Below are 72,089 nucleotides of genomic sequence, written 5' to 3'. Positions count from 1 at the left end.
CTAAATCAAGTCAAGTGACTACATTTAACTCTATTTTTATGAATTTCCTTTCCAGAAAAGGTTATGTTCCTGTACAAGGACATGAAGAAGATGAAGAAGTTCAGAATCCAGAAGAGTTGATTACACAAAGGAAGAAAAGACCAGCCACTAATATTGATCAAGATGATACAGCAAATCAGAAAGTAACTCCTGATGCAGACACAAATCCTGAGGTAAAAGCAGATCATGATGCTATGAAACTGATAACTGATTTTGACTCTGATGAAAAAGTGATCGAAGCATTAAATGAGTCAGCTCTTACTACAGTATTCACTCCTCATATTTCAGAGGTTGATGAAAAAGAAAAGGTTAATAAAAGAAAAGTTGTTCAAGCATGCAAAGATTATGTGCAGAGAGTTTTAAAATCAAAGAGAGAACTATGGCATAAAGCAAAAGGAAAGATTCTTGATTTGTCTATAAGTTATGCTCCTCTCAGCAAGAAGGATAGAAGATGGAAAGACGTTTATACATTCGATTATCTTAAAAAGTTCAAACATGTTGAATTTGTGTCAGCAGGGTTAAGAGATTCTATTTCAGAACAAGAAGATGTTGATAAGTCCATCAAGAAACCTTCTTGGGTGGAATACAATGAAAAACTGAAACTTGGCAAATCTCGAACCAGATGAGGCATTGGTCATTCTAATATGGAGATTTTAAGATCTGATCTACTGGATACAAATACTCTGACAGAGAATCTTGGTGAAAGAATTTCTCCTTCACATCTTGAGAAAGTTGAAGCTGTGAAGATCATTTATAGAAAGATAAATGATAATGATGTCAGAGAAGAGAATATGTACTTATTCAGGGATGGTAAAGTAAAGAGCTTTATATTGCAGCAACTCTTAATGAAGATTGTGACAGAATTGAAATACATTCACTATCTTTTTAGAGTTGAGAACAATGTCACCAAACATTGGTCTTCTATGATACTTGAAGCCATCAGAAGAAGAGTCATGACAAAAGATGATAAATATAATGGTGATTATGTTCCTGAGTACAGAACTTATACTGGTCAAGAAATGAAGATGAAAAAGGGAGCTGCAGTGCTAAAAGTTTTTTTCAACAGTTCTCAGTTATCCTTCAGTCCCGATCATAAAGATGTTAGTTTAAGTTTCATGTTGATTGGTGATCTTGAGATAAACAAAAGCTCAATTTCTAAGTTGAGATCAGCCATCTATCATCTTGGAGAAGACACTGAAGAGAAGAGAGAGTTGAAGAAAAACTTGTTAAAGTCCTACGAGACAAGGAGGAAGAAAGATTGAAAAACTTTCTGGAAACAACTGTCAGTTATCTGAAGATACTGAAGTAAGCTTTATTCCTTGTACATTTTGTAGATTGGTTTTGGCATAATTGAGAATGGAATTTATGCTTCATTACATTAAGCATAAATTGGGGGAGATTGTTACATATTAGATTATCAATGATCAGAAGAAGCTCAGGATCTGGCTGTTTGGGTGTCATCAATATTTGATGTGTCGTCAGGATTTGACACATCATCAGTATTTGGATGTCATCAGTATTTAAAGACAGTCAGCTTAGAAGATTTGTTCTGTTCCTTGTATTGTGGAGTAGATATCTTTTACGTCTGAGTTATAGGACTTTATCTATTCAGTTAAAGATATGTATCAGTTTCAGTTAGCTTTTGATAATGCATATCTTAGATTGATTAGTTGTAGCTGTGTAGTATATAAACACAGTTTAGATCATCACATTGTGTATCGATCTCGAGTATCATTCGACCTAGCAGCTCTCAAGAACATCAGTATTTCTTGAGAGGGTTTTGTAACAGTTTTTATCAGAAATATAAAAAGCTGTTATATTTTATTACTTGTTCGAAACATTTATACAATCATATCCAACCCCCCTTAAACAATTGTATCTTTACTGGGCAACAACATCTTCACTTTGACTTATCGATAACTCTTAGTTCACTAGTGGCTTCTTGACTTGTCGATTTCTCAGAGTTCTCTAGTCAAATTAACTTGTTGAAATCTCAGAGTCCTCTAGTAAATTTTGACTTGTCGATATCTCTGAGTTCTCTAGTAAATTTTGACTTATCGATATCTCTGAGTTCTCTAGTGGAACTTGACTTATCGATAACTCAGAGTTCTCTAATAAATGTAGACTTGTCGATAACTCTGAGTTCTCTAGTGAAGAAATGTCTTGTCGATATCTCCAATCTTCATGTCTTCAATTTAGCTTGTCAATATTTTTCTGAGTTCTCTAGTAGCTTTCCTGACTTCTCGATAAGCCATTCTGGAGTTCTCGAACAACTTCTCTATAACATTAAATCTGTGACTAGTAGAGATCTTGACTTAGAGTATTTTTCTCCAAACAGATTTATTCAATTCCAAACTTCTTCAAAATTCTTCTGAGGGATGATCTTCTTGATCTTCTTCCAGATAGAATTCTTAGGCTTGATATTGTTTCAGGAAAAAGACTTCAGTCTGCTCCTTTGCATTTTTACAGACTTTAAGTGTTACAAGTACAAAATACAAATTAAGATAACAACACAACTTACTTAGGGTTGACAAAATGTCTTAGTCTTGTTAAAGTACATGCTTGTCTTTTACAACAAGTGTAATATCAAAATAAATACCGACTTTATAGTGCTGTTGATTCTTATCATAATAAGAGTGTAATAAACAAATATGTCTGGTCCTTCTTCTTGATTTTATTGTAATCAGTTGCAAATTGTCACAGTTCATTGTATTGAGAACACATGATATTTGATTTGTCCATAATATCAGTTTTAAAACCTCCTTTAGAGAACCTTTTTGGAGTTTTTTTATATCTTAGTTTTGTCTTCAAATGTTAGATTTATGTTGAATCTCATATTTGGAAACTCTATTGCCATGAAAGTATATGATTTATTTTCTATTCCTTCAAGTTCTTTGTTAGGGCAAAAACACGCGCTAATATTCACGCAAGTATATGCATTCGCAAGTAATATAGAATATTTTCTAGTTCGTTCCCTCAGAGACTCAGACTAAATTATTGTCTAATTAAACTCACTCACCATTGTATGATTACTTCTCAATGTTAAGATAATAACACTTAAAATTGTTGATTAAATATTAACTATAATTAACTACTTAATTAACCACTTAACTAACACTTCAATTTATCAATAATAAAACACTCATGAGATCACAACTTCATTATTACTTCCTTCTATAGCCATTGTTATTACCTTTAGCATGTGACAGTGATGATATTAATCGAATAACACAAAACTGATAAAAGCCAACTTTCATTGTACTAATACCATTCCACCAAACATCCACAATTAAGATAGAAGTTGAATAGTCATCAATTATGTTGAGTTCCTATATGTCTACAGAAATTGACAACACAACGATTTAAGCACAAGTTATTCCTTTTTGATTACATAGGGCAAATAAAACTGTTAGAGTTACCCACTAATCATGCACAACGTACATGAACCTATGCTAGCATGGCAAGTTCTAAATCTCAAGATCCACCATCGCTTCACAAGAGATTAACACCCTATCTTATATGTTCGCGACGCACATAAGACGAATACGCACAACCAATACTAGATATCAAGCAATCATCACACACTAAAGTATTAAACAATTAACTAAAGAATTCCATAATAAATCCGTTGCAACCCCATGATCACGATTAGCCCATAATAGAACTTATCGCCATCATGGGTTCATATGAAATCATGATAAACAAACACAAGAAAATAATAACTAAACTAATTATATTAAAATAGAGTACGTCACAAGAGTAAATAAGTCAAAGCAAAAAAACTAGCATCCAACGTTACAACGAAGCAAGAATCACAAGAAAATATGCTTCCTCTTCGTTGCGGTGTGCTAAATCGGTCTTCTTCCTTATCTCCTTCGCTTCTTGCGTAAAACACAATCTTCTTCTTCTTCTTCTTAATCCCCCCTGTGAAAACGTCTCAAATCTACTTATATAATAGTCCCATAAAACTCAGATTACATAGAAGTTGGAAACCAAACAGAAGTAGAAGTCTAAAATAATTCAGCAAAATTCCCGACCCTGCGCGGCCGCTCAGCATAGCTGCGCGGGCGCGCAGGCCTCCACTGGAAAAAATCCAAGTTTGCTCCGTTTCTTCGCCGTAATCTGCCCGTTCCTTTCCTCTCGCAATGGTGAACACATGCTAAGGATTATTCTTGATGATTCCTCCCTCGAAATGCAACTAATACCCTGAAATGCATAAACACTAGAAAAACGCATCAAATACACAAAATACTTGATTTCAAGACACCAATTTAAGCCATTTTAAGACGTTCTAAGTGGTATAAAATGCCACTTATCACACCCCCAAACTTAAATCGATGCTTGCCCTCAAGCATCACAGACTCAAAAATAAATAAAAATATGCATGAATACAATCTATATGAAAATGCAGCGATCCCCCTTACTACAATTAATCAACCAAATTGCCACATCTCAACGAATGCAGTTAGACAACTAAAGATCAATAAACTCATGCAAACGGACATACAGCCAGAAACGTGGTGTGTGCAAATGCTTAACAGATATGTTTCGGAACTAGACCAATTACTATGACTAGACTATCCTCAAGGCAATCCTACGATTATACAAAGAATAAAAATTCCAGGCACAAAGTGATATACAACACTACAAGAACTCTGGAGCTTACTACGGAATCGTGCTTTTTATTTACAACTCAAATGCTTATTTGACCGTGCAATGAGTGAGGTCCACAAAAGACTTATACAATGATATCCATGTAACGAGCGTTAGGTTAGCGGATCCCAGACTCTAAAAGCCTTAGGTCGCTAGGCACAAAGTCCCCTAAGAACTTAATAACTCGAATACCAAAGAGCCCACTCTTGATCAATTATGCCAAATTTTTTTTTTTTTAATTTCTGAGCAAGTGCGTTTTGCTCCATCTTGCTCAACCCTAGACTACTCGCAACATACGCGAGCCGGCTACTAGCCATTTGACGCCTAGCCACAACTAGCAACAACTTCCATATTTTTTTTCTCCAAAATTTTTCTTTTTCATGTCTTTATCACTAAGAACCTATAATCGAATTCTAAGCATAATAAGTAGATTGACCTTGAAAATAACCAAATCATAACACAATCTAGCCCTTTCGCATTCTCTAAGACTTAGTGGACTTACAATTGTTACTAGCATGCATATCAACCTACACAACTTAATATCACTTTAATGCTATCACTACACTCACATCAATATCACAATTCAGTCGATAAATCATTGCAAAAGGGATCATGGTAAATGCATGAGCTACATGACATTCATAAAAAAACTATATGGCATAAATTATGCAACTATATGAACTAAACTATCATGAATATGCAACTAAATGACACACACACATTATTCCTTAACTACCACCCCCAAACTAAAAATCTTCACTGTCTTCAGTGAAAGTAGTAGAAAGGAACACAGGGTATACCTACTCGGAGTCATCATCATCACCCTCAGTGGGTGGAGTATCAGGCGGCGGGTATGCAGAGTCCTCACCAAAAACTGGCCACTGGATATCAGCTCCAAGGCCTCGAAAAGCAGTCCCTAACGCAAGGGTGAGTTCCTGAGCAAACCTGCTCTGTGTCTTATACATGGCATCCATCCGCCGTGAAAGCCTCCTATACTGGCATCAACCATCCCAGCACCCTCCTGAGCTCTCGAAGAACCAGCCTCGTCACGCCCTGGCCTAGCCATAGTAGCACCTCGTGCTGGACGCCCTCCTGGAAGACGATAACCCAGCCCATGCTCCTCAGGCTCACCACCGGTCCACTCCTGCATCCCATTCAGAGTGCCAGAATCAATCGGAGCGGCTGGCAACTGCAACTGCTCATGAGCCGGCCAGTTCACTCCCACTGCTCGACATAGCTTCGTAACCGTAGATGCATAAGGGATGTTCATATGCTTTGCTCCCCTCAAAAACTTCAGAATTCCTTGGTAGATAAACTCACCAAGGTCCACATAGTACTCCTCATTCAGAATTCCCCACAACAGCTGTGCTCTCTCAACTGTGACCTCGTGCGCATGCGAAGAAGGCAAAATATTAGCACAAATAAATGCATTCCATGCACGGGCATACCTGTTCATGGCGATCGCCGGAAAGTGACAATACTCATTATTGCCTGTACTGCGGGTCCAAATTGTGCCCGGTCGACAGAGAGTCGCACAAATCAAATCCAAGTCAAAATCCTCAGCAGTCTTTTCATTCCAGTTCTCCTCCTCGGGCTTCCTCTCTCGCTGTCCAATCACACGGCGAATCGCCGCAGGATGATAATCAACCGTCAGCCCACGGACCACAGAAAACCCATTCTTTTCAGCCTTCGTGTTCGCGTAGAACTCGTGAACAACGCTCATCGGTACTGCTTCGGGTGACTCACAAAAAGCTATCCACCCCTTCTCTGCAATCATGGGCAACAAATCACCATCCCTCCCCGATGGTAAAAACCCCCTCTCCTTCAGAATCGGCTTACCCAACAGCCTAGTGTACTCCTCCTCCGCGGCTCTGTCAGTTAACCGAGGCCTTGCAGCAGTACCCCTCGATGAATCAGCAGTAGGAACTGTGTTGCTGCTGTCAATAGTGCGTGCTCTCTTGGGTGCCATTGATTCGTGAATAAAAGCGTGTAAGAACTGATATTTGATGTTTGTGAGAGGGTTTAAGTGTAGGAAGTTTTGTGGGAGATATGTAGGATAGGTGTATGTATATATAGGGTGTGGATTAGATTAGGGTTTGGGAATTAAGGGATAAAATGATGGGGTAGTGGGAACAAATCGTGGGTTTATGGGCTAAAACTGTTTTTGTGTTTGTTTTTGTTTGGTTTTTTTTTTTTCTGAACTGTAAAAAAAAAATTCTGGTCCTCGACCCCTGCGCGGCCGCTCAGCATAGCTGCGCGGGCGCTCAGCTTAGCTGCGCGGCCGCGCAGGGGGTCACTGGAATTTTTTTTTTCAGCCCCTGTTTTCTGATTTTTTTGTGTTTTTGGATAGGTTATTAACTTCTAAGGGTTCCTGTAACAATAATTCATGGGTTGCCTCCCACGCAGCGCTTCTTTTTCGTCATTAGCTTGACGTTTCGTACCCTGCTCAAGTAGTCAACAAAATGGCACTAACCACTTCTCAGTTTGCCATGTCCCCATAGTAGTGCTTCAACCGCTGACCGTTAACCTTGAATGCTTGGTCCGGATCATTCTCAAAAATTTCCACCGCTCCATGTGGAAACACAGTTTTGACAATAAAAGGTCCAGACCACCTTGATTTCAACTTCCCAGGAAAAAGTCGGAGCCGAGAGTTGAATAAGAGAACTTGTTGCCCTGGCACAAATAACTTTGGATGTAGCTTCCTATCGTGCCACCTCTTCACCTTTTCCTTATACATTTTGTTATTTTCGTACGCTTGAAGTCGAAATTCATCTAGTTCATTAAGCTGAAGCATTCTTTTCTTACCAGCTGCATCTAAATCCAGGTTCAACTTCTTCAATGCCCAGTAGGCCTTATGCTCAAGCTCCGCAGGTAGATGACATCCCTTACCGTACACCAACTGGAACGGTGACATCCCAAGTGGAGTTTTGTATGCTGTTCTGTAAGCCCAAACAGCTTCATCGAGCTTTAAAGACCAATCCTTCCTTGACGGACAAACAACCTTCTCTAGAATGCGCTTTATCTCTCTGTTAGACACTTCCGCTTGACCATTTGTTTACGGATGATAGGCAGTAGCTACTCGATGATTCACATTATAACGCTGCATCATAGAAGTGAACTTACGGTTGCAAAAATGCGATCCTTCATCACTTATGATTACCCGAGGTGTTCCAAACCTTGTGAAAATTTGCTTATCAAGAAAATTTAGTACTGCCTTTGCATCATTTGTCGGTAAAGCTTTAACTTCGACCCATTTTGAGACATAATCGACTGCCATCAAGATGTACTGATTATTGCAAGACGAGATAAAAGGCCCCATGAAATCGATTCCCCATACATCAAAGACCTCGACTTCAAGCATCACATTTAATGGCATTTCATCCTTCCTTGACAAATTTCCCACTCTTGGGCAACGATCACACCTTAAAACAAACTGATGAGCATCCTTGAACAAAGTAGGCCAGAAAAAACCTGCTTGCAGAATACGAGCTGCCGTCTTCTCACCTCCATAGTGTCCCCCATAAACCGTGGAACGGCAGTCTCGTAATATCCCTTCCGTCTCACAGAACGGGATACATCTCCTGATGATCTGGTCAGCTCCCTGTCTAAACAAATATGGTTCATCCCACATATACCACTTCACCTCATGCAGAAACTTCTTCTTTTGAGCGGATGTCAAATTAAGAGGCATTATATTGCTGACGAGATAGTTTACAATATCTGCAAACCATGGTTCTTCCTCCTGAATTACAAACAACTGCTCATCCGGAAAAGATTCATTGATTAACGTCCTATCTTGTGAAGTAGAATCGGGATTCTCCAACCTAGAGAGATGGTCAGCTACTTGATTCTCGGTACCTTTTCTATCTTTGATCTCTAACTCAAATTCCTGAAGTAAAAGCACCCAACGAATGAGTCTCGGCTTCGAATCCTTCTTAGAAACCAGATAGCGAATAGCTGCATGATCAGTGAATACTGTTACTTTCGTACCAAGCAGATAAGATCGAAATTTCTCAAAGCCAAAGACTTTAGCCAAAAGCTCCTTCTCAGTAGTGGTGTAGTTTAATTGGGCACCATTTAAAGTCTTACTCGCATAGTAGACCACATGGAAGAGATTTTTCTTGCGCTGTCCCAGAACTGCACCTACCGCAAAATCACTCGCATCACACATCATCTCAAATGGTTCTGTCCAATCTGGTGCTATAATGACTGGTGCCATGATCAAACTCTCCTTGAGAGTCTCGAATGCTGCCAAACAGTCATCATCAAATTTGAAAGGCACGTCTTTCTCAAGCAAATTGCACAACGGCTTAGATATCTTTGAAAAGTCCTTGATGAATCGCCGATAAAAACCCGCATGACCAAGAAAACTACGGATTCCTTTCACAGAATTAGGTGGGGGAAGATTTTCAATGACTCCCACCTTGGCCTTGTCCACCTCCAGACCCTTGCTAGAGACCTTATGCCCAAGGATAATGCCTTCACGCACCATAAAATGACATTTCTCCCAATTAAGCACCAAATTAGTTTCCACACATCTTTTGAGTACGGCGCGCAGATTATTCAAACATTCATCATATGAGTGTCCAAAGACGGAGAAGTCATCCATGAACACTTCGACATTATTTCCAATCATGTCAGAGAATATAGTCATCATACATCTCTGAAAGGTGGCCGGTGCGCCACATAACCCAAACGAAACTCTGCAAAAAGCAAATGTGCCAAATGGACAAGTGAAGGTAGTCTTTTCCTGATCCTCTGGTGCAATACAAATCTGATTATACCCGGAATAACCATCCAGAAGACAAAAATACTCATGTCCCGCCAATCTGTCAAGCATCTGATCAATAAATGGAAGAGGGAAGTGATCCTTCCTTGTGGCTTTGTTCAATCTTCTATAATCCATGCATACTCTCCATCCTGTAACTGTTCGAGTAGGGATGAGCTCATTCTTTTCATTTGCGACCACAGTGATACCTCCCTTCTTAGGTACACATTGTACGGGGCTCACCCACGAGCTGTCAGAAATAGGATAAATGATGCCTGCATCTAGCCATTTCAGAATTTCTTTCTTCACCACCTCCTTCATGATGGGATTCAGTCTTCGCTGCTGTTCCACAGTTGGCTTACTACCTTCCTCTAGCAGAATTTTATGCATACAATATGAAGGACTTATCCCCTTGATGTCTGCTATGGTCCATCCTATAGCCGATTTGAATTCTCTCAAAATCCTTAAGAGCTTGTCTTCCTCACTACCTGAAAGGTCAGATGAAATAATAACAGGTAACGTAGATGAATCACCTAAAAAAGCATACCTCAAGTGTTCAGGTAATGACTTGAGCTCCAAGGTAGGTGCTTCCTCTATTGATGGTTTGAGATTCCCTTCAGCGTTCTTGAGGTCAGAAGTACCAAGAGATTCAAATGGTATGTCCAGCTTTCGCTTCCAGGGAGAAGCGTTCAGATATTGTAATTGCTCGTTGCTATCTTCCTCATCGCTGTCAAAATCCCCCACTAAGGCCTTTTCCAATGCATCAGACATTAGCATGTGATCGAGTTCCGAAGTAACTGCAGAATCAATCACATCCACTTTTAAGCACTCCTCATCTTCTGTAGGGAATTTCATTGCCTTGAATACGTTGAAGGTCACATCCTGATCTTGGACCCGCATAGTAAGTTCACCTTTTTGCACATCTATCAAGGTACGGCCAGTAGCCAAGAAAGGCCTCCCCAAGATTATGAGAATCTTCTTATCTTCCTCAAAATCCAGAATAACAAAATCTGCTGGAAAGAAGAGCTTATCCACTTTGACGAGCACATCCTCAACTATGCCCCTTGGGTAAGTAATGGAACGGTCAGCCAATTATAGTGACATGTACGTGGGTTTTGGATCAGGCAGATCCAGTTTTTTAAAGATCGACAACGGCATCAGATTAATGCTTGCTCCCAAATCACAAAGGCACTTGTCAAATGTCAGATTGCCAATTGTGCAAGGAATGGTGAAGCTTCCTGGATCTTTCAGTTTTGGTGGTAACTTTTGTTGCAGAACAGCGCTGCATTCTTCCGTGAGAGCAACGGTTTCAAGGTCATCCAGTTTCACCTTCCTTGAAAGAATAGTCTTCATAAACTTCGCATAACTAGGCATTTGTTCCAGAGCCTCAGCGAAAGGTATATTGATGTGAAGTTTCTTGAACACCTCCAGAAACTTCCCGAACTGTCTATCCAGCTTTTGTTGCTGCAATCTCTTAATAAAAGGTGGTGGAGGATAGAGCTATTTCTCCCCTGTATTAGCCTCAGGCAGAGTGTGTTCAACAGTAGTCTTCCTTGGTTCCGCCGCTTTCTCCTTTTGCTTAGATTCTTCACCTCTAATTTCAGCTTCTACTTCTTTTGCCTTTTCAGCATCAGCTACTTTTCCAGACCTTAAGGTAATAGCCTTGACTTGTTCTTTAGCTTCCTTCCTGCCTGGTACTTCCATGTCACTGGGAAGAGTGCCAGGTTGACGATTGAGCACTGCATTGGCTAATTGACCAATTTGATTTTCCAAGGTCTTGATAGAAACCGCCTGACTCTTGCACAACAGCTTAAGTTCCTCAAAATCAACACTAGTAGGTGCAGCTGCACTTCCCTGTTGAGGATATGATTGCCTTGTAGCATACTGCTGTGGTTGCTGGAATCCAGGTGGGTTAAAATGTTTACTCACTCCTTGCTGATATGGTGGCTGAATAGCATTCTGATTATTCCCCCAGCTGAAATTTGGATGATTTCTGTTGTTAGGATGATAGGTCGCTGGCACAGGCTGCTGTTATCGCTGATAATTATTCACATACTGAACAGATTCGTTTACAAGAAAACACTGATCCGTAGCATGAGAACCTGCACAAAGCTCACAAACCATAGCTATTTGATTAACTCCATACGTAGCCAGAGAATCAACCTTCATTGATAGCGCTTGGAGCTGGGCTGCAATAGCGGTGGCTGGATCAACTTCCAGAATACCTGCTACCTTGCCTGACGTCATCCTCTGAGTTGGGTTTTGATGCTCATTTGCAGCCATCGTCTCGATAAGATTATACGCCTCAGTATAGCTTTTAGCCCATAAGGCGCCTCCAGCTGCTGCATCGAGCATGGGCCGAGATTGGGCCCCCAAACCATTATAGAAACCAGTGATCACCATCCAATCCGGCATTCCATGATGTGGACATTTTCTCAACATTTCCTTGTAGCATTCCCAAGCCTCGCACATAGATTTTGTAGGTTGCTGCGCAAACTGAGTAAGGGCACTCCTCATAGCAGCAGTCTTTGCCATCGGATAAAACTTCACCAGAAACTTTTGCGCAAGATCTTGCCACGTAGTGATGGACCCAGCTGGTTCAGAATGTAACCAGTCTTTAGCCTTGTCCCTTAGTGAGAATGGGAAAAGTCTCAACTTGATAGTCTCATCAGTCACGCCATTATACTTAAAAGTGCTGCAGATCTCGACAAAATTCCTTATGTGCATGTTGGGGTCTTCAGTTGCCGCTCCTCCAAAAGAAACAGAATTCTGCACCATCTGAATAGTGCCCGGCTTGATTTTAAAGGTGTTAGCTTGAATAGCCGGATGAAGGATGCTTGACTGAATGTCATCAATTTTAGGCCGAGAAAAATCCATAAAAGCTGGATCAGCTTGAACAATACGATCTCCCATGTTTACTGGTTCTTTCTGCTCAGTTCCTGAATCCGAATCCTCAAAATCTAACTTCTCCGGAATATCAAGAACTTCGTCTGTCTCCTCAGCTGTATCTAAAGTCCTCTTGCGAGCACGAGAACGAGTTTGCATAAACGCTTGCTAAAGTACCTGAAACACAACTAGAAAAAAATAAGTAACTACTATGTCCTAATCACTGAGTCCTAATGACCAATGATGGTAAGTACATAAACTAAACAAATACGCCGAGTCCCCGGCAGCGGCGCCAAAAACTTGTTAGGGCGAAAATACGCGCTAATATTCACGCAAGTATACGCGTTCGCAAGTAATATAGAATATTTTCTAGTTCGTTCCCTCAGAGACTCAGACTAAATTATTGTCTAATTAAACTCACTCACCATTGTATGATTACTTCTCAATGTTAAGATAATAACACTTAAAATTGTTGATTAAATATTAACTATAATTAACTACTTAATTAACCACTTAACTAACACTTCAATTTATCAATAATAAAACACTCATGAGATCACAACTTCATTATTACTTCCTTCTATAGCCATTGTTATTACCTTTAGCATGTGACAGTGATGATATTAATCGAATAACACGAAACTGATAAAAGCCAACTTTCATTGTACTAATACCATTCCACCAAGCATCCACAATTAAGATAGAAGTTGAATAGTCATCAATTATGTTGAGTTCCTATATGTCTACAGAAATTGACAACACAACGATTTAAGCACAAGTTATTCCTTTTTGATTACATAGGGCAAATAAAACGGTTAGAGTTACCCACTAATCATGCACAACGTACATGAACCTATGCTAGCATGGCAAGTTCTAAATCTCAAGATCCACCGTCACTTCACAAGAGATTAACACCCTATCTTATATGTTTGCGACGTACATAAGACGAATACGCACAACCAATACTAGATATCAAGCAATCATCACACACCAAAGTATTAAACAATTAACTAAAGAATTCCATAATAAATCCGTTGCAACCCCATGATCACGATTAGCCCATAATAGAACTTATCGCCATCATGGGTTCATATGAAATCATGATAAACAAACACAAGAAAATAATAACTAAACTAATTATATTAAAACAGAGTACGTCACAAGAGTAAATAAGTCAAAGCAAGAAAACTAGCATCCAACGTTACAACAAAACAAGAATCACAAGAAAATATGCTTCCTCTTCGTTGCGGTGTGCTAAATCGGTCTTCTTCCTTATCTCCTTCGCTTCTTGCGTAAAACACAATCTTCTTCTTCTTCTTCTTAATCCCCCCTGTGAAAACGTCTCAAATCTACTTATATAATAGTCCCATAAAACTCAGATTACATAGAAGTTGGAAACCAAACAGAAGTAGCAGTCTAAAATAATTCAGCAAAATTCCCGACCCTGCGCGGCCGCTCAGCATAGCTGCGCGGGCGCGCAGGCCTCCACTGGAAAAAATCCAAGTTTGCTCCGTTTCTTCGCCGTAATCTGCCCGTTCCTTTCCTCTCGCAATGGTGAACACATGCCAAGGCTTATTCTTGATGATTCCTCCCCCGAAATGCAACTAATACCCTGAAATGCATAAACACTAGAAAAACGCATCAAATACACAAAAAAACTTGATTTCAAGACACCAATTTAAGCCATTTTAAGACGTTCTAAGTGGTATAAAATGCCACTTATCATTCTTCTAGAGTGTAAAGTTCATCATCACACTTATGAGATTTCATCTCTTATGAGATGGAAAAAACCATTGAACACTTAGATTTCATCGATTTTGATTTGTCCTCCAAATGATTAATCAATCTACTTTACATGTCTCCAGCTATCAATGCGTATGAGATGTTAATAATTACATCTTGACTAGTTTGAATAAAGTAGCTCTTTTCTGAATCAGCTCGAGTTCATAAGTTTTGAGAATACCATATAACACATCGTATGAGGTTTAGATCTCTCAAAATTAATAACAAAAATACGTAATAACCGAAAAATAATTGATGCACATACTCGTCAAATGAACTCTCTTTATCCCCCAATTACCTAAAAACTTTACACTGTCTGTTTTTTCTACCTCAGACTGCTTCTACATAGTCAAATCAAAACATAATTTCAATTATGTTAATGAAGGACAAATTTTGAAAAAAATTAGATTCACGTCGAGGAGTACCTAAAAACGAGTTCATTGTATTTGTTTTGAGAGAGAGAGATGTAGATTGAGAGATATATATTGGGACATAAGAAATAAGAGATAGGAGTGAGGACGTGAAAGAGCGTCGAGAGAGAGGCGAGAGAGAGCCAGAGATGAGAGACTTTATGTGTTATATGTTATATCTATGCATATATGCTTAAGTATATGTTGAACTCGCCAAAAAATCGAGAGTGAGGTTCGTTTTTTTTAACGGTCTAATGGCTGATCCATCCTGTTTAACAAATTTTGATGGCTAAAATCTACATTTTTGGACATTGATGGTCAATGTTAACTTCTGCGAAAACCTTGATTGTTAAAGTGTAATATATATCCTAAAGTGTATGATATTTCTTCTAGTAATATATATTCAGGGGTGAACACGGGTTGAGCCGGTCGGGTTTGAGGCAATAAAACAACCCAACCCAATAAGTTCCGTTTACAAAAAATTAAATATGTTTACTCGAAAATATATGTCCAACTCAATCCTATCCTTTACATGTTGGGTTGAGTTGGGTCGGATCGGATTGATCGGGTCAAAATACTTCTCCTGATGTCAACCATTTTTATGTAATATATGATGATTAGTACAACCAAGCAAATGTTTTAGTACATTAATAATAAGTTTATTTGAATGAAAGCACAAAAAAGTTGATAACAACTCACCCATTTAAGCAAGTATAATGGATACTGGCTGATTACTCTACGTAACATTGCACTGCACAATTCATTGCTCCAAAATTTGTGGGGATTAATTCATATTTACAGTAGTTTACTATCCCAAATAACTTGTAGCATGGATGTTAAACAATGAATAATTATGCTAATAAGAGTTTAAAGACACTACTACCGAACTAGAACTAGGAGAGTTAGAATGTACGTACTAATTCCATCACAACTATACAAAGACAACAGTACTAAATTATATGCACGAGTTGGGTTGAGTTATCGAAGAGTCAATATTTAATAAACCCCACCCAATCAAACCTATTTGGGTTAAAAAACGAATTCATTAATACTTTCGTTTCGAACAACTTGGATTGGTCGCCTCAAAAAAGCGAAATATTGGACCAGTTTGGATTGGGTCAGTTTTACAGAATGATTGAATTTTTATTCACCCTTAATTATATCTTTTACGATGTACAACAAATCTCATTTCTAGAAACTAATCACATATATTTCTGATGTAATTTTGCATTTATCTTACACTATCTTATGTTTTTTTACTCTTTAATTGTGATTAATTTGTTGCTTCTTGAATTTGGCGGAACTATTTTTTTAAACTGTGATGGATTTGATTATGATGAAAAAAGGCCCTTAATCTCACAATTTGGGAGTAAATGGTCCAAAATATCATAAGAATGCGAAATGGCCCTTCATATCACAAAGAAACGCAACTTTTAATTGTGTTGCTAAATGTTGAAGATCACGCAATAATTATATGCGTTGCTAGGCAAAGTTGAACCTGTTAGCTGGAAACGCAATACAACTATGCGTTTACTACATAACGCAACCTTTGCGTTTTTCAAAAAAAAAATATTTTTTATTTTTTTGAAAAATTATTTTATATTTAAAAATCAATATTAACGTAAATAAAAAAATGCGTTTTATAAAAACGTAAATAATAAATGTGTTTTCATGTGATAAAAATGGTCATTTTCACGGATTGTGAGATTTTGGACCATTTTTTTTAAATTGTGATAGAAAGGCCAAACCCATTGTTAATGTGGTTTTAAAATTTTGATTACGGTTTTATCTAAAATTCACCGCACGCGGAGCCGATATTAAATAATTTCACTTTGAAAATGATACTACCGGTACTTGAGATGAAAACTGACTTGTAAATTAGTTTTCAAGAAAGAGGTCCCAACTTTATCACCTTAATAAAAGACCAATAATACGTATAATATCTACAAACACTCCACCACCCACCCACAGAATATTTAAATCTGTGTCGATATATAATTTACCAGAGTACCAGAATATGCATAAATAGTTTCAGCAAATCTGGGAATTTACAGAAATTTATTATAAATATATACTATGTATATGTATTTTCTAGTCACCCAAAAGTCAATTATATTTGTCCGTCCAGTTTATTCCTGTGTCTGTCTTTAACTCCACCAATATTCATATATTTATAGTAACTTCATTGTTTCTGTAGCTCTAATCTATTTTTTCTTTTTTAAATTCTTGAATATATTTCTGGGTTTTTGTTGATTGTGCTAAACCTTCAGAATCTTGATTGGACTCCCAAGTCAACCGGACAGGTGATTTTCTTATACCCTTTTAATGTATTTTTCTTTTTGTGGGCTTGTTATTTTTTTAGTAATTATTGTTTTTTCTTGAATTTGCTTATGAAATTAGATCTTGATAGTTCTCAAGTGTTTGCTTGGATCTAGTTTTTGGGTGTTTGAAATTTCTGTACTTTTGAGTTTTTTTAGTGTCCTGTAGGAATTTATGGTTCGTCATATCTAATGATTCAGTTGTATTTTTCAACTGAATTTTCAAGAATTTTGGTTTGGGACTTTAGAATCTTGTAAGTGGTTCTTTTTTAATGTGCTTTTGTGAGTTTGTTTATAAAATAATCTTTCTTTCTGTATGATTAGACAAGTCAAAGAATTTGGTGGTTGATAACTTTTATCATGTTCAATTTTGGGTCATGGGTAAAGTATCAATTATGTTGTCTTTGATGGTAAAATCTTTGTTTCAGTGTATATATATGTATTATTTGATTTTGATTTATGTGATATATTATGTTATTTACAATATTCTGTAACTTCAGCTAGAGATGGGAGTCTACCTCAGTACTCCAAAAACTGACAAGTTTTCGGAAGACGGTGAAAATGACACTCTTAGATATGGTTTATCATCTATGCAAGGTTGGCGTGCTTCTATGGAGGATGCTGTGAGTACTTAAGACAGTGTTTTTTGAGTCATCATCATAATGCTATGTGTGTAACCTGTAATTTTTCCCTCTTTCTACGTTTATGGTTATTTCATTATTTGTGAGTGTGTTGAAGGTTTGTGTTGGAGTTGATGGATAAAGCTTATGGTGAATCAAGTATACGTATTAACATATAAAACCGTGTTTAATGCCTTAATCTATTAGCGTTTGCATGTGATAATGATTGACTTGTTTTAGAAGAAAATGTGTGCGACTGAATGTCACATTTTAATTAATTGCAAGCTGTGGTCATGAACTGTATCAAGACCATGAGCAACAATATTCTTTTGAATTTTTCTCAAAGTTGACAGATATTTGCCAACCATTTGTTAATAAATTAAATTGAGATTTTGAAGAGACCTGTTCTTTTGCGGCCTAGAATATCAAATCAACAAAAGGGTATTAGCCGGGAAGATATTGTGGTAGAATTGAGTTTTGGGTGAAGTCCTGGCATATATGGTTTTTCATCTTATTGTGTGAACTTGTATTGATATATGGAAGATGAACCAATGACAAAACGTAGTCTAAATACATTAATTCTTTATCCTAGAGGCATACTAAAATTTGTGTTATTGACGTTACCATGTCTTATAATAATATAATTAACTGAAATCTGGAAATAATGTTGAACCTCACGGTTTACTTGATTGAAATGTTCTAATGCGAAGATACAATTGCCTATAGATATCACATAGAATGGCAGACTTGAAAAGGTCTAGACTTCTGTGATACATTGAAGTTACTCCCAAGTTCTCTTTGGCAAACTGGTATCGACGGAGATCACCACTTTGGTTCTTGGTTTTAAAGGAAAGTCATCACAATCTTTTTGAAAATTCAGGCTTTGCAAAGATTTAAATTGAACAGACCGTGAGTAACTAAATGGTTGGTTTAGTTTTATTTAACTAAAATATCTATATATCGTTAGGAATTGCAGTATTTTACTTCAGAGGGATGGACGATAACGTTTGTCTCAGAAACCCAGAATTGCTGATCCAAGTTTAAGTAGTTATACGAAAAGATAAAATCACATGTAATAGTTTTGGTATGTGGTTTTTCCTAAATGAAAACAGTATAGTGCATGGTATCATGTATCAGGATTGGCTCGGAATTTTTTTTAACTGTTTCCATTTTCTTTTAGCATGCAGCACTGACTGATCTTGACGAACGTACTTCCTTTTTTGGGGTATATGATGGCCATGGAGGTGAGTATCCAAATGCCAGATATTGTATCTATTTTTCTATCTTTTAATTTGCAGGGTAAAGGGAATAACTGGAAGTCCGTAAGTAATTGTGTGAAGATCACCTTAATATCTTCCTTTTTTTATTTTAATTACGAGCCAACCGTATTTGATATTAGATGTGACATACAATTGTACATATATGAATGGAGAAGATGTATTATATGCCATGTGATTTATGAAGTTTAAACCTTTATTTCATATTTTGAACCGTTTGTATAATTTTTAATGGATATTTTCTAATTTTGTCGAATTTATTTAAAAGAAATGTTTGTAATTTCAAACTTGATTTACACCCATCACATTTTGCAAAAAAGATAACATAAAATAAAGAGATCTTTTGCTAAATATATTGCTTGCCACTATCTCTTCTTCCACACATGTGCATGTGCTGCTATGAAGTATTTATAGATTTTGTTGATTCCTTTTTGCTCTATAGGGGCTTGCAGAAAACATTTTTTTTCATTTATTCTTTACTCCAACTTTGAACTGTTTTCCATTATCACATTTAGTTTATTGACTGAAATTACTTGCTTTACACAAATTAAGTTGGTTTAACCTGACAAATTCCTAGTTGCAACGGTTACCATTAAAATTTTTTTCAGACATTTTACCGTAGGATGTGACTTAAAGAATTGTTGTAAATTTTGCGATTTCTTGTTGTTTTGCCAATTATTATTGGGCTGAGTTTTGGCTAATGACAAGATATAGATTTTATAGTCTGGAATGTGTCAAACCGCAGGCAAGGTGGTTGCTAAATTCTGTGCCAAGTATCTTCATCAACAAGTGCTTAAGCATGAAGCTTATGCTGCTGGAGATGTTGGGACGTCTGTTCAGAGAGCCTTCTTCAGGTTATGCCTTGCTGATAAATTATTGGTTATATAAGATATTTGTCTCCTTAAGAATATTCTGTTTTTCAGTTTGCTACTGACACTGGATATATTATATAATTGGAATGATCCACTTAATGTTTTTGCTGAGAAACTTCAATTCAGACTACTTGACAAGTATGATAGTTGCTTGCCTTGATAGAGATTGGTACAAATAAGCAAACTCCAAATGTGCATGGCGAATAATATCTATCCTCCTACGCTAGTCATAAATTTGCTTGAACCTCGGGATCAACTAATGATCCTATATGTTGCTTGTCAAAATTATGTATGCAAAATCTGTTTCACACTTCACAGTAATAAGTATAATCAAGTCTCCTCAGCAATTAGTAATATTATCCTTGTTAAGAAATTATACTACTTGACAGTGGCAGAGCTGGAAATGGAATTGAGGGTAGGCCAGAATTATTAATTATTAATTTTTAATATTTATTTTTAGTTGTGTTAAATATATTTAAATTAATAACAGGTTAGCAAATGATGTTATAAAATCTCCAATTAGTATATATTTAAACTTCAAATATTTTTAATTTTTTTTAATTTTTAATGACTAAAGTAGAAATTTCCCGTTATAAAATAGGTAGCAAAGTTTTTATGCTTGAATACACCTTATTTGATTACTTTAGAATAACATGTATTATTAGTTTAGTAATAAAAATGTCCTATATACTTCCAAAGTTTGTATTAAGTAATCTAGCTAGCAGAATATGATAATGAAAATATCTTTTACTTTAAATATAAGAATATAACGATAACAAAAAATTGAACAAAAATAGTAACACTTGAAACTTATAAAACAAAGCAGAAGTTCAGAACTAGGCAGATCAAAATTTGGACAGCAATATATAGCTTATATCTTATATGTATATAGTATTTACTCGGGGAGAGCGGCTACTTAGGCTTACCTTTACAAGTCTGATGATTGCTCACTCCTTTAGAGATTGATAAGAAGAAGCATAAATGAAAAATATATATCCTTGTTCAGACGTTAGCATAATGTTGCGTAAACTTCGACTCCCTCCGTTTAAGTGTCTTTTTTTTGACTTGGTTTGAATTCCAATTTAAGTGTCGTTTTTGTACTTTCAAGAAACTAAATCTCCCTTTTACCCAAATACCCTTATTTAATATTTAATTTATACTAGTGGTGGTAGATGAAGGTTAAAGTTGGAAAATAGAACTGCATTAATGATAGAAAAGCCTATTGACTACAATTCTTAATAAGTGTGCATGGTCAAAAAACGACACTTAGAAAAGAAATGGAGGGACTAGGGAGTAAATCAATAGATGATCTGGTATGTTTCCTGTCAAAAGATATGTTGTAAAATTTGATGCACTGTTATAAGTAGGACTAGGTCTGTACATTCTTTGGTAATCGATCTACTTCTTTAAAAGACTAGTGAGAGGTTTAAGCTGTGTTCATTTGGGACTGTAAAAAGTTTATCAAATTTTACTCTTATGATCTTAATTCATCATCCACTGAGATGGTGGCTTTAGCTGAATATCTTTATTCCATTGAATGGATTATGTTATGGGGCCAGAACTACAGCAGTATTTCTTTTTTGTTGGGTGCTGCAGATATTACTGCATATGTAGGATAACATTATTTGCACAAAGAATGTAACTTGACTATGACATTTTTTACAAAAAACAGTTCTCTTTTACACCTTACAAACCTACATCCTGATTTTAATGACCTAATATAATAGTGTTAACAAAGCAGCAATCACTCATACCGGAGGTATCATAATTTGATTGTATGGAAACTCATTGCTATGCTGTTTGAACTTATCTGTAGATTTTATTTATGTGCCTTTTTCTTTAATCGTCTACTTTTCACACAGTTTTCTCTTAAATGCCTACAAATAAGTTTATGTTGTTTGATTTAGAATGGATGAAATGATGCGTGGACAAAGAGGTTGGAGAGAGCTTTCTGTCCTGGGTGACAAAATGAACAAGTTTACTGGTATGCTAGAAGGCTTAATCTGGTCCCCAAAAGGCGGCAACGGAAATGACAAAGATGATGATTGGGCTTTTGAGGAGGTATCCTTTATAATATAATCACTGTTATATTCTATCCTTTGTACTTTGGGATTCAAACCGGAAATACCCACTAATCCTTTCTCTGAAATTAGAATGTTAATAGAGAACAATGGGATGATCTAATGTTATTTATATGTGTACACATGCCTATCTCTTTGTCGATGCCACTCACTCACACAACAAAGAGTATGCCAGATAATGCCCACGAATATCATGGCTTGTTATCTTGCTTCATTATTCTTTTCCAATGTTGTAAGTATGACATGAAGTATCAGATCAAAAAGATAGACTAGGTAATTGTCAAAGCTTTCGGAGAATTGAATATGAGTCCGGAATTAGAAACCTTGTATGTTTGAGTCTTTCCTCTAAAGGAAGATGAAAACTAAAGAAGAGTATACTATTCTGAAATGAAATGACCTTTGATCGAGTAATCTATCTTTACCTAGGTTCACTTATGTAGCATGTCAGTTCTGGAGGACGGATTATGTTGTCATTCATGAAAATTGGAGAATCAAAAACCTTTCTTATTTTATGTCCGAGTGTTTTTTTAAGGAAGATGAAAACTAAAGGAGAGTATAACGTTCTCAAAGGCTTTGATCTTAAATTAGTAATCAGTCGTAGACCGTGGAGGCGTGGACCATGGACCGTGGTTCCTAATGTATTGTGCTCTTGTTCCGGAGGATGAATTTTAAGTCCCAAACATGTTATTCATGAAAATTGAAGAATATTTTAGGTGTAAGCCTTTCTTCTTGAGGAAGATTAAAATCAAGGAGAGTAGAATATTATCGAAGGCATTAGTCTTAAATTAAGTAATCAATTATAACCTGTGATTTCACTTATGTATTGTGCTTGTGCCAATTTTTCTAATATGTTTATCCATTATGTTGCATTCAGGGCCCTCATTCTGATTTTTCTGGACCAACGTCAGGGTGTACAGCTTGTGTGGCGATTGTCAGAAACAATGAAGTATGTGTGGCAAATGCCGGAGACTCTCGATGTGTAATATCTAGGAAGGGTCAGGTAATAATAAGTGTCATAAGATGTTCCTGTGATTTCCTTGTAGATCATTTATATGAAATTATTGATACTGCTAGATTCATGAAGGAACCAATTTTTTGATGAGCTAGCACTTATTTGAGATTACAAGGATGCCAAATACATGTCCTGATAATTAATATTTATTTAGAATTAACACTGGGTGTGCAACTTATATAAGCCTCTCCTTTCTGCAGGCATACAATCTTTCCCGGGATCATAAACCTGAGCTTGAAGTTGAGAGGGAGAGAATTTTAAAAGCTGGTGGTTTTATTCATGCAGGCCGGGTTAACGGGAGTCTAAATCTTGCAAGAGCTATAGGTACTAACCTTTTACTTACGTGTTTTGATAATTAAAGGTACTATGCTTGCTTGGCAGTAAGTACCACTGTTATTTATTCTTTTTAAAGTTGTTTACATGACAGTAACAATTATGCAAGTTACTTCCAACTTCTTTACTATATAGTACAATTGTTAGTTACGATTTACAATTGCTGATTACTGTTTTATTTACTTTTCACAGGAGACATGGAATTTAAGCAGAACAAGTTCTTACCTGCAGAAAGGCAAATTGTAACTGCTAATCCAGATATAAACATTGTATGTCTTCTTCATGAAAATTTACGTTTAATAATGTTAACATAAAGGAGTGCCGATGAATTGATTTTCATCATGAATGACCCTGATTATACCACTTTTTGGTGGAGACTTCTCTAGAAATTGAGGTCTTCTACCAATCTGAGAACCAGAAATTTTTTAATATAATATTGACCCGGTACCAATTCAGCTGTCAAATTTTGTTATAATTAATCCAAAATATGGAAAAGATTTCATAACCGTAACCTTGTTATATATAAGATACTGTTATAAAGCGGAATATGGGTCTAGGTCATGCTCTTTCAGTTGTACAATAAGTGGACCTGTTTCTGACTTTATAAGATTTTTTACATCTACTCTTAAATGAATCAAAGAATTTACTCTTAGCTAAATTGAGGCTAGAGTCTTAAGACTTTAGTTGGTGCACCACAATGAAGTTTAGCGGGACCCCTTTTGGTGACCGATGCATAGTTTTATTTTAATGTTTTTAATCATTTTAATCTTTTCTTGTGGCGTTTCTTCCCTGTGTTTGTACTTATTGTCTTCAATCAGCAACCTCTTCCTCTATTGCCCAGAAAGGCAGAAACCCTTCCGCACATCTCAAATTTCAGGGAACTGAATTTCCTATGTTATTTTTTGCTTCCATCTAGGTTTTATACGTTGTAAAAGCTTGGTCATTACTTCCTGTATCGTTTCATGGTCCCTTGTGGACCTTAATTTTTCTCTTCTACTGATAGATATATTTGGTGAATAGCAAGCATAACGTCATTTTTTAGATAATTAACTCATGTTTCAAGCAATGTTGATATTTATGTTAACTTTCTGGTTAGATTGAGCTTTGTGATGACGATGATTTCATTGTGCTGGCATGTGATGGTATCTGGTATGCACCTCTCTCTTTCTTGTGCTTTGTTATTTTTTAATCTGTGGAATTATGAAGTATGAACAAGTTAAGTAGCGGTTGATAGTAAATAGTGCTGAATTCGTTATACAAAAATTGTAGACCAAGCAATATTTCTAAGAAAATTTGGTTGATCTACTAGCTTTTGATTTTAAAAGCTTGATTCTCATTATCATTTTAAGTATATGAATCGTACCATCTAATTGTACGGTGTCCACCCTCTCCACATTTTTAACTAAAGCTCCCTGAGTCTTACTCTCAGATTGTATTAGGGCGTTTTTGGGCTTCTAATAAAAAGTGTGACGCTGTGACAGTGACCAACCTATAGCATTGTCTTTCACAATTGTAGTATCCATTTTTTATTCATCTTTCGGCTGTAGAACTGTTGATGGTCTGAATGGAAATCTTATCAGGGACTGCATGACGAGCCAGCAACTTGTAGATTTTATACATGAGCAGCTGCAATCGGTAAATTTTGTTCTCTTCATTGGTTTAAGTTTGTATGTACACATTCAAGAAAATTTGTAGATAAAAGCTACCAATCACTCACTTCTCATTTCTGTGTTTCAAATACCTTGAAATGTTGAGTTTATGACATTCTGTGTGATTCCACTTTGTTATACATGTTCCTAAGATTTCATCATTGAGTGTTAGTGGTGCTCCATTTCAGTTTGGAGTAGTAATTCTAATTCTGTCCCATGCACTACTTACTATACATCTTGTCATTCAGACTACTCTGTTTACACGTGTCAATTATGAAGATGAGTTTTATGATAGGTATTCTGTTGAGGGCTGACTTTTAGGTGTTGCACTCAAGTTGCTAGAAAGCATGTCGTAAGATTAAACCATTTTGCGTAGAACTGCTTTGAGCAGATTAACAGAGGCACTTGTGTAGAGACTTGGTGTATATCTTCTTGCAGTCTACTTTGAGATGAAACGTCTTTTGAACTAAACTCTTTAGAGATTCAGCTCCGTGTTACTTCCATGATGTAATCATATTTGCTCAGAAATTTCAACTTGTATTTTAGTTCAGAATTACTTTATGGCGCAGGAAAACAAGCTTTCAATGATATGTGAAAGAGTTCTTAATCGGTGCTTAGCACCATCTACTGCTGGAGGTGAGGGATGCGACAACATGACTATGATCTTAGTTCAGTTTAAAAAACCAATCAAGTCGGCTGCGGATGAGGAAGCATCGGCTTGTAACCAATCTGATGTTGTATCACCCATCGAGTCGGCTGTACCTGCAGACGAGAAAGCCTCAACTTCTAACCAGTCTGACTCTGTATCACCCATAAAGTCAGCTGCACCTGCAGACAAAGAAGTCTCCGCGTCCATCCAATCTGACACTGTATCACCCTCGTCTCCTAAAGGCGAATCATCAAACTAGTGCTGCTGTTACACTTCACATTAGTCAGACCCCTTGTCAAATTATATAGTATTCAGCGTGTCTGATGATTTGGGGGTAATCCGATGATTATAATTTGTAGATGGTTTAGCTTGAGCAGATAAACTTTATGTTTTCGTTGTCCTTCTCGGGCGCTATATTTCATGTGGGAGATCTTTGGCTTTTGACATGTATAGTTAATTTTACTAATGATGTTCATTGATCTTGTGTGGCCTTGGCACCGTTTAAACTTACGCCCTTTTGTGTTTTACTGATTTCTACAACATCCTTAGCATTTTAGTTTAGAATGTAGAGGTACTTGTTTTTCATTTTTAGTTCACTTTGCCAAAATCGTCCGTTAGATTATAAACAAATTAATTAAATTTTGGTTGAAAATTAAACTATTAAAAATGGGTTACAGTATACGAAGTTATAATATGAGTCTCACAAAAGGAAGAGTTTCAGAAAGAAGGAATCTTTAAGTATTTAAAAATAAACAAATCATTAAAATTGGCAAATCTCAACCTAGACCGAGTCTACGGACACCCCGTTTTTTTTTGAAAACCACACGGAAACCACTTATTTTCTGTCACTAAAATCTTGCTGCAAACATTATAAAACGTATTATTAAATTATGTTTTATAACGATCATTATTTTATTTAAAATTTTGAACATCATATGTACAACATTACAAAATATTTTATTTTATGAAATATTACAAAATATTTTATATAACGAAATATGTTTAGTTTGCAAAACACTTGTTCAAAGCATATAACATACACATTATACTTATTAAACTTAAATGATCTTCAACAAATTTAATAAATCAGTGATATTCATAAAACAAACTTCACAAAATAAATATTTGATAATTTTTTGATTTCAGAACGTAGGTGGTCTCCGAGGTCTTGGTCTCGTAGAACTTGACTCACCTGGACATGTTAAAATAATAAAAATATTATTAAATTTAAGTCAAAAAGATTCAAAGATGGTAAAAAAATGATACATTTTAATTGTAATAAATATTTTATTTTGGAAAATGTTTGTTGCACAAAATTGGATAAATTTTTTGTAAAAAATAACACGTGTTAGGTTTTAATTGTAATGATTTCCTGTATTCACACCTCAATTAAAACATTTCAAATCAATTATCATATTATTTCGTGCAATTTTTTGTACACCATTTTGTGAACCTATCATTACCTTTTTTCCCAAAAAATAGATAACATGGTGAAAAAAATTCAAAACTAACAGTTAAATATGAATATTATAATTTTTTGAAATTAGTATTACCCAAAATTAAAGAGATATGTAATACAATACAGATGACATAATTGTACATATTTTATTTTAGAACTAGGTGAAAAAACAGCTTTTCGCGTGGTTATTAATAACATGTTGCAATATATTTTTGATATAAATATTTGCTTTTCGACTTTGTTAAAATATTTGTATTTGGATTCGGTAATGTAACATCATTATATAAAACATCTGTAGTAAAAAAAATTCTTCTTAATATTTTGTAAAATCTTCTTTTATATATTATAAAAATTTAAATGGACATGAACCATATTGGTGGACTACTGCTGGTCATATTTGTCACTTAACTAAAATAGTTTTTATTTTTACGATAGCGTTTCAGGTCTACCTTATATCATCTTAGGCTTTTAACTCAATGGTTTTCGTAAAATTTAAATTATTAAAATTCCATATCATGCTTTGTCATGTGATAATCAATTCATAGGCTATTATAACTTTAACCAAGAAAGTATTAGTAGGGTTTTAATAAACTTTAAATATTTAAATAATCAAGTTACTTTTTAGTTTTTAAACTAGTTTTATAACCCGTGCAATGCACGATTATACTCTAAATTGTGCTAACTGAAATTGTTTTTGCTGTAACTGTTGATGATTTATTTATGTTGTTACCTAAATAATAAATAATTTATTTGTTTATGCATATAAGCACGAGTGATTGAAAAATATTTATAACGGGACATTCGCGAGAAGTAATAAATTATGTTAGTATATATTCTCTGTCACTTAATAATTAAATGATATTTGTAATATATTAATACTTAGAAAGTATAATATATATAAGTGATTACTAGCTTACGGCCCGTGCGATGTACGGGTCTTAATTAATATTTATATATTTTTAATTCTATTTTATGTAATTTTATTAAAAAATTATATAAATAATTAAATACTAAATAATGATTATATAATTATACTTTTATTGTGTATAATTTCAAGTTAAGTTCAAATGTATAAATAGTATATTATTGATAAGATCTATGTACATATTTGTTGTTGTTAGTGAGATATAAATGATATAAATGTTTGCTGTCAACGAGATTCGAACCTGAGAATTTAATGTATTTTTATAAATAATAATATAAATGTTTGTTGTTAACGAGATTCGAACCTGAGAACTTGTGTAGCGTCTTTTTTTAGTATTTGGATCTAACGGCACAGATTATTTGATAAAGAAGATCTGAGGGTCAAGATGAAAATGAATAACCAAAATGAGCAGTTAACTAAAATACATATTATAGCTCATTCCGGTTATTATAGTATAATATAGATGCGTACCTCATATGTATCAATCATTCTAAATATAAGTCAAAACATGATATAGAAATAGTGATTAAAGCACAAATTAAACCTTTACTTTTGTTTTTCATAAAATCAAAATCTTGGATTGGAAAATCCATCTTTTAATAAGAATACGAGTAATCAACCCGTACTGACCTCCGTCCGGTCCATCCGGTCATAAGATACCTAAGACATTATATTGGCCTTTAATAGTTGACTTGTCTCGCTAGCCTCTTGTTTAGCCGGATTATCTCCGTTAGCCTCTTACGCAACATTCAATTTTTAGGAATTCAGTGAGAACCTTTATATTGAAAAAACATTCGTTTTTCTAAAATTTAATTCCATTTTTAACATTTACCAATATTTGAAATCATTCAGATTTTTCAAGTCGAAAATCATTCTTAATTTTATTTTAGGATATTCAAATGGGGTAAACAAGATCTTATATTATTTAAGACTCTTCCTGAATCATATCATACTTTTCGATAGGATTGACAAGGACAAATATAACCAATACCAATATCAATACTAACAACAAATATTTAAATTAAATGAATGGGGTGTGAGGATTCGAACCTCAGCCCATTACTCTGATACCATCGCCTCGTATTCCTTAACCGGATAATGTGAGATACATGCTATCATTAATGGTAAAGATTCTGTTAGGGCCTTTCTCTACCACCTTAAAATTCGAGACAAACTGGTTATTTAACATAATATCAGAGTCCGGTTTAGGGAGAGACGCGGGTTCGAGTCATTCCAACCCCATTTATTTAATTTAAATATTTGTTATTGACTTATTGGTATGAATATCAGTAGTGATTCTATTTACAACAATAACAATAATAATAATAAATTTTTCAAAAAAAAAATAATTAAATAAAAAAAATAATAATAATAATAATATCTCCTTATTCTTAGTAATTTACTAATTTCATTAAATTATTATATTAATTTAGCATATTTTCTGTCATGATATTTGGCGACTTTAATGATTCCTTCATTTATATAATATTCAGGATTCTGTCTTTCTGAAACTCAGTCTTTTATATGTACAACTCTACGTTCATTTTAAGCAAACTATAGGAGAGGCGTAAGTGAACTAAAAATGCAAAGGATGTTGTAGAAATCAGTGAAACACAATAGGCTTAAGATTAAACGGTGGCAAGGCCACACAAGATGAATGAATATCTTTAGTAAAATTAACTATACATATCAACAGCCAAAGACATCCCACATTATGAAACATAGCACCCGAGAAAGATCAGATTGGATGGACGCGGAGGCTTCTTTGTCTGCAGGTGCCGCCAACTCGATGGATGATAGAACATTAAATTGGTTAGAAACCGATGCTTCCTCATCTGCAGGTGCAGCCGACTTGATTGGTTTTTAAACTCAAGTAAGACCATAGTCACGTTGTCGCATCCCTCACCTCCAGCAGTAGATGGTGCTAAGCATCGCTTAAGAACTTTTCATGAAGAAGACATACAATGTTTATATCTGGCTTAGCAGTTACAATTTGCCTTTCTTCTGCAGGAAAGAACTTGTTCTGCCTAAATTCCACGTCTCCTGTGAAAATACATAAAACAGTAAATAGCAATTAATTGTAAATAGTAACTAACAATTGGTACAACATATGGAAGAAGATGGCAGTTAAGTTGCATTATTGGTTACTGTTCTGTTATGTAAACATCTCAAAAAAGAATTAATACCAGTTGACGGAAGAATATGGTAATAACAAAAAGTGAGATTTCTCGCCGGAATTAAGATCTACGACGGTGGTTTTTTGCCGGAAAATCAAGCGGTGTGTGGTGGTTTGTGGTTGTTTTAGGCTGAGATTGATCAGAGTAAGTGGTGGCTCTCTTATCAGCTCTCAACTTCTTACCCTCTCAATGTGCCTACGTACCCTTTATATAGGGATCAAGCCTGACGTAGTTCTTGTGGAACAAGAAATCTAATGGGCTTAGACTTCTCATTCCTAGGCCCAGTAGAAGCCCATCCAAAGTCTGTCTTCCGCTAGCTTTAGGAATGTCCAACTATGAGGCCCAACCGCGAAGGCCCAAGACTCGTCCGTAATCGCAGGACTTCACGGATGGCGCATCTCCCTGCGCAAGGAAAACACTCCGCTACAGCTATCTCCCTTGATGTACGGACACAGGTATAGCCACGGTTCACCCCAAGTGCCGGACGCATCCCTGTCCCCCGAATGAGGATAACCCACCAGATAACAGGACATGTGATCACAAGCTCTTGGGTGCAAAGTGCAGGATGCCTCCAAAGTTCTCCAACGAGGACACCCGTTGAATACAAGAACAGAGTTCCCAAAGCACACAACAATGTTAACCCCGCATCCCCAACGAGGACACCCGTTGAATACAGGAGGAGGCCTTCAATCATCAGGCATACCCCTGGAGGCCTTCAAGCTTTTCACGGACATCCCCCTCCTTGACCGTCTCAAAAAGGGAATTCTTCAAAGAATACCTACAACAAATACGTTAGTAAAAACAATCCCCATTGCTCCTCTCCATACAAGCTTTGTCCTGAAGTGACCATTGAGAATAATTTGGCCAAGCCCAAGACGCGTCCTAAGGCCCTGGGCGCGTCCTCAACTTATTGAAACCTGTATTGTCTCCTTAGAAACCATCGCACAAAGCATTCCATTACCCAGGGCGCACCCTAAGCAATACAGGCGCATCCCCCAGCATTGACTTACCACAAGACTACATTTACCATGTCCCTTCATCATGGTTGACGCATCCACATCTACTGGGCGCATCCTTAGCTAGTAATGCACTCCCATGCTTCACCATCACTTGTCTGTAAAACATCTTCTAACATGTAGACGCGTCCTCCTTGCCTGGACGCGCCCTTACCTTCCATAATGTAATACCGGTCTTGACTGTATTAAATCCGCATTTGACCCGAGTCACTCCAATGCCAAATTTTGGGTATAACAACTACCCCCAAATTCCATTTGCAGTTGAAAATAAAATTGGAATTTTTATCCATAAATCCAAGCAACGAAATTTGGCTCACAAACACAGGACGCGTCGTTGGCGGAGGACGCGTCATGCCTTCACTTTATACCCGTGGTGTACAGCTATCATCCACGTAAGCTGACCCCCTTCTATAAATACCCTAAAAGGGCATTCCCATCAATACTTTACCCTTTTCCCGATAACCGCCATCGCCGCCCTTGTAAGCTGGAGTATTAAAGTTCAAAAATCCGGCGATTTATCCGGCCATTTCTCGATTTTCTCAGCTTAATCAAACCCCCAACTTATGAGCTACGTAAATCATCATTTATTTCTTCATTTGGTCGAATAACCCCGTCAAAATAAGTAAAAAACTGTCCGTATGCTTCATGTTTATTTCAACTGTTCTTTATTTTCTTTTGTATGTATATGTGTATATATCTATAAATGCATCATACTTTGCTTCTTTGATTCCGTAATTACATGTTTTTAGGGCTTTAATTGGATTTCCCTAAACTGGCCATAGTCGTTTCATATTCTTCTATATACCCACGATTGTGGACGCGTCTACCGCTCAGGACGCGTCCTATATTTTATCACGATGTAAGTGGCTTCAACCGAAAGTTACATATACACACTTGCTCATCTAGGACGCGTCTCCCCAACATACTTCCTGCGATGGACATTTAGGACGCGTCCACGTACGTTTCCAGTACCTTCCTTCTTTCTTTTATTTCTTTTTTCTTTTCTTCTTCTTTTTTTTATATGTGGACACGTCCTCAAATTTTTCTTCCTTCTTTTGCAGCTGGAGGACGCGTCTTCTTCGTCACCTTTCCATCCATTCAAAGTACTCAACAAACGCCTTGGGATTTATTCCCCACACTTGATCTCTTTCAAACCCGACTTCCCTGAATCTCATAGGACGAGTTCCTTCCTTAAAGAAGAAAGACGCGTCTTTGAATCTCTCAACTCAAAGACTTCTATAATGTCTGACTCCAGTTCCGATTCCATGGATCACGTCCCCATAAGCTCAAGAATGAAAAAGAAAGGGCTCAAACATAAAAGAACTCCAATTCTACATGCTATGGCCGCCATCGAAGATTGGACGGATGATGAGATTATACCCACCACAAGCCAACAGCCCTAACGCATGACTGTTTCAGACGAGGATGCGTCCCCTTCTCAGGACGCGTCAGCTTCACAGGGCACGGCTCCTTCTCAGGACGCGTCTCCTCTCAGCGTAAGTGAGTTTGAAAAAAGAAGTCCGATCCTGAAAAGTATCTTGTGTCTCCTCAAAAATCCGACCCACCCCTCGAACACTGGGAACCCTCGGATGTCGAAGTGGATTGTGACTGGACCAAGCTTGATGCTTTAACTGAGGCAGAGAAAAACGCCAGGAGGAAGAAAGAAGGCAAGCTAGCCTGTGTAGCCCTCGACTCCACCTCAACAAACTTGGAGATCCAGTGGCACATGAAATATTATGACATGGAGGGCATCTGGGCGCGCCCTCTTCGGACCATGAGGCCACACATGTAACACCCCCAAATCCAAGGTCGTGAATTCGGGTCGTTACGAATACTTATTAATTAAATAATTCTCTTTTCACAATATTACTCGACCTTTTATTCAAACTCACACACACACAGGTTATATGCTTGGAAACAGTATCAAATAAATCATCTCCACTTATCTACCTGACGGGGCTGGCACACAAAAAGCCTATAGAACTCACGAGCGTTCTTACCCGCCTACGGACAACAGTCCTGGTCTGATCCATGCTGGTAGTCTGTTGTGATATGATATATAAAAACAAGGGTGAGCATTATAGCTCAGCAAGATATATATCCCCATAATTAAGTATGTAAGGATAAATAAAACCAATAATTATACTTTTTATCTCTAAAGCGTTCTGAAAGTTTATATGCTTGTCAAATTTATAATATTCTCAAAATCAGCTACAATAGTATATCCACTGGATACTTGTATTCATCTCTTTCTCAAAATCATTTTATACTCGTACTCATTTTATTTCAAAATCTCAAGATGTTAATCGAACCAAGATTCTCAAATGGGTGTGATATATATTCATCAACATCCCAATTTAAAACTCAGCCTTATTGGCAGATTTCTCAAATGGATTTGATATATATTCATCAATATCCTTGTTTAAAGCTCAGCCTTATCGGCTTTCTGTTGTATATATCACAACAGTTTTTTCAAAATGAAAGAAAGGGACTATACTGGAATAAACCACGTATCGGTGATCGGCCGAATATGAAATTTTCTCTACTAGTAGAAGGAATACAAACCTAGCCACCTTTGGGCTCATCAAGACACTACACGGTGGTTGCCCATTGCCGTGCAAGTCCGAAAGTCAATGGTCACATAGACCATATAACCGTATAATGCGCCGCTCCGCGCTTGCATAATGCGCCACTCCGCGCCTGGTCACTGCCCGATACCACTTCGTGCCGGACAGGCCACATTCCAGTCCCAAGACAATTATATCTTTTGCTCAAAATCCTTTTTCGAAGGAGTAGGTCATTAAAAGTTGACCTTTAAATAAGATGATTTATTCATCACTTTTAACTCAATTGATCTTTGAGAGTTGTCGGAGTTTTGAATTTAAAACCATTTTCAAATCTCGATCTGTAGTAGGGTGACACATATATTACTCACTTGTTCTTTATTGAACGAGGAAGCAAAACTCTTATGCTTCTAGACTAAGTTCCCTAAGGTTTTGATACGTTTCAAATGATTAATTTCTTTCAAGAGTTTTGAATAATTTAGAAAGTACCTTTGGGAACTATGTCTATTTTTAAATAAGTTTTTAGAAGTCTGAAGATATAAAATATCTAAGGTCTCATTATAATTTAAGAGGGATTCAATAAATTGATAAAATCTTATAAATAAAACATCTCTGTATAAGGTTCAATGAATTGATAAAAACCTTATATATAAAATATCTCTGAATATGGTTCAATAAATTTATAAAATCTTAAGTACAAAGTATTTCTAATCAAGGTTCAATGAATTAATAAAAAAACCTTAAATACAAAATATTTCTGAATAAGGTCCAACGAATGGAGACACCTTAATCAAATAATCAAAACAGGATTTGGTATCCTATAATTGCTCTTTGAATAGTTAAATCTTTATTAAATAACGTGAAATGATTTATAAACTATTCAGTATATTTTTAAATACTTTCTGGATATTTAATAATCCCTTAAGTATCGCTTTATAAAATAATCAATCAAGTAAGGGTGTCCCTTAAATGAATAAACCAATATTTCTCGAAGTTTAAGTCAAAATCTCAATCGTTCGCTTGATATATATATATATATATATATATATATATATATATATATATTACGCGAACATACTTTATTTATCGAAATAGAAATCTTTCGCGTCCGACTCTCTCCGGAATTAAATCGTTATTAGAATATCTCCGACTCCCATTATCATATATTATATTTTAAATACGTTTCAATTTCTCATACTCGTGTAAAATGAAATTTGTTTTCGTAAACAATCGCATAATTCGTATGCATTGATATCATAGACAAGCATATATATTTGAACTGTAATTCATGGCATCAATATCACAACAGTATATATATAGCATGGATAGTATGAGATAGGGTTTCGAAAACTTGCCTCAAGTAATCGAAGTGCTATGGTCTCTGGTGTTTGGTTGGCGATCTATAAACAAGAACCAACGGTTTAAGTTAGTACGCGATTAACTTCTCGCTTTTATTAAGCAACTTTCGCAACTACTCAAGTATAACGAATCTCCGATCGTCACATTCTCAACACTTATATTCTCACTTTATAACATGGTCGAGTTTTGAAATCGATCGTTCGCTTTAGAAAGTTCATTTTGAGTTTTAAGCTCGAACGTGAGAAAACGCGCGTCAAAACTAGGTTTTTATGCGTTGGCTAATCACAGAAATATTTTACACTAAAATGACCATAACTCCTAAACCGTAAATCTCCTCATGATGATCTACACATGTATAGAAAAAAACAAGATCTATCTAGTCATGGCCATTGGTTTTCAAATTTTAACCATTTTCATGGCCGAATGTCCTGCAGAAAACAGATCAAGTGTAAGAATGCCCAAACTCAATTTCTACTACTTGATCTTAACACAATCACTACCTATAACCATAATAAACACAAGTACTTCTCAAGATCCACCCACATACACCTTATATGCTCTATCTAGTACCACATACATGGATTACAACTCAACATCTCAAGCCTTTAGTAAGAACATAATCAATACAAACTCAAACAAACATAATCCTTTGGATCTTAACACTACAACAAACATAACTCTTAAATCCAACCATAAAACCTTAAAGGGTTGAAAGTTATAACTTCTTGGACACTATGAAGGTTAGTGCTAGGTTTATTGAGGCTTGGTTTTCTTAGAAAATACTTAGAAGGGCTAGATCCTTAAGAAACAAAACCAAGAAACAAGTTAGAATTTCGGAGTTACCTTTCAGCACCTCATTCAAACATTTTTATAAATTTGAAAAAAACTAATTTGAGGCTGAAATTTGGTACGAAGCTTACCCATGATATAGAGAAGATATGGTAAATATTTCATGATATTTGAATGAGTATATTTTGAGTTATGAATTTTTCTTTCTCCCTTGCTCAGAAAACCCGAACTGCTGGAATGAAAAATGGGAGAGCTTTAAGTGAGGGAAAAGGGGTTGTTTTCTTTTGTGGATAAAGTGTGGGAGTGTATAATAAATATATGAGATATATGCAGCAGATTTGACAATAATTTGGCAAAGGAATGGGTTGGTTTGATTGTGTGGTGAAGTGAGAAAAGGGAGAAGTATGGCTTGTGTACTTGTTTGTCTCCCATCACTATTCAACACTATTGCACAAACTATTTTAGTTAACTTCTAATCATATAGTTACACTCCTAACTACTAGTTAGGACTTGATTATGCATGGCCAACTTGCATGGGATTTAATTTCTCATTCGTTTATTTATCGTAAACGCAATCGTCGTTCCATTCCGATAGTTTCCACGTATAACGACTTGTTCGTAGCGATTTCTTTTATCGCTTATAGTCCTATAACCAATTCCATTCCTTCTCTTGATAATAGAAACACCTTTATATATTATTTATTTCACGTAGTATTCCCGGTTCTACGCCATTCTTTACGGATACGAAAACACGTAGTATAATCGTGAATCTTCGAATTCCGTCGGCTTTTACATTCACTTATTTTCCTCGATAAACAAGAATATGATCTCGGATTCTCAAAATTCCACTATTCATTTTATGATGATCCCCATACATATTACTTAATCAGCTCAAGTTACTATTCACAGAAGTTTTAAAATATTACAAAAATCAGGGTTCTTACAGTCTCCCCCCTTAAAAGGATTCCGTCCCGGAATCAACTCACAAATAGATGGGGGTACCTTTCTCGCAGGTGGCTCTCTAATTCCCAAGTCGACTCCTCGACCTTGGGATGTCTCAAGAAGACTCAGAATAGCTTGACACTCTTGTCCCTGAGTACTTGCTCTTTTCAACCAATGATTTCAACTGGTTGCTCAATGTATGACAGATCTAGTACTTACTCATGTTTCACTATATTCTTGGTATCCGCATTATACTTTCTCAACATTGGCACATGAAAAACACTATGAACCTGTTGAAGGTTTGGAGGTAAAGCCAATTCGTATACCACGGTTCTATTCGTCATAAAATCTCAAAGGACCCATATATCGGGAACTCAGCTTCCCTTTCTTTCCAAATCTCATCAGTCCTTCCCATGGTGACACTTTCAAAAAAATACCTGGTCACCCACTTCATACTCTCTGTCTTTTCGTGCTAAGTCGGCATATTTATGCTGTTGGTCTTGGGCTGCCGCTAAGCATCCTCTGATCAACTCAACTATGTCCCTCATTCTTTACACCAAGTCGGGACCTAGTAACTCTCTTTCACCAACTTCATTCCAGTACAAGGGTGAATGACACCTCCGACCATACAGCGCCTCATGTGGAGGCATTTCTATACTCGCATGATAACTATGACTGTATGCAAACTCTATCAAAGATAGGTGTTCATCTCAATAACCTTAAAAATCAATTACATAATTTCTCAACATGTACTCCAATGTCTGAATGATTCACTCATTTTGTCCATCGATTTGGGGATGGTATGCAGTACTCACATTCAGTTTGGTTCATAAGCATTCCTGAAAGCTCCTCAAAAAAATCTGGAGTTGAATCGGGGATCTCTGTCAGATACGATAGCTATAGAGACTCCATGTCTTATCACAATTTCCTTGATGTATAGCTCTGCTAATCTATCCACCATGTAGGTTTTCTTGATTGGAAGAAAGTATGTTGACTTGGCCAGTCGATATATAATTACTCATATTGCATCATGGTTAGCCTTAGCTCGGAGAAATCCTACCACAGAATCCATGGCTATTTGTTCCCACTTTCACATCGGAATTCCTAAGGGTTGTAGGAGTCCCCTCGGTCGCTGATGTTCCACCTTCACTCTTTAACAGGTCAAACACTTACTGACCCAATTGGCCACGTCTCTTTTTATGTTGGGTCATCAATAATATTCCTTTGGATCTCGGTACATCTTGGTACCTCCAGGATGAATTGAATATCTAGAATTATGTCCTTCACGTAAAATTTCATCTTTTAATTCTCGAACATTCGGAATCCAAATCCGGTTCGCATACCTCATAATTCCCTTCTCATCTTTCTCACATTTGACTTCTTCTCAGTCAAAGATTCTCGCTCTTCATTCGTCTTCTCTTCCTAACAATGTCCCATCTTTTCTAACAATTCCGGTTCTAATTTGATCTCAAATAGTCCATCAGTCCCTTTACCGGTGACTTCACCTCTATCTCCATCTCCTCGAGTTCTCTCACTAGTTCCTCCGGCGTTGTCAACATCTTGAGTCTCTCTTTACTACTAAGGGCATCGACCACCACATTGGACTTCCCTGGGTGATATAAAATCTGACCGACATAGTCTTTTATTAACTCTAACCATCTCCTATGTCTCCTGTTGAGTTCTTTTCTGAGTAAATATATACTTAAGGCTCTTATGGTCAGTGTAGATCTCACAATTTTCTCTGTATGGATATTGTCTCCAATTTTTCAAAGCAAAACTATTGCTGCTAATTCTAATTCATGAGTAGGGTATCTTACTTCATATTCCTTCAGCTGCCGTGAGGCATAAGCAACCACTTTCCCATGCTGCATGAGCATGCATCCTGATCCTTTATGTGATGCATCATTATAGATCACAAAATCACCCTTTCCATCGGGCAATGCCAGCACGAGGGCTGTTACCAAACTCCTTTTCAATTCCTGAAAACTTTCCTCACATTTTTCATTCCACACAACCTTTTCCGTTTTGCAAGTAGGCCTAGTCAAAGGTCCTGATATCTTAGCGAAATCCTGTACGAACCTCTCATAAAACCGGTTAATTCCCAAAAAGTTCCTACTTCCGTAGGTATGGTTATTCTTTCTCATTGGAATACTGCCTCAACATTGGTAGGGTCAACTAACACTCCTTCACTGCTCATCAATTGTCCTAAGATCTGAACTTCATTTTTCCAGAATTCGCACCTTGAGAATTTGGCAAACAACTTTTCTCTTCTCAATGCTTCTACCACTATCCTCAGATATTCCGCATGTTCTTCTTCCGTTTTAGAATAGACTAAAATATTATCAATAAAAATAATGACGCACACATCCAAATACTTTTTAAACACTCGATTCACAAAGTCCATGAAAGCTACTGGGGCATTCTTTAGCCCGAACGACGTCACCAAGAACTCATAATGTCCATACCTCATGCGAAATACGGTATTTGTCCTCTGTTTTAATCTTCAGTTGGTGATATCCCGTTCTTAGATCGATTTTCGGAAAGTGTACCACTCCTTCAAGTTGATCAAACGAATCGTCAATTCTAAAAGGAGGGTATCTGTTCTTAATAGTCAGCTTATTCAGTTCCCTATACTCTGTGCACAATCGCATACTGCCATCCTTCCTTTTGACAAACAACATTGGTGTGCCTCATGGTGACACATTAGGTCTCATCATTCCTTTGTTCAACAGTTCTTGCAACTGTGAAGTCAATTCTTTCATTTCAACCGGGGCTAGCCTATATGGGGCTTTTTGAAACTGATGTCTTTCCTGATGCTAATTCGATAGCGAACTCTATCTCTCGTTCAGGTGATAATCCTGAAAGGTCTTTGGAAAACACATCCTCAAATTCGTTAACAACTGGTATGTCACGTACATCGAGGCTTCTCTCTTGGTACCCGCCATGTATGCTAAATACGCTTTGCTATCTTTCCTCAATAATTGCTTCTCTTGAGCAATATTCAAAAATTTCTAGGTTTGACGCTGACCCTTAATCACAATTTCCTTGCCATTAGGCATTCGGATTTTAACTTTCTTTCCTTTATAATCAATCTGAGCACCATTGCTCGACAACCAATCCATTTTTAAGACCACATAAAATTCTCTCAGCCTGAAAGGAATTAAGTCCAACTTAAAGTCCTTCCCTCCTAGTTCCCACTTGTAGATTAGATGAATCTCATTAATTGGAACAACCTCTCGATTCACTATTTCTCTTCGCAATAATTCTAGCGTTGGAATCACATTAAGTTTTAACTTGGCCAAAAATCTCGCGATATAAAATACTTAGTTGCTTCAGAATTAAACAGAATATTTGCAGTAACCAAATTGAGTAAAAGGTTACCTGCTATCACGCCCTAGCTGGGTTGGGGAAGTTGCTAGAATAATGTCCTGGTTGGTTGTAATTAAAGCACCTCAGTAGCTCTTTTCCCAAATTACATGCCCCGGGATGTTTCTCCCCACATGACTTATGATCTGGTAGGGGTGACCGAAACTGGTTATGAAACGTAGTCTTATATTGACCACCTCCCTGGGCGATACTCTTGCTTACCGGTTCGCTAAACCTGGTACCTATTGCGGGTTGGGACACCGCTCCCCTCTCAGTCCTAATCAGAAACTTCTGTTTATCGCTCTGCCGCCTTGGCTTCCGAACTCCTCTTCTTGCTCTCTTCCTCTTTTTGACTTTGCTCACTCTCTGCCTCTACAATCGAGGCCTTTTTGCACATAGTCTGCTATCTCAAGTAATGACACTCGAACCTGAATCCATTGTTTCAGCCCTTGATAAAATCTCCTTGCCTTTTTCTCTCTCGTGTTCACAAACTCCGGCACGAATCTCGACAGTTCAATAAATTTGGCTTTGTACACAGTCACTGACATCTTATCTTACTTAATCTCTAGAAACTTCAACTCCATCTGAGCCTCCATAAACCTGGGAAATACTTTTCCCCATGTGATAATCACATCAGTCTCCAGGGTTCCTTTAGGTTCCCACTAATAATTTGCTTCTCCTTTCAACATATAATTGGTGAACACAGTCTTTTACGTCTCTTCTATGGGCACTATCTCAAAGCTCTTTTCCATTTGTTTCAGCCAAGCTCTGGCCTTAACAGGTTAGCAGTCCCTTGAAATTTCTGGGGGTTTTAACAACTTAAAGGCCTTAAAGACATTAGTAACTGGAACATGATCAACCTGGGTTGAGGGTGATAATTTAAATTCTCTCGAAGAAGATTCATAATTTGGTCCATGGGGCTTCCGCTCTGGCATTCCCCCTCGTTAGTATCCATAATTTCTTCTTCATTGTAATCCTCTAAGCCGAATTCATTATATTCGACTTCCTCGTGTTCTTGGTTATTTTGGTTTACCAATTTAGCAGGGTTTGCTCTAGTTTCCCAATATGTCGGGGTGGCATCGTTATGCTAATATAAAAGATCACCAATATAACATTATTCGCGTCTCTACTCATTATGTTAAAGTCGCTTAATAACTCGCTTTGTCACAAATACATTCTTCATTCCTCTTTAGTTACTCGTAACGTTGTGTCCACGCACCTGATATAACATCCTGTCGAGAATATACACGTAGCTCCTAGTGACATCCCACTCTTAGAGTTCTGCGTCAGACTTATTGGTCTTCTCCTCCAGTAGTTCGGAGCTTGTTGCGTTGATTGCAGGAGCATGAAACTTTTCAGAAATTATTCTGTCGATTCTCGCTTTCCGTGCCGAACCATAATGGCTTAACGGATGAAATGATTTCGTATTATCGCATAGCATTCTCATCTTGGGACACGCTAGAATCTTCCTTATAGGACATAGATTCCTCAATGGTATAGCGAATACCCTTCTTGGTAGAATCGTTGTTCGTCATGTATTGAACCCTTATTAGCGGAACAATACTTTCAACCAATTCAGGTAACATAATAACCTTAATAGTAAAAGAATTAAGCATCTTGATTCTTGCCTAATATGTCTCCTCAAGGACACTCTATAAAGAGCTATGAGTGGCAAGACTCGGGTTTTCCAATCAACCCATGGTATTGGGGTATCGTCTTCATCCCTCTTTCTCCGGAGACTTAGCTCCACTTCTATATCAACATTATAAAAAAAATCATGTACAATTTTCTCCTTTCCTCATTCTGTCGATCTTAAACGATTCCATCAATTTCCGTATAACACTTCACATAAACACTTCAACATAACTCCTGGTAGTCCATCAACAAACTCTATCGGCTCAACCAATGGACTCTCTTTTGCATATATCTCTTAGCACTCTTTTCTCTGAGTGCTACAACTCATTCTCTTCCCTTAATGCTGGCTTTTCAATCGACTGTTAATAACTCAACCAATGCCTCAACTCTTAAGGCTAAGGTCCCCTTGGGTACTACTGTCGCGACTACTCCATAGTAATCCGACTACGAACTCGATGAGAGTTCTTGTTAACTTTTAGATCCTCAGTCTACCCATTTTACTCTTACTATTTCCAAGACTTATAACCTTTAGCTCTGATACCATTTCTGTAAGACCCCCAAATCCAAGGTCGTGAATTCGGGTCGTTACGATCACTTATTAATTAAATAATTCTCTTTTCATAATATTACTCGACCTTTTATTCAAACTCTCACACACACAGGTTATATGCTTGGAAACAGTATCAAATACATCATCTCCACTTATCTACCTGATGGGGCTGGCGCACAAAAAGCCTACAGAACTCACGAGCGTTCTTACCCGCCTACGGACAGCAGTCCTGGCCTGATCCATGCTGGTAGTCTATTGTGATATGATATATAAAAGCAAGGGTGAGCATTATAGCTCAGCAAGGTATATATCCCCATAATTAAGTATGTAAGGATAAATAAAACCAATAATTATACTTTGTATCTCCAAAGCGTTCTGAAAGTTTATATGCTTGTCAAATTTATAATATTCTCAAAATCAACTACAATAGTATATCCACTGGATACTTGTATTCATCTCTTTCTTAAAATCATTTTATACTCGTACTCATTTTATTTCAAAATCTCAAGATGTTACTCGAACCAAGATTCTCAAATGGGTGTGATATATATTCATCAACATCCCAATTTAAAACTCAGCCTTATTGGTAGATTTCTCAAATGGATTTGATATATATTCATCAATATTCTTGTTTAAAACTCAGCCTTATCGGCTCTCTATTGTATATATCATAACAGTTTTTCCAAAATGGAAGAAAGGGACTATACTGGAATAAACCACGTATTGGTGATCAGCCGAATACGAAATTTTCTCTACTAGTAGAAGGAATACAAACCTAGCCGCCTTTGGGCTCATCAAGACACTACACGGTGGTTGCCCATTGTCGTGCAAGTCCGAAAGTCAATGGTCACATAGACCATATAACCGTACAATGCGCCGCTCCGCGCTTGCATAATGCGCCGCTCCGCGCTTGCATAATGCGCCGCTCCGCGCTTGCATAATGCGCCACTCCGCGCCGGGTCACTGCCCGATACTACTCCGTGCCGGGCAGGCCACATTCCAGTCCCAAGACAATTATATCTTTTGCTCAAAATCCTTTTTCGAAGGAATAGGTCGTTAAAAGTTGACCTTTAAATAAGATGATTTATTCATCACTTTTAACTCAATTGATCTTTGGGAGTTGTCGGAGTTTTGAATTTAAAATCATTTTCAAATCCCGATCTGTAGTAGGGTGACACATATATTACTCACTTGTTTATTGAACGAGGAAGCAAAACTCTTATGCTTCTAGACTAAGTTCCCTAAGGTTTTGATACGTTTCTAATGATTAATCTCTTTCAAGAGTTTTGAATAATTTAGAAAGTACCTTTGGGAACTATGTCTATTTTTAAATAAGTTTTTAGAAGTCCGAAGATATTAAATATCTAAGGTCTCATAATAATTTAAGAGGGATTCAATGAATTGATAAAATTTTATAAATAAAACATCTTTGTATAAAGGTTCAATGAATTGATAAAAACCTTATATATAAAATATCTCTGAATATGGTTCAATGAATTGATAAAATCTTAAGTACAAAATATTTCTAATTAAGGTTTAATGAATTAATAAAAAAAACCTTAAATACAAAATATTTCTGAATAAGGTCCAACGAATGGAGACACCTTAATCAAATAATCAGAACAGGATTTGGTATACTATAATTGCTCTTTGAATAGTTAAATCTTTATTAAATAACGTGAAATGATTTATAAACTATTCAGTATATTTTTAAATACTTTCTGGATATTTAATAACCTTTTAAGTATCGCTTTATAAAATAATCAATCAAGTAAGGGTGTCCTTTAAATAAATAAACCAATATTTTTTTCGAAGTTTAAGTCAAAATCTCAATCGTTCGCTTGATATATATATATATTACGCGAACGTACTTTGTTTATCGAAATAGAAATCTTTCGCGTCCGGCTCTCTCCGGAATTAAATCGTTTTTAGAATATCTCTGACTCCCATTATCATATATTATATTTGAAATACGTTTCAATTTCTCATACTCGTGTAAAATGAAATTTGTTTTCGTAAACAATCGCATAATTCGTATGCATTGATATCATAGACAAGCATATATATTTGAACTGTAATTCATGGCATCAATATCACAACAGTATATATATAGCATGGATAGTATGAGATAGGGTTTCGAAAACTTTCCTCGAGTAATCGAAGTGCTATGGTCTCTGGTGTTTGGTTGGCGATCTATAAACAAGAACCAACGGTCTAAGTTAGTACGCGATTAACGTTTCGCCTTTATTAAGCAACTTTCGCAACTACTCAAGTATAACGAATCTCCGATCGTTACATTCTCAACACTTATATTCTCAATTTATAACATGGTCGAGTTTTGAAATCGATCGTTCGCTTTAGAAAGTCCATTTCGAGTTTTAAGCTCGAACGTGAGAAAATGCGCGTCAAAACTAGGTTTTTATGCGTTTCTCGCTTGCGCTCTCTTTACCAAAACATTTTTTTATAAAATCGAAAAATTAATATTTTTTCAAAATTCTTTTTGGACAGTCTTCTCTACTGTCATATTCATTTTTCATAATTTTTCCAGAATCACGAAATTATTTTAAGTCCTTCAAAATCACCATGCAAATGGACTTAAGTGCAGTTGGCTAATCGCAAAAATGTTTTACACTAAAACGACCATAACTCCTAAACCGTAAATATCCTCATGATGATCTACACATGCATAGAAACAAAAAAACAAGATCTATCTATTCATAGCCAGTCGTTTTCAAATTTTAACTATTTTCATGGCTGAATGTCCTGCAGAAAACAGATCAAGTGCAAGAATGCCCAAACTCAATTTCTACTACTTGATCTTAACACAATCACTACCTATAACCATCATAAACATACGTACTTCTCAAGATCCACCCACATACACCTTATATTCTCTATCTAGTACCACATACATGGATTACAACTCAACATCTCAAGCCTTTAGCAAGAACATAATCAATACAAACTCAAACAAACACAATCCTTTGGATCTTAACACTACAACAAACATAACTCTTAAACCCAACTATAAAACCTTAAAGGGTTAAAAGTTATACCTTCTTGGACACTAGGAAGGTTGGTTCTAGGATGATTGAGGCTTGGTTTCCTTAGAAAATACTTAGAAGGGCTAGATCCTTAAGAAACAAAACCAAGAAACAAGTTAGAATTTCGGAGTTACCTTTCAGCACCTCATTCAACATTTTTATAAAATTTAAAAAAACTAGTTTGAGGCTGAAATTTGGTACTAAGCTTACCCATGATATAGAGAATCTATGGTAAAAATTTCATGATATTTGAATGAGTGTATTTTGAGTTATGAATTTTTCTTTCTCCCTTGCTCAGAAAACCCGAACTGCTGGAATGAAAAATGGGAGAGCTTTAAGTGAGAGAAAAGGGCTTGTTTTCTTTTGTGGCTAAAGTGTGGGAGTGTATAATAAATATATGGGATGTATGCAGCAGATTTGACAATAACTTGGCAAAGGTATGGGTTGGTTTGATTGTGTGGTGAAGTGAGAAAAGGGAGAAGTATGGCTTGTGTACTTGTTTGTCTCCCATCACTATTCAACACTATTCCACTAACTATTCTAGTTAACTTCTAATCATCTACTTACACTCCTAACTACTAGTTAGGACTTGGTTATGCATGGCCAACTTGCATGGGATTTAATTTCTCATTCATTTATTTATCGTAAACGCAATCGTCGTTCCATTCCGATAGTTTCCACGTATAACGACTTGATCGTAGCGATTTCTTTTATTGCTTATAATCCTATAACCAATTCCATTCCTTCTCTTGATCATAGTAACACCTTGATATATTATTTATTTGATGTAGTATTCCCGGTTCTACGCCATTCTTTAACATGTAGTATAATCGTGAATCTTCGAATTCCATCGGCTTTTACATTCACTTATTTTCCTCGATAAACAAGAATATGATCTCGGATTCCCAAAACATGTCCCCATATGTTTGATGCATCTTTTACTATGGATGCGTCCTGCTTTTTCAAAAAAGGAATTAACAAGTCCTTATTTTTTTTTATCTCTAGACAAAAGAGTTCAAAAGGAATTAACAGGAAAAAGAAAAAAGAGAGCAGATAAAGTTCTTCAGTATGCAGAGAAGCACTTCAACCTCAAGGACATGATCACGGAAGACAACCTGAAACTGGTGGGCGCGTTATCTGCCCGAGTTGGCTCTATCTGCAACTTTCATGAATTTTATAATGGCAAACTTGTTCTCACAGCCTCAGAAACAGCCAGGGGCCTTAGTACCGCAGAAGTGGTCGAGATTGACATTAGTAAGTAATTCGACTTAAAACAAGGTAAGTGTATATGAGAGAGGACGCGTCATCCTTTTGGATGCGTCCAAAGCTACATAATTAGCTCCTCATTCTAAAAATATCAATTTACCTAATTCCGTAGGACGCGTCATGATTCTTTGACGCGTCATGCTAATGTTTATCTTTCCTTATATACCCAAAATTTAATACATTTTATGGGTGTTTCCTGCACACATATCTCTATTTTGGGCGCGCCTTAATCTCAGGGCGCGTCTTGTTCCAGTCATTTGGGACTCACACCATTTTCCCATGACTTACACTTCTCCCATAACTCACGTTATATCCAGTATGTCCTTAGGTGGGGCGCGTAATATATTTAGGACGCATCATCCTTTCCTTATTTGACATATTCATTCATTCCTCATGTCTCATTTACCTTTCCTGACATATCTTCATGCATTTACATGTTGTCACATACATTTTATTTGACATTTGCATTGACAGTCTTTAAATTATATTCTAGGCGCGTCCTACTATCCAGGACGCGTCTACCTTATAGAACTAATGTTTTTTTAATGTTCATGTGACAAGTATGGCTTCTCTCCCAAAAGGATTTGCTATTGGAGCTTCCAAAAAGCTAAGGGCCAGGAAGCAGGCCCCTGCAAAGCCTGATTTAAAGGTTAAAGACCCCACTCCTGCTGTAACTCCTTCTCCTCCACCACAAATAATTAACACTACTGTGCTTAACATCCCTGAGAAGGAGGAGGACGCTCCCTCAAAGCGCCATAAAGTAGTGCCAGATGATCAATCCTTTGTGCTTCGATATCTGGGCGCATCCTCAGCTGGCGACTTTATTGAAGACGAAGTTAGAGGCTGGACTTTCAAGACAGAGCAACAGACAGAGGAGGGCTGCAGCTGAGCTTCACTTGAATGCCAGACAAAGTGCTAATATGTCTGCAAGGCTCATGGCGCGTCTTGCTGGCACCGACACTGCAGAGAGCCAAGCTGAAGATAAGATAAAATCTTTGGAAAAGTACATTAATCTGCTTGTCCAAGAAAAGGATGCTGAGATCAAATGCCTGGAGGAGGAGAAGACGCGTCTTGAGGGGGAGAAAGCCGTGTTGGAAGGTAGTGTCTCCTCTATGGAGAAAACAATGGAGAGTGTTATCGCTCTGAATTCTACCATGCAGCTGGAGCTTGACACTCTAAATGATGACAGACTGCATGGGTGGAGAGAGGAGAAAAAACTAGTCTATCAGAATGACTTCGCAGCTGGGTTCGAAGAGCGGTGCTCTGGGTTTATTGTAAATGACCCAGAGTATACTTTTTCAAAGTTCGATGCAGACACCCAGATATGGGTCAATGACTTCAGAATCAGGGCTGTGGATTCCATTAAGAGTAAAAGAATTTTTCTAGGCTTGGAGGAAGAGGACGCGTCTCCTGCTCCTTCTCCACTTCAAACTCAACCTCCTCCTGCAGGCTACCAAGACAAGCCACAGGACACGCCTCCTGCTTAGGACGCACCCTATGTTTATTCATGAAGTTATTTTTTGAACTATTTTAAGGGTGCGGGCCCCTCGAAGCCTTGCAAATTATAATAACTATTTTCGAACCTTATTTGCTGGCATGTTTTCATGATATTTTCTCGTTAATTTACCTTTATGCATATCTTTACTTTATCAAATCTGCTTTGTCATAAAGATGGGCGCGTCCTATGGAGGACGCGTCGCCTTTGGAAAATTTTTGTTCTTTCTACTATCACATATTAAGCAGGTGTTATTAATGGGCGCATCCTTTCTATTTGGACGCTTCTGGATAGAGTTGTCTGGATATCATGCTGCACTTGTGTATTTAAATAAGACAGAGCGTGTGGGGCGCGTCCTTAGTAAAGACGCGTCTTCCCTTTTAATAATATTTTATTAAAGAAATATAAAACTGTCGGAGCATCAACCAAGATAACTTGGGCGCGTCCTTGGGAATAGTATGCATCTTAGTTCCATTTTCACTTGAGTTTTGTTGTCCCTTTTGACAGCCACTACCTCATTTAACATATCAGGGCGCGCCCTATGTTAAGGGCGCGTCATACAACTTAGTAAATTAACAAATAAGCAGCCCTTTGGAAAATTTTCAAAATTTTTCATTAACAATGCGCTCTGGTGTCAGAAGTGTACCAGTCCCATGGCTACTATGCTCTGTGGGGAATTTATTCGAAAAAATGACCCTTCAACTAGTTCTAAGGTAAGTAGTACATGCACTACCCCCCCTAGGCTAGGAGGAATTTATTTAATTCTAGTCTATGATCTGGGCATAGCCCTAAATATATAATAAAAGAGGTACGTAAGGGGCCAAGGCCGCGCCTTACTGGTAATACTTTCGGAGATGTTCCGCGTTCCACGCTCGCGGAACCAGCTTCCCTTCCATATCTTCAAGGTGATAAGTCCCTTTACACAAGATGACCTTTATCTTGTATGGTCCTTCCCAATTAGCTCCAAACACTCCATGTTGGGGGTTCTTCGTGTTGGGCATCACCTTCCTAAGTACCAAATCTCCCGCCTTCAGCAATTGTCCCTTTACCTTCTTGTTATAATACCTTGAGGCACGTTGCTGATACGCTGCGAGCCTCAGCTGAGAATTTTCCCTTGTTTCTTCCAAGAGATCCAAATGAAGCCTTTGATTAATCTCTGCATCCTCCTTCGTGTAACGGTCTCTGCGAAGCGATCCCGAACCAACTACCACGGGACCATAGCTTCATAGCCGTAAGTAAGCATAAATGGAGTTTCTCCCGTAGTAGATCGTGGTGTAGTGTTGTATGACCACATCACTTTCGGGAGTTCTTCAGGCCAATTTCCTTTGCGCTCTTCCAGCTTGGCTTTGAGGGTATGCTTTATTATTTTATTCACAGCTTCTGTCTGTCCATTGCTTTGAGGATGATAGACCGCCGCAAACTCCTTTTTAATTTTTAAATCCTCACACAGTTGTCGCAACTCCTTGCTATCAAATTGCTTCCCGTTGTCAGATACAAGCTTGTACGGGATTCCAAACCTGCACACGATGGAGTTGAAGACAAAATCTCTGATTTTCTTTGCCGTGATGGTTGCCAACGGCATAGCCTCCGCCCACTTAGTAAACTAATCAACTGCGACCACCGCATATTTGACATCCCCTCTAGCCTTGGGCAGCTCCCTAATAAGATCTATCTCCAACCTAACTGTGAATAAAACCTCTTGTTGTGACCCCATTTTTGCTAGAGCATCCGCGTTACTGTTCTTCTCCCATGGCACACATTCCAACCTAACTTCTTTGAACATTCCAATCAGGCGTTGTGTGCATCTCAAGTATAATTCTGTTCGTGGGCCTCGCGCTTGAAATCCCCCATTCACCTGATTCACCACCAGCTCTGAGTCACTCCTCGCAATTAGGTTTCGCACTCCCATTTCCAAAGCGATCTTTAGGCCATTAATCAACGCTTCATACTCCGCATCATGATTTGTTGCATAAAACTTGAAATGAATTACGCTCATCAGATGATGGCCTTCTGGAGACACGAGTACTATACCCGCACCTGCTCCTTCATTGCCAACTGCCCTATCCACATGTAAGATCCACCAGGGATGTGGAAACTCCTCCAAAGACTCCTCAACATGAGGTGGATGTAGCATCACCAAAGCTTTGTCATCAACTTCAGAATCAAATTCCAACAAGAAATCAGCTAAGGCTTGCCCTTTAATTATTATCCGGGGCACATATTCCAAATCAAACTGTCCCAACTCCACAGCCCACTTCAGCATTCTTCTCGGTGACTCTGGTTTGTGAAGGACTTGCCGTAGCAGGTATGTCGTACAGACTTCAACTCTATGGGCCTAGTAATACGGCCGTAATTTTCTTGATGCAAGAATCAGGGTATAAACCAGCTTCTCCATGCTTGTGTAGCGAGTTTCAGTGTCGTGCAACCGTTTGCTCACATATTACACTGGTGACTGCTGCCCATCTTCCTCTCTAACCAGAACTGCGCTGATTGAATACTCAGACACTGCAAGGTACAGTATTAGAGATTCCCCATCCAATGGTTTTGATAACATGGGAGGGTTCCCCATTTGTTTTTTGATCTTTCTAGAGGCCTCTTCACATTCTGGTGTCCATATGAAGTCCTTCCCCGCCAGCTTAATAGCTTTGAAGAATTCCTTGCATCTATCGGACGACTTGGAAACAAATCGATTTAGCACGACAATCCTCCCAGTTAAACTCTGCACCTATTTTACATTGGTGGGTGACTTCATATCCAACAATGTCTTGATCTTTGCGAGGTTAGCCTCAATTCCCCTATGGTTGATGATGAACCCGAGAAACTTGCCCGACTCCACGCCGAACACACACTTTTGTGTGTTCAACTTCATGCGAAACCTCCTTAAAATGTTAAACATTTCCATCAGGTGCTTGATATGGTCATTTGCCGCCTTGGACTTTACCAGCATATCATCCACATATACCTCCATGGTTCTCCCAATCTGGTTCTTGAATATCATGTTTACCAACCGCTGGTAGTGTTGTGTATATGTTGTGTACATATGATTTCATGAACAAAACATCTTGGTAGATTTTACTTAGTGAAATAATGTAGCACTTGACGGATAAGGTTTATAATCCCGACGGATGACTCAATATAGTCCCGACGGATGATGACTTATTATCCATCGAGTGAGTAGCTTATGTAACAATAAGTCTGTAGCACATTTCTGCATACACATTGTTTAGAATCTGTAGTAGTACTTAAGTCATGGTGACTTTAGTTAGATATGCAGAATAGGTTGATTAATTGTACATAGATGATGTCTTGTGATTCTGCATAAGTGAAATGAAGTCTAGTGCCTGATTGCTACCCGATGGATGAACAAACAATGAATTCGACGAATGATCAACAACCCAACGAATGATCAATAACTCGACGGATGATCAATAACTCGATGGATGATCATGAACCCGAATATCTGTTGACAGTGATAACATAGTCACATGCGTTGAGTGGATGCAAATGGAATGTGGTAGCCTATTCAACTGGGTTTTTGAGAACAACGAAGCATTGCCATTTCCATGCTATTATGAAGATATTCAAAGATGCTGGAATAGAGTAATGAAGTAGCATTGTAATAGACTAGATAATTTTGTTTTATTATCCTGTCTCATTATTTTGTAATCTTGGTGATATATAAACCAAGTAGTAGCAACTAAGAAAACAATCAAGAAAAACAAGCAGAGAAACATTTGTAAGCAGAATCCTCAGCATTTCTCTGCATTCTTAGTTGTTCAATTATTGTAAGCAGCTGTGAGCATTTTGCACACAGGGTTCTCTCGATATATAATATATATCTCTGGTGGAATCATTCAAATCCACCAGAAAGTTTTAAAGACTCTTGTTTTTAATTACTTGTGTTTTGATTTATTTAAGTAACTATTCCGCATTGTGCTAATCAATTCACACTTATATATATATATATTCGAGTTAGAACATTTTTATTTCAAGAAAAAGTTTCATGAATTCCATTCAACCTCCCTTCTGTAATTCTTGTCATATTGTTAAGGGACTAACAATTGGTATCAGAGCAAGCTCCTAACTTACAAAGAGTTTAAAGATCAAAACAATACAGCAAGATGAACAAGAAGGATGTTGGAGTCAAGATCCCTTTTCTAGATAAAGATAATTACCATTATTGGAAGGTAAAGATGCATCTTTATTTGCTTTCTCAAGATGAGGCCTATGTTGACTGCATAGAAAGAGGCCCCCATGTTCCAATGAGAGCTGCAACAGGAAACGAGCCATCAGTCCCCAAGCCAAGGCATGAATGGTCTGCTCCTGACATTGAACAAGTCAGGAAGGATAAAAAGGCCATGGATATCCTGTTTAATGGAGTTGATGGAGATATGTTTGACAACATTATCAACTGCAAAACTGCCAAGGATGTATGGGATGCAATACAGATTATCTTTGATGGCACTGAGCAAGTTAGAGAAAATAAGATGCAGCTCCTCATTCAGCAATATGAGCATTTTCATAATGAAGAAAGTGAGTCACTCACTGACATTTTTAGTAGGTTTCAAAAACTACTAAATGCTCTAAAGTTGCATGGAAGGGTCTATCAGAAAAAAGACTCCAATCTGAAATTCCTTAGATCTCTTCCAAAGGAATGGAAATCAATGACAGTCTCATTAAGAAACTCACAAGATTATAAGGAGTTTACTTTGGAGAGACTGTATGGCATCCTGAAAACTTATGAGCTTGAAATAGAGCAAGATGAGAGGATAGAGAGAGGAAAGAAGAAATGAGGATCCATTACACTAGTTGCTGAGTTGGAAAAAGAGAAGGAAGTGAAGGTGGAAGCTGTTGAGTCAATTTCAAGGGTCTGTGAAAGCAAGGGCAAGGGGCTTGCAGCTGAAAATGAAGATTCTTTGAGCCAAGATGACATGGAGGACATTGATGAACACCTAGCATTTCTTTCCAGGAGATTTGCCAAGCTCAAGTTCAAGAAGAACTTTGGAGCAGCCAAGCCAAATAGAAATATGGTGGATAAATCAAAATTCAAATGTTTCAAATGTGGCTTAGCAGGGCATTTTGCTAGTGAGTGTAGATAGTCAGATTCCAGTAAGAAAAAGTTTGAGCCTGTGGATTATAAGCAAAAATACTTTGAACTGCTCAAACAAAAGGAGAGGGCTTTCATTACACAAGAAAATGACTGGGCAGCAGATGGTCTGGATGAAGATGAAGATGTCAGCTATGTTAATCTAGCCCTAATGGCCAAGTCTGATGAGACAGAAACAAGTTCTTCAAGTAATTAGGTAATTACTACAAACCTTGCACATTTATCTTAAGCTGAGTGTAATGATACCATAAATGACATGTCTACAGAGTTATATCATTTGCGTGTTACACTTAAGTCTCTTACTAAAGAAAATGCAAAAATCAAAGAAAACAATTTATTTTTGAGTGAGAGAAATAATGTGCTTGAGTCTCAGTTCATTGATTTTGAAAAGTTAAGAATTGAGTGTAAAATTGCCAAGGAGGAATTAACTGAGTCCTTGAAGAAAGAAGAAACTTTAAAGAAGCAGCTCGAGCGTGAACAATAGGTGATTAAGGCATGGAAAATATTCAGAGATGTCCATGCTCAAATCACCAAAGTTCAAGGAATTGAGTCTTTCTGTGATGCAGTCTGGAAAAAGAACAAAGAGAAACTAGAACCAAATTTGGTAGATGGAGTGCTAACAAATGTAGACTCGACGGATGATGAGGATCATTCGTCGGATAACAAAAAGGGTTATCCGTCGAATGATGAAAATCCTCATCCGTGGGCTGTGAGCAAGCCTATTAGCAAAGCCAAACTTGTTAAGTTAAATGAAAAGTATGGGTCTGTTTCCAAGAACTTTGTTTCAGGAGAATCGAGTCAAGTTAAGAAAGGGAAAAAGGGTAATGTTGGTCACATGACTGTCAAACAGTTAAGTGACAGACTTGAAAAGATAGAGGTAAAAATAGAGACTAAAAAGAAAAACAATAGAAATGGTAAAGTAGGGATTAACAAACACAATAACTACACACCTGATAAATATGCTCCTAGCAAAATCTGTGTCAAGTGTGGTAGTATAAATCATTTGTCTGTTAATTGCAAATCTGACATGCCTACTTCCATGTCTGTGCCACCTCACTTTCCAAACATGAATGCCATGCCTCCCATGCCTATGAATGCTATGTCTACACAAAATATGAATGCACAGTTTGCTAACATGCCATTTGCACCTAATCCTTATTATGCTGCATTTAGTATGCCACAAATGCCATTTAGCATGCCATACTGGAATAACATGTTTTCTAATAGCATGCCATTCCCTGTTAATAATAATATGCATGATAATTCTGTTGCAATGAATGTTTTCAAAGGCCCACCTCAAATGACCAAGGATGAATCTGATATCCCCAAGTCAAATGAGATAAAGCCTAAGAAACAGAAAAAGAAAGCTAACAAGGCAGGACCCAAGGAAACTTGGGTACCAAAATCAACTTGATTTGATTTTGATGTGTGCAGGGAAACAGAAAGAATCTTTGGTACTTGGACAGTGGTTGTTCAAGACACATGACTGGTGATTCTACCCTGCTCACAGAGTTTAAGGAGAGAGCTGGCCCAAGTATTACTTTTGGAGATGACATCAAGGGTTATACTGTGGGATATGGCTTGATTTCAAAGGACAATGTCATCATTGAGGAGGTTGCCTTAGTGGATGGTCTCAAACACAATGTGTTGAGTAGCAGCCAACTTTGTGATAAAGGCAACTCAGTAACTTTCAACTCAGAAGCCTGTGTTGTGACTAATAAAGGAAGCAACAAAGTGGTTCTCACTGGTGTGAGAAAAGGAAATGTGTACCTAGCTGATTTTAACTCATCTAATGCAGAATATGTTACTTGTCTTCTCAGTAAAGCAAGTCAGGATGAAAGTTGGCTATGGCACAAGAAGCTATCCCATTTAAACTTCAAGACCATGAATGAGCTAGTAAAGAAAGAATTGGTTAGAGGCATTCCTCTAGTGGAGTTTTCTAAGGATGGACTGTGTGATGCCTGCCAAAAAGGGAAGCAGATTAACGCATCATTCAGGAAGAAACTTGATTCAACAATCGAAGAACCCTTGCAACTGCTACACATGGATTTGTTTGGACCAGTCAATGTGTTGTCTATCTCAAAAAAAAGATTTTGCCTAGTAATTGTAGATGATTTCTCAAAGTTTTCTTGGACATATTTCCTAAAGTCTAAACATGAGGCTAGTGAAATCATCATCAATCATATAAGACAAGTCAATAATCATCCTGATTTCAAGGTTTGAAGAATCAGGAGTGACAATGGAACTGAGTTCAAGAATTCTGTCACGAGAGCATTTTGTGAGGTAAATGGGATTTTGCATGAATTTTCAGCAACAAGAACTCCACAACAGAATGAAGTAGTGGAAAGAAAGAACATATCACTTGTTAAAGCTGCAAGGACAATGCTTGAAGAATCTAAACTGCCAACATATTTCTAGGCTGAAGCTGTTAATATTGCATGCTTCACTCAGAATATTTCTCTGGTTAATCAAGCAAGATGCATGACTCCATATCAATTGTTCAAGAACAAGAAGCCAACTCTAAACTTTCTTCATGTCTTTGGCTGCAAGTGCTATATTATGAGAAATCAAACTGATCAAAATGGGAAGTTTGATGCCAAAGTAGATGAAGGAATTTTTGTTGGATATGCTGTTGGTAAAGCATATAGAGTCTACAATCTAAGAACCAACATTGTTGTGGAATATATACATGTTTTGTTTGATGATAAAAAGATTGAAGGACTGCAAGATGGAGATTACCATGAGAGCCTTAAATTTGATAATGTAGAGATGGTTAATGATGATGAAAGTGATCAAGAAACAGTATCTAAGGATAATGCAGAAAAGTCCACTTCAAATGAAGCACAAAACTCAACATCTGTCGAGTTGCATAATGCTTCATCCGTCGGGAGGCAATCTGCGTTATTCGTCGGGAGACAACCAGCCTCATCCGTCGATACTCAAAACTCACCATCCGTCGGGTTATCAAGAGAAGCTGGAAATCAAGATAGATCACCTGTAGAAAGTTCCCCTTTCTCAAATCAAAGATCCACAAACTCAGGGGGAGTTTCTAACAATCAAAACTCAATTACACATCAAGACAACAATGAGGCCTCTTCATCAAGAGCTAATCTACCTCAACAAAGAAAATGGACAAAAGATCACCCCTTTGAGCTTATTATTGGTGATGTTTCTTCTAGAGTTCAAACAAGGAGAGCAACTCAAGAAGAATTTCTATATAGTAGCTTTCATTCCAACGAAGATCCAAAGAAGGTAGAAGAAGCTTTGTTAGATCCTGATTGGATTTTAGCTATGCCGGAGGAGCTAAACCAATTTGAAAGGAATAATGTATGGAAGCTGGTGCCCAAGCCTAAAGGAAAGAATCCATTAGACACCAAATGGGTATTCAGAAACAAGATGGATGAAAATGGCATAGTAGTCAGGAACAAAGCTAGATTGGTTGCTAAGGGCTATTGTCAACAAGAGGGAATAGATTTTGATGAAACTTTTGCTCCTGTTGCAAGACTTGAAGCCATCAGAATTTTCTTAGCCTATGCAGCCCATGCCAATTTCAAGGTCTATCAAATGGATGTCAAAAGTGCCTTTCTGAATGGAGATTTGGAGGAGGAAGTCTATGTCAGTCAACCTCCTGGTTTTGAAGATCCAAATTTTCTAGAACATGACTATTATCTTTTGAAAGCACTTTATGGACTGAAGCAAGCACCTAGAGCCTGGTATGACACTTTATCAAAGTTCCTTTTGGAAAATCACTTCACAAGAGGTACTGTAGATAAAACTTTATTTTTCAGAAATGTAAATGGTTCTAGTATACTTGTTCAAATTTATGTAGATGATATTATTTTTGGCTCTACAGATGAGAAACTTTGCAAAAAGTTTGCTAAATTGATGCAAAGTAAGTATGAAATGAGTATGATGGGAGAACTGACTTACTTTCTTGGTTTACAAGTTAGGCAAGTCAGTGATGGAATATTCATTAGTCAAACTAAATATATTTTTGCTCTTCTAAAGGAGTATGATCTAATTGATTGCACATCTGCAAAAACTCCCATGGCCACTGCAACTAAGCTTGAATTAAACACTACTGAAAAGTCTATGGATATTTCAAGTTATAGGGGCATGGTTGGCTCACTTTTGTACTTAACAGCTAGTAGGCCAGATATAATGTTTGCTACATGTTTATGTGCTAGATTTCAGGCTGATCCAAGAGAATCTCACTTAATAGCTATTAAGAGAATTTTCAGATATCTCAAGGGAAGACCAAAACTTGGCATTTGGTACCCTAGATATTCTGGTTTTGATCTAACTGGTTATTCATATGCAGATTATGCAGGTTGTAGAATTGATAGAAAAAGTACAACAGGAACCTGTCAATTTCTAAGAAACAAGCTTGTGTCCTGGTTTAGTAAAAAGCAAAATTCAGTTTCTACTTCCACAGCTAAAGCTGAATATATTGCTGCTGGTAGTTGCTGTGTACAGATATTATGGATGAAAAATCAATTGCTAGACTATGGTTTGCAAGTTGAGAGGATTCCTATTTTCTGTGATAACACAAGTGCAATTGCCATCACTGAAAATCCAGTACAACACTCAAGGACAAAACACATAGATATCAAGTACCAGTTCATAAGGGAACATGTAATGAATGTTACTGTGGAGCTATATTTTGTTCCAAGTGAGAAGCAGCTCGCAGATATCTTTACCAAGCCACTGGATGAATCCACCTTTTCAAGGTTGGTAAGTGAGTTAGGTATGCTTAATTATTCTTAAATCTATATGAGTTAATTTGCAAGTTGAAATGCAGCCAGAAATTTAATTAATTTCTCAGTCAAGGATGAATTTTTGGCTAAGTCAAAATTTACATCTCGACGGATGATCTTAATCCATCGAGTTTGATCATCCGTCGGTATACTATTTTCTAATAAAAATCAATTATTTTTCTGGAATATTTTATGACTCGACGGATAACCGTTTATCCTCATCCGTCAAATTGTCTTAATCTTAGCCGTTAATTCCCTGTACATAATCCATCGAGTATAATTACAGTTTGTAAGCATAACACGACGGATAATGGGTGGAATTTTTACAGTTTATTTTTAAATGGCTATTTTAGGCAATTTCTATTGGTTACTTTATTTTACTTTATTATTTTTAACAGTTATTTTTGAGATAGTATAAAAGCGTATTTCATTTCAATTGCTTTTCTTTTATCATTCTCAATTCAACTGCTCTAATTTCATACTCTCTCAAAGCACTTAATCTCTTTCTCTTCAAGCTCTTATTCTCTAACAATGGCACCTGTTGTAAGATTATGTCTCAAACTGGGTTCATTTATGAGAAGAACAATTTCACTGCCCTAGCGAACAAGGGTATTCAGCAATCTGGTGACTATCACAAGATGATGGACTTTGTCAAGAATTGCAAGCTCAATTATGCCATGCTGGAATCACCCACAATCTTCTGTGAAGTTTTTGAAGAGATGTGGACCATTGCTACCTACAACTCAACAGATAAGACAATCACACTCACCATTAAAGGTAAAGAGTTCTGTATTAATAGTGATGTTATAAAAGTATGTTTTAAGATTCCTGATAACGCTGTGACCTCACCACACACTGACACTGATATACTCAATATGCTTAATTCCATGAAATATGCTCTTTCTACTTCTAAGTTAAGTGACATTAGGAGAATGGGTCTTAGGAAAGAATGGATTTTTATGTGTGATGTTGTGACAAAGGTCTTTTCAGGTAAAGTTAGTAATTTTGATTCAGTCAATAGCTCAATGCTTAACATGCTCTACATGCTAGTTACAGATAAATTCTACAATTTCAGTGATCTTGTCTTTTTTGAGTTAGGCTTTAAATTAGGAGAGTTAAATAAAAGAGGTAAAAATGTGTATTATGCTAAATTCTTTATGATGTTAGCTAACCACCTCTATGAAGAGATTGTGCTTGAGAACCCTAACAACAAACTAGATTGTTGGGTTCAAGAGAGAAGGCTCATTGCAGATTTGAACAGGGCCAATCATCACAAGAATGTACCATTGTTCTATTTTTCTGTAATGCAAGCGCCTCAGGGAAGTGAGGTAAGTTCATTTATCCCTACAACTATTCCAACCTCAACAATTTCTTTGAGTTCTAGTGTGGCTATGACAACTGTGTCAATGACCAAACAGTTGCCTACCCAAGCTACCAAAACTACAAAATTTTTTAAACCCAAATCAAAGAAAGCCCCCTCTGGTATCTCCCAAAAGATGCCAGTTGGAAAATCCACTAAAACCAAAGAAGGGAGTGTGAAGGAGGACAAGATAAGTGAGGGAAGGGGTGAACATAAAAGAAACCCCAAGAATAAGGTTGGAGAGTTGAGTGGATCCCAACCTAGCCACACTGCAGTTTCCCAACAAACTGCAGTGCTTAAAAAGGATAAAAGCTCATTTCTAGCTGCATCCTCCCAAAAGGATGTAGTTATTGAACAAAGCTCTCAACCAAGTGCACATGCCAAGAGGGTTAGGGACACAAGCTCACCCCAAACTTATGCCAGAAAGAAGAAATCTAAAACCCTTGGGGATGCACAGGGTACACACACAGTGCAAACTGGTGCAACAGACACAGTCACTGCACCTTCACAAATTCAGTTTGATGTGGATCCAATAAATATGGAGTCACAACCAAAATCTCTAGTTATAGAAGCACCTCAAACACCAAACTCACCAACAAATTCTCTGGATGTGGATATGATAAACACATCAATTCCTGATTCCCCTTTTTTAACTCTATTGGGGAAGCCAAAATCTAGTGCAAGTGAGCATCATCTTTTAGATGATTTGTTGGCTCACTTGCCAATTCTTTCAGGAACTGTTGTATCATCTATGCCCAAAATATCTTCAATCAGCATAGAGTCAACAATAGTTTCTATTCCCAGTTCATTCATTTCTACTCTCTCGACGAATATTGCTCATCCGTCGAGTAATGATTGTATCCCAACGGATAAGCGTAACAACAGTTATCCGTCAGATAGTAAAACTACTCACTCGATGGATATCACTCATCCGTCGAGTATCTCCACACAGCTTCAAGCTTCATTTATTTTAAGTGCAGAAGATTTGTGGTTGTACAGTCACTCTTAGGATTGAGAGATAAAAGTGTTTTAAGTGAGAGTCTGGGTTGCTCCCAGGAAAAAGGAGAGGAAATGAGTGAAACTATGCAATCCATTTCTTCAGGATTGGTAAAAGAGAGTGAGGAGAGTCCCACCTTAGTAGGTGAAGGTGAGGGTGTGAGGGTGGGGAGCCAGGGTGAGACCCTGATGCAACAAAAGAGAGAAAACGAGATAAATGCAGGTACTGGAGCTATAAGGATGGATGTCATTGCTAGTGAGTCAATGAATGTCCAGGATGCAGAAAGGGAAGGACTAACTCAGCATCCTAAAGCTGTTATATATTCCAGTTCCCTTGATGCTGAGGCATTTACTCAACCTGTTTCAGCTTATCAACTTCTAGCTGAACAGGGCAATGACAATGAAGAAAGGATGCTGAATTTAGTGCATACCACACAGTCTATGATGAGAGCTAAGGATGCCATCACAGCTTTGCCTTCTACAGCTGGTGATGTGGAGTATGAGACTGGTGGTTCAGTTGATTTCTTTGGTGATGAGAGTGAGGATAGTGAAGATGAGGCAATGGACATAGGGGGAGAAGTAGGCTCAAGTTCAAGATCAGGTATGCCATCATGGGCATTCTCAAAGCACTGTGATGAGCACTACTTCAAGACCACCCTGATCCAACTAATCAATCAGACAAATACTGCTCTTCAAATGACTGCTAATGCCAGTATCAAGAAGCTCCTTCAGGCACATCTAGCCTCTCTGCAACTTCAACAAATCTAGGGCTTCCAGCATGCTAGGGATGTAAACTCCATGGAAGGTGATATTGAGGAGATGAAGAAGGCCATTTCAGACAAGCTAGACTCTAAACTTCCAGAAGCTACAATGCTTGACATCAAGAGGCAATTAAGGAAAAACTCTGATCTGTCAACTAAGATAGATGCCTTGGACACAAGAATGTCAGCCATGGAAGCATCTTTAACAACCATTCATCTTCATCAAGCTCAACAGACAGATTTACTTCAAAAACTGGTGGCTGCTCAAACCCCCTCCTCCAATCAACTTGATGATAACAAAAAGGGGGAGAAAGGACCAAGTGAGGGGGAGAGACTTCAGATTCAGATCAGTAAAGTAATTGTGCCTTCAATTACTATCTCAAAGCCACCAGTTACAGACATTATTGATCTGATCAATACAACAGCAGCCAACATAAGAGCAGCTGAGAAGGAGAAGTTGAGTTTAGTCAACTGGGAGAAGATTGATGAGGAAATACAAAAGAAGTTTGAACTTGTCAAGGAGCCAGTTAAGTCAGCCATCCATCACTCTCAAGTCAAGTAAATTAGTGTGAATGAGATGAGCATGAACTATCTGGAAAGAGGATAGCCTTCATGCATCAAATCTCCAAAGGCTGAAACAATTCTGAAACCAAGGGTAAACTACTCAAAATCATCATTGAAGAACCCTTTGGATACTGTGTATGATACACCTAAGCCTGATGAAAAGAAACTTCTGTCAAGATCAATTATTTTCTACAAAGATCCAGCTGATTAAGCTTCAAAAAGAAGAATTGCTAAAATTTTCAGGAATGGGAAAGAAATTTGTGTGGTGGCTGGACATCCTCAATTTGCTCAAGCAAAGAGAGAAGAAAAGGCTAGATTGAATCAGGAAAAGAAGCAAGCTGCTCTGGATGCTAAAAAGACTAAACAAAAGAAATAGCAAATTGCTATCTTGGCCAAGATACATGCTGTAAATTCATCACAACAAATTCCTTCTTAGCTATCTGAAGTTATTGAATTAAAGAAGCAAGTTGAACAACAGAAGAAATCTCCAAGAATCAAGGAATTGGCTAAACGGACTAAAAGAAAACTGGACATGGTCGATAAGGAATTGGAGGATCAGTTTCCCAAGGAATCCACTCCAACCACAACTCAAGCATCAAAACCCTCTGTGGTATTTGAAGATATCAAAGTGGTGGATCCCTACAGGAACATCCATGGTGAACCTATAGTGCCTAAGGATGAACCAGTAGAATGGGAGAACATACCAATTCCTGACTTTTATTTTCCAATCCTTAACAAGCCAAAGAGAATAAAGTCAAGAGCAGTCAAGAAAGTGAAGCTGTCACCTCTCAAATCCAAATCTCTAGTCAAAGCTCAATCTAAAGTCAGTAAGGGAGATTACATGTACTTGTGTGACATCAAAGAATTTTCTAATCTAAACCTCTATCTAGATGAACTAGATGAAGTGAGAGAAATTGATGCATACAGAAACCTACCTGAAAGGTTAGTGTTCAAGTATAAAGGAGGAAAGGAGATTCAGTGGCCACTTCACAGGATCCTTCAAGAAAGCCAAGCTGTACTGATTAAAGTTTATTCATCCTTCAAGAAGAACTTTGGGTTCAATATTACTGCAAAAAGATTGGTACTGAAGAAGATTGAAGAACTAAGGAGTGTTAGAGCTAAATATGCACTCCCAAAGACTCTAATTATCCCCTACACAGGGAGAAGAGTGCATCTAAGGCCCTACTGGCTGATGGAGTTCATGGATGACAAAAGGAGTGAGAAGATTTTTCAGATTAGAAGACCAATTGAGCATCTCTAGCAATGAGACTCTTTTGGAAATGCAAGGAAAGCTAAATCTCTCAGAATTTGATGAATTGGAATTCCACAGGAAGCTCCAAAATCAGATTGAGGAAAACAATAGAAAGCTTGGAAAGAGATCCAGACCTTCAAGGAACTAGATAAATCTGCTCAGGCTAGAGGAGCATCTTGAAAATGACTGTGAGCAAAACTTTGTACATTTTGTTAATTGAAGCACTTTTCAGTAATATCTACTTTCTTTTAAAGTTGTATTTTTAAGATATTTTGTTATCATCAAGTGTCTCTTAATTTATGGCTACAATACCAGTAGACATAAATTGGGGGAGATTGTTGTGTATATGTTGTGTACTTTATGATTTCATGAACAAAACATCTTGGTAGATTTTACTTAGTGAAATAATGTAGCACTTGACGGATAAGGTTTAAGTCCCGACGGATGACTCAAAATAGTCCCGACGGATGATGACTTGTTATCCATCGAGTGAGTAGCTTATGTAACAATAAATCTATAGCACATTTCTGCATACACATTGTTTAGAATTTGTAGTAGTACTTAAGTCATGATGACTTTAGTTAGATATGCAGAATAGGTTGATTAATTGTACATAGATGATGTCTTGTGATTCTGCATAAGTGAAATGAAGTCTAGTGCCTGATTGCTACCCGATGGATGAACAAACAATGAATTCGACGGTTGATCAACAACCAGAAGGATGATCAATAACTCGACGGATGATCAATAACTTGACGAATGATCATGAACCCGACGGATAAAGAATTCAAATATCTGTTGATAGTGACAACACAGTCACATGCGTCGAGTGTATGCAAATGGAATGTGGTAGCCTATTCAACTGGGTTTTCGAGAACAAAGAAGCATTGCCCTTTCCATGCTATTATGAAGATATTCAAAGATGCTGGAATAGAGTAATGAAGTAGCATTGTAATAGACTAGATAATTTTGTTTTATTATCCTGTCTCATTATTTTGTAATCTTGGTGATATATAACCCAAGTAGTAGCAACTAAGAAAACAATCAAGAAAAACAAGCAGAGAAATATTTGTAAGCAGAATCCTCAGCATTTCTCTGCATTCTTAGTTGTTCAATTGTTGTAAGCAGCTGTGAGCATTTTGCACACAGGGTTCTCTCGATATATAATATATATATCTCTGGTGGAATCATTCAAATCCACCAGAAAGTTTTTAAAGACTCTTGTTTTTAATTACTTGTGTTTTGATTCATTTAAGTAACTATTCCGCATTGTGCTAATCAATTCACACTTATATATATATATATATATATTCGAGTTAGAACATTTTTATTTCAAGAAAAAGTTTCAAGAATTCCGTTCAACCCCCCTTCTGTAATTCTTGTCATATTGTTAAGGAACTAACAGGGAGGTTGCGCCAGCATTAATCAAACCAAACGGAATTCCTATGTAACAGTATAACCCCCTGTCAGTGATGAAGAATGTATGTTCTTTATCGGGACCATACATCGAAATGTGATTGTAACCAGAGTATGCATCCATAAAACTCAGCAAGGCATGCCCTGCTGTCACGTCAACCAACTGATCAATTCGTGGGAGCGGGAAGCTATCCTTTGGACATGCCTTATTGAGATCTGTGAAGTCCACACATGTCCTCCACTTCCCGTTCGGCTTTTTCACAAGCACTGGATTTGCAAGCCATTCGGGATAGAAGGATTCTTTGATTAGTCCCACCTCCAACAACCGGTCTACTTCTTCTTTTAATGTTATCGCCCTTTCCCCGCTCACCGGGCAACATTTTTGACGTATGCCCGTACAATTCGGGAAGATATTCAACAGGTGACTCATTACTCCTGGGTCGATTCCCACCATGTCTAAATGACTCCATGCGAAGACATTAAGATTTATAATTAAGAAGCGGGTGAGACTTCCCCTCATTTCATCACCTAACTTGGATCCCACTTTCAAAACCTTGTTTGGGTCATATTTGTCGACCGAAATAGATATTGTGTCCTCGTCCAGTCCCTTCTTTTCGGTGGGCATAGGGATCCTGGGATCCAAATCGAAATCAAAGTCTTGGGGGTCCTCGACTTCCACTCTTGCATTTGAGGGCGCGTCCTCATGAGTGGGAGCATCTACCTCAGGATAAGACATGGTTTTGTACAACGCAGGTGTAGAGGGCGCGTCCTCATTTGGAGGAGCATCAACCTCAATTCCATTTTTACTCTTCAAGGGCGCGTCCTCTTTTTGAGGAGCATCCACCTTGAAGTTATTTTCGAGACCTTGCAAAATCTCACTTCTTCCTTCTAATTTTTCCCCGTTAACCTCCTTCTGCATGATCTCCTCTGCATGGTTCACCACAACTTCTTCCACACTACGGATCCTCGAAACATTCCCCCATATCAAAACAGAGTTCCCACTGATATGGGTTTCTTCCTCCTCGGGGCCTTCTACGAGATAGTGAGCATGAACCTCTCCACTTGGTTTTGTATGGATGTCCTCCGCACCCTCAAATGAAAGACCCTTTCCCTCGTACCTTCTCCTGCGGAATTCCTTAACGACCTTGTGATAGCAGTCGCGTGACTCTTACTGCAACCCTCTCAGACTGCCTACTCTGTTAGGTGTCGGGAACTTTATCATCAAGTGATGTATCGAGGTTATCACCCTGAACGCCCGTAACCACGATCTTCCCACCAACACGTTGTGTGCGGAATCCTGATTCAACACTTTGAAATCTATCATTTGAGTGACAGAGAAAGCTCCTTCCCCAAGTGTAACGGGAAGCCTAACTGAACCCATAACCCTTACTGCTTCTCCAGTAAATCCATAGACGTGTGCATCTTCAAAATACATGTCGCTATCCAGGAAACCCAATTTTTTGTACGTGCTGTAATACAGGATGTTCGCAGAGCTCCCGTTGTCCAAGAAGACCCGATGCACGTTCATTGCTCCGATAAGCATAGTTATTACCAGCGCATCATTGTGGGGATGATGTACCCATCTTGACTCTCTCTCCCTGAACGTAATATCAGCTGACTCCCCTTTGAATATTTTTGGGGGTCTATCTTCCAAACTATGAATGTTGGTGAGCGGTGGATATCGTGCCTCTCTCGCATTTCTTTCCAATGCTCAATTACTATCACCAACAAAAGGGTGTCCTCCAAAAATTGCCCTGATACTACCAGCCCTCTGAAACTTAACTTCCGCTATTTTTTCAACATCTTCCACCCGCGGGGGCTGTCTTTCATCCTTACCCTTGTCATCGCTTCCCCTGCATCGTTTCACCTTGTCAATCCATTCTCCCAGGTACCCAGCCTTGATCAATTCCTCAATTTCATCTTTTAGGTGACGACACTCGTGGGTGTCATGGCCGGTAGACTCATGGTAATCACAATACTTCTTCTTGTCTCTACTCTGCCATGAAGTTAGACAGTCTGGTTTCTTGAAGATTCCTCTATCCTTATTTACCTCGAAGATATGATTAATGGATGCTGCCAGTGGGGTATAATTGCTGACCCTTCTCTCATAGTTCGATGGCGGGCTCCATTCTCTCCGCGTGTTCACGGTGTTCACCCTATTAGGGCTTCTGGCATTCCGCCGATAATATGGGCTCAAGGATCTATCTCTTCTCTTGGCTCGCCCCTTGGAGTTATGGGTGTTGTCATTCTTTTTTGTTTCCGCAAGCGACTGCTCAATCGCTTTGAATGATTCCGCCTGCGCAAGCAAGTCAGCTAATGACACAGGGTCATTCCCTTGCAGGTGCTTCCATAAATCTGTTCCCACACGCAGTCCAGCTATAAGAAGTATTTTCAGCGTTTCATCAATTGCGCCCCTTACCAAAGTGGATTCTACATTGAACCTTTTAAAGTATGAGGTCAAACTTTCTCCTTCCTTCTATTTCACATTAGCCAGTGTGGTAACTGGTGGTGTGTACTTCACTGCAGCTTGGAATTGAGTTAAAAACAAAGTTTTCATCTGTTCCCAGGATGTGATCACACCTGGACCAAGTTTCAGGAACCACTCCTGAGCGCCTTCTCTAAAAGAGGCCGCCAGGAGACGGCATCGAGCCAAATTAGGTACTTGATATACATCCATCTCAGTGTTGAAATGCCCCAGGGTCAGAGTTCCCATGAAAACACAAGTCATTGGTTGTGTTCCTATATCCTACCGGCAACTGCGCCTCCTTCACAACAGCAGCAAAAGGAGAAGGAGCTCGTGCAGTTGCCGATACTATTCCTCCTGCAAGATGGTTGAGCAACCTCTTGAGATCGTTCACATTAAACGTCCCTACTCCATGAATGGTTTGAACATTAGGCTGTTGGGGTTGCTCCACGATTTGTTGTGGTTCCCCTTGATTATCCCCCGGGTGTAGCGGTGGATCTCGCCGCCCCTTGCCTTGAGGCTGCGGCTGTGGTATGTTACCATCTTGATTTTGAATGATTTCCCGCGCGAGGTTCCTCTTGGCCGCGTTGCAGAATTTCATCATTATTTGGCACTCTGACTTGAATTCGCCCGCCATCCTGGTCATAAGGACGCGCCCTGGATCTATTACCCGTAGCACTGTAGGAAGCTACAGGAATAACGACAGGAGCTTCTTCAGTGCAGGGTGCGCCATCTCTCCTACTATTTTAGGGTGTTCTTCCATATTGGTATCCCATCCTTCCTCGTCCATTCCTCTGATATCCCCGGTAGTAATTCCCGGGCCTTCCTCGCGGAGCGGCACGCTCGTGCCCACGGTGCTGCACCCTGTCATCCCTTTGAAATGTAGAGGGCACACGCGTTGTATCACGAGGCCTCGCTTCTCCAGCGTTTCCTTCCTTTTGCCATTCTACCAGCAGCATCCTCAAATTGTCATCCTCCAACCTTATGCCAAGCCTTCTTTTCAAGGTTAAAAAATCCCTTCCTTCCTTATCTTAATTCTGAGTGTTCTCCGCACGGCGACACTCGTCCATCGAACGCCCAGACCTATGTGGGTGTGGCACCACCTGGTTACCAAGGCGAGGCCTCTCCCAATCATCAGTATCCTCATCGATAAGCTCCACAATAGGCTCTACATCATCAGAATATTCCAAGCGCCGCAAAGTAATTCACGGGTTTTCTCCGCTGCCCTGGGTATCTCCTTCAACTACTGGTACTTTCCCCACGGCGTGGCCGTGACGGGGAAAACGACGGCCTCTCCTCGTTCTCCGACGCTCCACCGTATTTAGTCTTGAGTGAAAACTATTAAGAGTATCCCCCATGCGGTACAACTGCTCCAAGATATCAGCATTACTGATGAGAACCGGAGGTGTCCCCCTACATCCGGAGCTCTCGGTGGATCTGCCATATTTCTGGGAACGTAAAGTTCATGGCGAGTGTAGCCTCCCCCACCTTCTCCTTCAGATCTGCTATCACTTAGATCATAAGAACTTCCATCATGATTGTAAGATATCTTTTCCTCCTAAGATTACGATCTTAATTAGCCCCCTCCTTCTAGCGCCAATTTGTTGACGGAGGAATCTGGTAACAACAAAGATTGAGGTTTCTCGCCGGAATTAAGATCTATGACGGTGGTTTTTCGCTGGAAAATCAAGCGGTGTGTGGTGGTTTGTGGTTATTTTAGGCTGAGATTGATCAGAGTAAGTGGTGGCTCTCTTATCAGCTCTCAACTTCTTACCCTCTCAATGTGCCTACGTACCCTTTATATAGGGATCAAGCCTGACGTAGTTCTTGTGGAACAAGAAATCTAATGGGCTTAGACTTCTCATTCCTAGGCCCAGTAGAAGCCCATCCAAAGTCTATCTTCCGCTAGCTTTAGGAATGTCCAACTATGAGGCCCAACCGCGAAGGCCCAAGGCTCGTTCGTAATCGCAAGACTTCACGGATAGCGCATCTCCCTGTGCAAGGATAACACTCCACTACAGCTATCTCCCTTGATGTATGGACGCAGGTATAGCCATGGTTCACCCCAAGTGCCGACCACATCCCTGTCCCCCGAATGAGGATAAACCACCAGATAACAGGACAGGTGATCCCAAGCTCTTGGGTGCAAAGTGCAGGATGACTCCAAAGTTCTCCAACGAGGACACCCGTTGAATACAAGAACATAGTTCCCAAAGTACACACCAATGTCAACCCCGCATCCCCAACGAGGACACTCGTTGAATACAGGAGGAGGCCTTCAATCATCAGGCATACCCTTGGAGGCCTTCAATCTTTTCACGGACATCCCCCTCCTCGACCGTCTCAAAAAGGGAATTCTTCAAAGAATACCTACAACAAATATGTTAGTAAAAACAATCCCCATTGCTCCTTTCCATACAAGCTTTGTCCTGAAATGACCATTGAGAATAATTTGGCCAAGCCCAAGACGCGTTCTAAGGCCCTGGGCGCGTCCTCAACTTATTAAACCCTGTAGTGTCTCCTCAGAAACCATCGCACAAAGCATTCCATTACCCAGGGCGCGCCCTAAGCAATACAGGCACGTCCCCCAGCATTGACTTGCCACAAGACTACATTTACCAAGTCCCTTCACCATGGTTGACGCATCCACATCTACTGGTCGTGTCCTTAGCTAGTAATGCACTCGAAAGCTTCACCATCACCTGTCTGTAAAACATCTTCTAATATGTAGACGCGTCCTCCTTCCCTGGACGCGCCCTTACCTTCCATAATGTAATACCGGTCTTGACTGTACTAAATCCGCATTTGACCCGAGTCACTCCAATGCCAAATTTTGGGTATAACAACCAGTGACACTTGCTGCCAAGCAAGTACAGTGCCTTCAACTATTAAAACACATAGTAAAAGCTTAGTACCTATAGATAGCTCTTGCAAGATTTAGACTCCCGTTCACCTGGCCTGCCTGGATAAACATAGTGGATATACATATTAGAATATTTGGTACGAGCACAATATATAAATGAAACCCCGGGTTATACTTGATTATGTAATTTATATAAGACTAATGCCTTTGATAATATTCTACTCTCCTTTAATTTTATTATCTTCTTTAAGATCGAGAAAGGCTTGAACATAAAATAAGCACGATACATAAGTGAACCACGGTCCATGGTCCACGGTCTAAGATTGATTATTAAATTTAAGATCAAACCCTTTGAGAATGTTATACTCTTCTTCAGTTTTCATCTTCCTTGAGAAAAAAACACTTAAACATAAAATATAAGAAAGGTCTCTAATTCTCCAATTTTCATGAACGATATATTTGGGACTCATTATCCGTACTCCAGAACAGAAATGATACATTACTGAAACTAGGTTAAGATAAATTAGCCAAAAAAGGGTTGGTGCAGTGGTTGAGCTCTTGTCGTATACAAGTGTCATCAATTAGCAAAAAAAAGAGGCTAAGATAGATAACTCTATTAAAGGTCATTTCCTTTAAGAATGTTATATTTTCTAAATCTTCCTTAAGAGGAAAGACTCGAACATACAAGGTTTCTAACTCCGGACTCATAATCAATTCTCCAGAAGCTTTGACAAATACCTAGTCTATATTTTTGAGCTGATACTTCATGACATACTTACAACAGTGGAAAAGAATAGTGAAGCAAGAACAAGCGCTGATATTCTGAGTTTATTTTTTTTGCAAATTATTAATTATTTTAAAATAAGTGGTTGAACCGCAAACCGATCTACAATAACCGTAAATTCGCAACCGCAATTGACGCGGTTAACCGCAACCGCATTTGCGGTTGCAGATGAATATTTTCTAAAATCGCTTTTCGCGGTTTGGTTCGACTTTTACCCCAAAACCGATCCAATCCGAATCGCGTACACCCCTAATCAAAACACATAGTAAAAGCGGTGAATACGATCTGTGATTAATACATGTAATTGAAACAGCGTGTGCGAATAACAGTACGCGAGTATAACTGTGAAAAATAGAAAATAAACGAAAGAGATAAGGATATGAGAGAGTTCTCGAGTCCAGTTGAAAGGAACTGTCTACTTAAAGCTATTTCGCCTCTCACAGTATGTGCGAGCCGACAGCCTCCCAGGATAAAACGAGAAGACGGTGTCGTTATACAAACAGCACCTTCGGCGAGCTAGAACAGAGCAAGAAACTATCACGAGTAGAGAGAGAATGATAGGGTGTGTGTGGTATCGTATGAGATGATTTACCCTAATCCCTATAACAATATTATATATAGACTCTGAATTACTTGTGCGCTACTCTTTACAATTAATTAAACGCGTTAATTAATTGTCGATTAATAAATCAAATCCGTAATTGAATCAAATTTATTATTTCGTCAAATCAATTAATATTAATTATACGTATCAAAACTGGAATAATTATTTGAGCCCAAGCCCAGTGTAAATAAAATTAGCAAAACTAGTCCGTGATTATACGGGCCCATTTTCTGCTACATTCGTGCCCACACATCGCACGTGCGGGCAAGCCCGAAGGCTTCGCAAGCCTCGGATTACCCCTCGACATCCCACAATTTGCACCCCCCCACGCGCGCACGCAGGAGATGAAGCAACACCTTACTAACACTTTTAAACACTACTAAAGTGTTGTGCTATATAAAGCAATGGAAACCCCTTTTCCATTTCAATGTGGGATACAAGTTTTCACATCTACATTTCCACCTTCAAGGGACCAACTTTGTATGATCGTATCTCATTCATCCCTTAACCATTTTGAGTGTTTCAAAGTGCCTCGGAAAGATCTCACGGGGGAGAACATACTCTAAGCGTCACCCACTCAAGGACGACTTAAAATGACTTGACAATGTGGGGCTCAATACCCATATTTTCCAACAATCCCCCACATAGATGAGATTGATATTTCAGTAGCACACAGCAGACAGACAGACACGGAGTTTGACTTGGTGATAGTTTCTTCGATCAGATATAGCATACGATAGGTGGAGAATGCTCCTTGAAACTTCGCTCGACTAAGCATACCGACTTTACAGGTAGACAGTAGACGTGCTTGTCCTTGAACTGTTCGACCGTTTGTGTAAACAATGATATACTTATCACTATATCATTTCTGACTCGTTCAGCTCTCATGAGTATGTCCATTTTGGCCATGGAACATCTTCCTGGTTCTGCAGGAGTTTCTAAAGAATTGTGCCTCACAATTCTCCTTTGAAGCGCCCCCACTTCTCTCCCACATAGGTGATCTTTATCTTATAGAGTAACCCGCGTTAACTCGACTAAATTCCATGCGTTCACTCCTGAACTCCATGTATTCATCAAAGATCATTAAAATCTAAAAGTTTAACTTCATACCTTACGGGTCACACTGTTTTCTCATCATAGGAACATGCCAGGGGTTACCCCCACAGTGATTTGGTCATCATGATTTAGTTGTCCCATTGAACCAAATTCTTAGGATCTCCAGTCA

The 72,089-nt window shown here is 38.0% G+C and overlaps 3 protein-coding genes across 4 annotated transcripts; 1 reads left to right on the top strand and 2 right to left on the bottom strand.

Annotated features, from left to right (window-relative positions):
- The first annotated feature begins 16,492 nt into the window (after positions 1-16,492).
- LOC141666957 (putative protein phosphatase 2C 60) lies at positions 16,493-25,876 on the top strand. Of its 2 annotated transcripts, none has more exons than XM_074473221.1 (11): positions 16,493-16,841; positions 17,361-17,479; positions 18,657-18,720; positions 19,499-19,607; positions 21,533-21,686; positions 22,581-22,706; positions 22,919-23,042; positions 23,244-23,320; positions 24,148-24,200; positions 24,632-24,686; positions 25,270-25,876. In XM_074473221.1, the coding sequence occupies exons 2-11, from the start codon at positions 17,363-17,365 to the stop codon at positions 25,606-25,608; spliced, it is 1,218 nt and encodes a 405-aa protein (XP_074329322.1). In that variant the 5' UTR covers positions 16,493-16,841; positions 17,361-17,362; the 3' UTR covers positions 25,609-25,876. The 2 variants fall into 2 exon arrangements, with proteins under 2 accessions (XP_074329322.1, XP_074329321.1); XM_074473220.1 differs by having other exon boundaries at positions 17,357-17,479.
- A 22,893-nt stretch (positions 25,877-48,769) lies between these two features.
- Positions 48,770-49,518, bottom strand: LOC141665846 (uncharacterized). The gene is made up of 2 exons (XM_074471832.1): positions 49,454-49,518; positions 48,770-49,157 (listed from the first exon to the last, which is right to left on the bottom strand). The coding sequence occupies exons 1-2, from the start codon at positions 49,516-49,518 to the stop codon at positions 48,770-48,772; spliced, it is 453 nt and encodes a 150-aa protein (XP_074327933.1).
- Positions 49,519-49,539: 21 nt separating this feature from the next.
- LOC141665845 (uncharacterized) lies at positions 49,540-50,199 on the bottom strand. Its single transcript, XM_074471831.1, has one exon. It carries the CDS (start codon positions 50,197-50,199, stop codon positions 49,540-49,542), a length of 660 nt encoding a protein of 219 aa, XP_074327932.1.
- Between the last annotated feature and the right edge of the window lie 21,890 nt (positions 50,200-72,089).

This window comes from Apium graveolens, chromosome 6 (assembly GCF_009905375.1).
Source record: "Apium graveolens cultivar Ventura chromosome 6, ASM990537v1, whole genome shotgun sequence".
In the NCBI taxonomy this organism is placed as follows: domain Eukaryota; kingdom Viridiplantae; phylum Streptophyta; class Magnoliopsida; order Apiales; family Apiaceae; genus Apium; species Apium graveolens.
This window is presented reverse-complemented; position numbering and strand designations above follow the sequence as displayed.

Excerpts from the sequence above, each read along its gene's own strand:
- LOC141666957 (XM_074473221.1), top strand. The coding sequence starts at position 17,363 with ATGGGAGTCTACCTCAGTACTCCAAAAACTGACAAGTTTTCGGAAGAC. Across the intron at positions 19,608-21,532 it reads GTTCAGAGAGCCTTCTTCAG|AATGGATGAAATGATGCGTG; the intron begins GTTATGCCTTGC and ends TGTTTGATTTAG. Across the intron at positions 22,707-22,918 it reads TAATATCTAGGAAGGGTCAG|GCATACAATCTTTCCCGGGA; the intron begins GTAATAATAAGT and ends TCCTTTCTGCAG.
- LOC141665846 (XM_074471832.1), bottom strand. The coding sequence starts at position 49,518 with ATGCCGTTGGCAACCATCACGGCAAAGAAAATCAGAGATTTTGTCTTC. Across the intron at positions 49,158-49,453 it reads TTCAACTCCATCGTGTGCAG|CTATGGTCCCGTGGTAGTTG; the intron begins GTTTGGAATCCC and ends ACGGCTATGAAG.
- LOC141665845 (XM_074471831.1), bottom strand. The coding sequence starts at position 50,199 with ATGCTGAAGTGGGCTGTGGAGTTGGGACAGTTTGATTTGGAATATGTG.